The sequence below is a fragment of the Ictidomys tridecemlineatus genome, unplaced genomic scaffold (genome assembly GCF_052094955.1).
Source record: "Ictidomys tridecemlineatus isolate mIctTri1 unplaced genomic scaffold, mIctTri1.hap1 Scaffold_295, whole genome shotgun sequence".
Classification (NCBI taxonomy): Eukaryota; Metazoa; Chordata; class Mammalia; order Rodentia; family Sciuridae; genus Ictidomys; species Ictidomys tridecemlineatus.
In genome coordinates this window covers 399,372-471,460 of record NW_027522374.1, presented here as the reverse complement: position 1 = coordinate 471,460, position 72,089 = coordinate 399,372, and the positions used below count along the sequence as shown (strand labels likewise).

At 34.0% G+C, this 72,089-nt stretch overlaps 1 long non-coding RNA gene across 1 annotated transcript; it reads right to left on the bottom strand.

Moving 5' to 3' along the window:
• Positions 1-54,484: 54,484 nt before the first annotated feature.
• On the bottom strand, positions 54,485-60,099 carry LOC144373199 (uncharacterized). Its single transcript, XR_013432967.1, has 2 exons — positions 59,373-60,099; positions 54,485-56,682 (listed from the first exon to the last, which is right to left on the bottom strand). It is a non-coding gene; the product is annotated as an uncharacterized LOC144373199 (long non-coding RNA).
• Positions 60,100-72,089: the final 11,990 nt, after the last annotated feature.

Genomic DNA, 72,089 nt, shown 5'->3' with positions numbered 1-72,089 from the left:
GTTCTGGGAGGGCAGATAAGTCAGAAGAACAAGTTCTCTAATGATAAGTAATTGATCTTGATTTTTTTTTAGGAAAAATTTTTATTTGATTTGTCTACTTGCTTGCGACATTGCAGAACTATGTTAATGTCAGAAAAAGCCCTATAAGAGTGATGTGTACTCAGCCATCATTACTGTAGTTATCTCATTACCATTCATGTTGCTGCCACTATTTTCCACTCTAAAATTTCTGCTTTACCAGAGAATATAGTTTTGTCAAAAATTGAAATTTGATAAGTTTTGATATTGGATATAAACTAATATTATGAGTGTAAATAAATCAAATGTCTAAGAAAAGTTTCTGAAATATACAGATATTAAGAAAGTATAAATTCTTACAGCAATAGTTTGTTTTCATTTTTACTTTTTATTATTTTCCATGTAGTCTAGGTTTGATTATAATAAAACATTAAAAAAATTCTATCTGTGACATTCTATTTCTAAAACGATTTGGAAAGCTGATTCAGAATGCATTAATTTTGAGATTATAGGGATCAGGAGCAGGAAGTGGGTCATATTAATTTTCTTTTCTCTCCCTCATTTATTTATTTTCATAAGGTTATAATGTCATTCTACATTTGAAAGAGGGATAAAATATTATGGTGGGGTGTGTGTGTGTGTGTGTGTGTGTGTGTGTGTGTGTGTGTTTAAAGCTTGAATGTATGATAGAATTCAATAGAATATATAATTAACTTAATATTAACAATTAAAATATAGATATGGCTACAAGATATCATGCACAAAAATAATGGGTTTGAATCTCAGAATAGAAATTGTGGTTACAACTTTTTCAGGTTAAATGATGACAACATTTACTGTCTGTTACTCTATGTGTCTTCTTTATATTCAGACCATTTTGCAAGTGTCTATAGTTCCACATCATATGGACAACTTTCTACCGTAACAAAAATCACTTAAACATTAACATATATTTATCTCTGTAACTTTGGGCAACTTAATTTTCTGAATTTCCACACTTTTATTCCTAGAGTTTAACAATTGTTATTTTTCAGAAATAGAAGCAGTCTATGAGAAGCACAGCCTTGGTGCCAAAGTTGTGGCTGTAATGGAAACTGAGGTCAAACATCAGTTATCCTTAGTTGCAGTTGTAAGAGATCTGAGAGACATGTTTTCATGGCCACCACATTGGATGTGAGCTGTTTTATTATTAGAGGTTCTCTAAGAAAATGAAAGTGTTAAAAGAAAACCAAAATAGTAAGCAACTGTTATGTTCCAGGTGTTTTGAGTATTTTCGTATTTGTTGTCTTTTTTTAAAAAAATCTCACAGAAACCCTAAGAAGTAAATTTGATTATCTTTTTGTTAAATATATAAAATCTGAGGTTTAAATGACTGACCCATCTTAATTTTGAAAAGATATTTGAATAGTAAATGCTACTATTTTAAACTAAATTATTAAATGCGCTGGGAGAGTTCTAGAAAATATGCTTTGTCTTGAGGAAAATTGCATAAGAATCTAGAATTGTAAGGTAATTCTTGTTTATTCACTTTTAAAAAGTTGTAGGAAGCATTCTGATTCTTAAGAGTTTTAGAGTAAATAATAGTTTCAACATTTAGAAAAATTAACCATGGACATTTCTGTCTATTCTACATACTCCCCCTGTATTGGTTTAATTGCAATATCAAAAACTATATTCTTTTGAACTTTAATTTTCTCTTTTTAAATGGAAGGAATCTATTTTCCTTTTGTGATCATAGTCACGTCATAAAATTTACCCTAACAAATTTCTTTTGCTATTGAGTATTTCTAACTTAATGGAATATTTGAAGAAGGTTCATAAGATATACTATGAGCCCCACAGAGATAAAATAACAAGTCTTAAACTCTGGATTTCTGCTTCAAAGTAAATTACTCACTATTAAAATGAGATCTCTTCTGGTGTCAGTAATAATGTTCACATATATTGAAGTTGAGGGGCCATGTGCTGGATCTGTAGCTCTTAAAATTTCTAATCTCATTACTTTTATTTGTGGGTTATATTGTGACTTTTTGCATATTGGAAATTAAAATGTAGAAAAAATTTTATTTTTAAAAAAATTTTTAAAAGCAGTACTAAACCCATTATATGCTAACATTAAGAACATATATTTTATAAAAATAAAAATTTCCCAAAGAAAAAAAGAAAAAGTATGACATTGTTTTACACTATTTCATCTCTCTTCAATGTTGAAATTAATAGTCAATAGTCTATTTTTATATCTGCTTCTTCATTTCATGTGCTGCAATATAGTATGATCAAAGTATAGGAATAAACTCCAGTCTCCCATAGATATGTAGTTGTCATTATAGGTACTCACAGATATTCTTCTTTGATATTATATCAAAACTCAGCAAGTGGTTGTTTTTTAAGGTTATAATCTGAAATATGAAATCATATCAATAAGTTTTTTTTATACTTCATTACATTAAATCCATTGAACTGTTTCTTATGCATTTTGAGTGAATCTCTCGACCATGAATGATTTTGTAGCACCACATATTGGTTATTGTGAACATATAGATTATGAGTTTTGCATATCTTCCATATATGAAAATATCATATTTATTCATTAATGTTCTCACCAATTTTATCAGAAAATCTTAATCATTTTAGAACTTAAATCTGATCATTGGCCACAAATGCTGTTGTTCTCTTTCTCTGATAGTTTAATTCAATAATTTTCTATACAATATCTGCCAAATACTCATGACTGGATAACCAATTTTCAGTCATTTTTTCCAAGTAAAAGGATATATTCCATGAAAGAATAGCTATTTCAGCTTGTGACTCAATTGAGCAAATGCTTTCCCCCCAAAGACCCGTCTTACTTCAATATATAACAAAATAACTTTTTGTGTATTTCCCATTTAATCACATGGGATACTAAAAACTTGATATATACTCAAGTTTCAAGATTTAATTAAACTATGGATTTTTACTGCCTCACTGAATACAATCTGAAAGGAAATTCTTCAATTAATAATGAATTAGTCAAACCATTCATTTATTAATTATGGCTCTGTGGTGGTGAAAAATGTAGTGACTACTAGAATCATTTAGTTTAAAATTCCAGGAGTTTTAACCACCTTTATTTTTGCACAACTGATATAATTAAGATCACTCTCAAAAAAATCAATTATGTCTTGGTATTATTATGACAAAAATTTTGACCTTGTGTATTCCTCAAAAAATGACTTGAGTACCTGAAGTATGCACAGACCACACTTTCTAAATCTCTGTTCAAAATTATAATTAAAAATTCCTCACAGTCAGACTTCTATTTTTCTGCATTAATATCCTACCATGTGATTTTTGTCTCAAGGTCATGTCTTGAAGTTCCAGTTATCACTTATGCACTGACGGCCAGAAAAAGGGAGAACGATAGAAAGGTTTTTTTTAAAAAAGTGATCTGAGCTGAATCTATCCTCTTTAATCTGCTTTCTCAGAAGTACCACACCTCTATTCTACATTTCATTGACTACAACAAGGTAAGGTCGTTTACAAGGGAGGCAGAAAAATTTGTCTTTTGTCCTATGTATTAATGTTCTCTATGTTAATAAAACCCTAAAATTAGGGTTTTTATACCAAAGAGAAATGGGCTCTGATGGCCTCTGCTGAAATAGTAAAATAGTTGTTATATAACATATAAAGCGGAGACTGATATAGATGCTTTTTGCTCCTTAAGGAGATAATGACTATTGACCTAGCACCAAACTGGGCACCTCACCATTGGCCTTTATCCTCTCTAAAGGGCAGAAATTGTGCATCAGACTGTACCTAGTGCCTCTATGTGCTCCCTAGGATCCAGCAATAGAAATTTATATGTGCAGTGCATCAGATGTGATTCAGCTCTACTGATGACTAACCATTTTAGGCTGAACTGAGAGCAGTACAGCCTCTATAAGTTTCCTGAATCTTATCCCAATTATATTTCATTTAATAACACTCAGTGAAATATCTGGTGGCAGGGGAAATGAAACTACATGCTTCTATGGGATCATTCATCAAGAACTAATTGAAGCTTTCATACAGTTTAGTGCTGATAAAACAGTGTAACAATAAACAATAACAAAATTCATTGGAGAAGGATTTGTTTTGCCTTGAGGAAAATGGTTCCATTTCATCCTGGGATTCCTGGTTAAAAGAGTCTCCAATTTACAAAGGGATAAGCAGAGGCTCCTCTGCATAATGATGGGGTGAAAGCTGTGTCAAATGTATTAGTGTTGCTCCACTGGAGCCATTCTCATCCTAGGTATTTGCTATTGTGTGGGACTCTGGCAGGAGGCTGCAGGACCAATAGGATTTTTAAAAGTTAATTTTTTACTGTTTATTATTATTGTGCAAAAAATAGTTCCGCCATAGTTTTCGGCTTTTTGAAAATACAGAAAATTTTTTTAAAGTATACTTTAACAAAGTTTGAATTTTCAAAAAATTACATATTAGAATCTTCCTTTTAAAAATATTTCAATGAAGCAGTTAGCTGGCTCTTTGTGATTGGAATCCTTGTTATTCCACATGTGGTGTTTGGACACTGAATTAAAAGGAAGAAATAAAGAATGTATTCTGTATGCATTTTCTTGGAAGTGACTTAGAGGAAATAGAAGCAAAATGAAATATATGAGAAATTTTCTGCAAACTGTTGTAAACCTGAGAATCCATTTGCGTAGTCTGCTTAAAATGTGCTGCTGTATTTATGACTTAGATAGCAGTAAGCACCATATGGTAGGTGCAGAATTTACTTGTTAATTGTTATGTCTTATATGTAATAATTACAGATTTTATGGGAAAATGTTATTAAGACTTAATTTAGGACAATAAGACTAGGCTCTCTACCATTTAAAAAATACTCAAGAAATGGTGTATGATTATAGAATTTAGATAAATGGTGGTCATATAATTAACCTCTTAAGATGATAAGACACTATTAATATTGACTAATGTATTTTGAGGCTCTACCTGCAAAAAAAGAAATTCTGGTAGTATATAATTAGAAATTTAAAATTCAAGTTATTGTTCAAATTTACTTTGCATTATAAAATGTAATTTTTCATAAGGGCTTTTTAAACAGTAGCTTTCTAAAAGTCTTATTATGTCCTGAACAAATCACTGATAAGTCTAAATTATTTCCTAGAATGAAGAGGATTTAGAGAAGCCACAGTCATTTTTTTGGTTGAATAAGAAGCTAAATTAATACTTTGTGTACTTAGTTGCTAGCCACTTTAGTTACTTTACAGCACCATTAATGAGTGAAGGATAAGTTTATAATATAACATCTAAGAGTATCAATATAATAGGTGTATTGGGGGATAATATAATGACTGTGGATTTTACAACTTTTATCTGATAGGCTAAATTTGTGTAGATTTGCCTAGTAGAATTTTATGGCAAAAGGACCTGAAAATGGGAATAGCAAATTAGGCTAAATTAATTTAGAACTTCTACTGTGTTTCTCAAGCCCAGCAGGAAGTTTCTACTTGGGACCTTCCTTCTGCAATGACTCTTTCTCAATATTTTCACAAGTCATGTAATTCATCTTTTTCAGGCATTGGTCAAAAGCCACATCTGCAGTGAAACATACTGACTACCTAATTTTGTACTGCAACTTGCCTCACAACTTACAAATATCAGTTGTTACTGCAGTAGTTTTCTCCATAAACATGTATTATTTATACACCCTATATATTACCTATTTGTTTGTTGTCTACTCTATTTTCTAAAATTTAGGTTTTATGAAGGCAAGTATTTTTTTTCTATTTTGTTCATTGATAAATTGCAACACCCAATCCAAAGCCTGCAACATCATAACAGGCATTTAGTGATATATGTTGAGGGAATAAGTTGGAGTTCTAGACCTCCCATACCCCACTAATCAATGGTTTGAGCTCAGGCAGGTCACTTAGCTACTTGCTTCTGATTCCTTTTCTAGAATATGTACGTGGAAAATCATGATTCCTGTTACATCTTGCTTGTTAAAACAAACAATGTGGATGAAAGCTTTTATGAAGGAAACTGGTATTACAACATCAAGTAGCTTTCAGACCATCCAGAGGATATACTAGATTTTGCTTTTCTTGGGTTATTTGATTAAAAGAAAAGCTAGAACTGGTTTAAGATATTGACCTTAATAAACAGGATGTCTTGTCAAAAGAATGTAGGTTATACATTGTTAATAATTCAATCATCAGGGCTGGGGATGTGGCTTGCCTGGCATGTGTGGGGCGCTGGGTTTGATCCTCAGCACCACATAAAAAATAAAATAAAGATTTTGTGTCCACTGAAAACTAAAAAATAAATACTAAAAAATTCTCTCTCTCTCTCTCTCTCTCTCTCTCTCTCTCTCTCTCTCTCTCCCTCTCTTTCTCTCTCTCTTAAAAAAATAATGCAACCATCAGATAGACTTATGGACAAAAGCAAGAAGTGACTTATAAAAACAGACTTATAAGGAGATAGAATTAGAGGAGTGGAAGTATAGGTCAATGAAGGTTATGCAGTACTAAAACTAAGTAGCCTACATGAGAAATAAACAAATGAGTATACATCATTATAGCAGGTTAATAAGAAAAGTTGTACATTACAGTAGGAAGGTAGTGTGAGAATTAATTATACATGTCAAAATGCCTAAGCCATGATACCCAGGTTTTGGGCCAAACACTAGTCTAAAGATGTTGTTAAAAGAGTATTTTGTAGATGTGGTTAACATTTATTGTCAGTTGACTTTTAGAAAATTGCTTTCAGTAATGTGGGTGGTAAGTTTAATCAACTAGTTGAAGGCCTTAGAACCAACCAAGATTTCCTGGAAATAAAAATCCTGTCTCAAAACTGACATATAATTTGTTATTGAGTTTCTATGCTACTGGCTTGTCCTATAAATTTCAGACTTAGCAGCTCCCATGATCACATGAGCCAATTCCTTAAAATCAATCTCTCTTTTTTCCATATATGTTATTGAATCCATTACTCTGGACAACCCTGAGATGGGTAGTAATCTGTGGTTTATATTTCCTGATTTGGAGATTATTTTATAGGTTAAATAAAAGTGTGTGTTAATTTCATAATAAAATGCTGGCACACAGTAGGGACTTCAAAGAGTGGTCATTCTTGTGGTAGTGGTGGTGGAGATGAATCATGGTACATTTCCAATGGAGTCTGAGTCTCAAGAGTATCCACTGAGCACCTGAAGTTTGTTGACTGTTTTCACAAGTCAAATAATTAAAACTTCAATCACTAAGAAAAAGTGGTCAAAATAGTAAAAACTAAATTTGGTTATATTGGTACAGGGAACACAGGGCTTCATAAAGGTATAAATTCATCATCAAACAGACTGGAATTCAAATTCCATCTTTTCTTAAAATTCCTACTAAATTATCTTATCTGCAAAATGGGTATAAAACTGTTTTCTCCCTGAGCTTATTGTAAGACTTTAGGAAGATAAATTATGTAAAATATCTAGGATTGTATGTGTCATATTTTTTCTTCATGCCCATAAGGTACAACACATCAACATTCACTTTCTTAGCCTTTAAAATCTATGCTTTAGACATATATCAATTGAGTCCATTTCCAATTTGATAATTGAAGCAACATTTGTTGCTTAGCCATTTTGACATTTTAACTCTCACAATACTTTCTACCTTACTACCTCCCCACTCGCATAAATGTAACTTTGTGGAGAAAAAGAATGTGTATAAAGAGAAAGCATGTTGAAATAGTCTTGAGAAAATTTAAAAAAGAAGTGACTCCATTACCAGATAGGAGGATGCAAGGTTAATGCCTCTCATCCCTTCAGGCAGTTATATTACAGGCGTGAAAACCAAAGATCCTCAGAAAGCTCTTGGCTGTGCAGCTTATAGTTACTTTGTCCCAGTAAGTTGAAGAGAAGCAGCAAAGCACAGTATGTAATATGCCATTGCAAAGTCAACTCTGGAAAGCTGGTAGCAAAACTAAGTGCTGTAAGAATAAAGAGAAAACAGAGTCATCACTGTATTCTCAAATAAGCATCTTATTATATGCCCATTAACTATCAGTAGTGTTTAGAACTAACTTGTTACTCATTCTAGGGACATCATTTAATTTGAAATGATGTTAACAGTGTGATTCTAATGTCATAAATATATATTCTGCAAATATGACAAAGGTGACAGAGAATGGTGCTTCTTATAAGAAGGAAGAACAGAAAAGTTTGATTGTAATATTATTTCTTGAGAACTTAACAAGGCACAGTAAATGTTACTTCAAAAAACAATTTTGGTGCCATGCTATAAAAGAAATAGATACCATACATTTCATCTAACTTATTAAGAAGTTAATAAATTTGTTCCATGTATCTAAAAAGTATTATTAATTATAATTCTTTTAAAGTATAGTACATGCATCCAGGTGTGCTGGAAAAGTATGTCAGGGCAAAGGTTACTGCTAGCACTACCCCAAAAGCACCTGCCTGGGGCTGGGTCAGGAAGGCAGATACTAGTATGGGGTGTTGTCAGGTAGGAAGAAGCACCGATTCAGACAGAAAATGTTTTGCCAGATCATCTGGGCTTAGAGACCAAGGTCTGAAGCAGTGTAGACTCAGGATGAGCCCAGAGGGTCCTCATTAGACTAGGTCAGAAGTGAAGAGAAAGGCGGAAGTAAGGCAGCAGGCAGGCTGTGTTTTGGTGGTAATGGAAAGAATGGCTCCTAGAGGCTTAAAGTAGATGCAAGGCCAAAGGTTACCCTATTTTAGTTTTCAAATTGATAATAGCTTTAGTTGGTTTAAGTTGCAAATATCACAAACATTTATGGAATATTTAGACAATATAAAAGGTATAAAGGTAAAAGTGTGAATCAAAATGTTGAATTCTATGTACTTGGTAAACAAACTTCCACATTTTTTTCTTTCTTTTCTTATTCTACATAGCACATAACTTTTTATTTTTTAAACATTAGTTCATATCAATATACCAATTCTTGTAAAGGAATTTCATGCTATAAATCCATATTATCATTTTGAATATTTGCCTCATAATTCTTTTACCAGATGAATTTTATCCACCTTTTATAAATGGTCATTTAGGCTTTTTCTTAAGCAAATACTGGTTGTAATAAACCCTCTTTATAACTTTTTCTTCTTACTGTATTACTTTAAATGTAAATAAAATGAATTTTTTATTAAAAATAATATAACATGATAGAATCCTATAAAAAATTAAGCAAAGCATCTATGCTTCTATGATTGTTGCATACCATCAATTTCCTTAAGGTTTATTTTTTTGGCTTAATTTTTATCACTTTTAAATATCAATTTATATAATGCTCACTTGAAATTACATTATAATTGTAAATTATAGTATTTTAACTCAAAGGTGTTCTTCAAACCTTAACTGTATAGTTGTTTTGATCATCAAGGTGGCAATATGCACCAAAGCAGAGTGTAGGGTAGAGTGAAAGGAGACTGTGACAATCAGCAGATTCTACAGGCCAGGACAGACAGAGCTACCTCTCTCAGGTATGAAACAGATCTCATGGAGGTTGACTTTCCTGCCACTTAACTTGGTTGAATCTTTCATTCCAGATTTTTCATCCTTGAGGGTTGTTGGGTTGAATGGAAGTGGGTAGAGTGTGGTGGAAACTAGTGTTTATTAAAATATATACTGTGCTTTCAGCATTGTAAACATTATCCTACTTGATCCTTATAACACTTTGAAGTAGATATTAAAGAAACTTTTATTATAGATAAGATTATGGGTGTAGAATGGTTAAGAATTTGGCCAAGATTACATTATATACCAGAACTTGAATTTAAATCTGAAGGCCTCAGAATAAAATAAACTTGTTTATGGCATACTGATGTCCTGAGATATGTGGATTTGATAGTTGTTGGTAGTTGTTTCCAAAATCTCACACTACTCAATTGATCATACCTTTCTAGTCAATGAAATAGTAGAGTTGCAATTTCCTAAATTTAAAATATGGAGGCATTTAAGACTCAAAATTATCTTACTTGCATGATAGATGGTTAAGTAATGCTATATACATTTAGTAAACCTGAGGAAAATATAATGATATATGAATTGAATAATGGTTTAGGGAAATTCTACCAGATAGGTAAACTGGTAAAATGTTTCAGCAATGTACCTCAGTGTATTGTAGGGGTTATGAGAGTGTTGAAAATAATTTTGTTTGTCAGAATTATCTGTCTTTAGTTGTGCTGCATACCAGAAGTGATCAGCAAGGAAGAGGCAGTGAGCTAGTACTGGACCAGCATAACTGGCACTGAGGAAAAAAAAGAAAAAGGATTGTCCAGAATTTATATTTGTGTACAGAAAGCTGAACTATGGGCTGGGGATGTGGCTCAAGCAGTAGCGTGCTCGACTGGCATGCCTGTGGCCCAGGTTCGATCCTCAGCACCACATGCCAACAAAGATGTTGTGTCTGCCGAGAACTAAAAAATAAATATTATAAATTCTCTCTCTCTCTCTCTCACTCTCTCTCAATCTCTCTCCTCTCTCACTCTCTCTTTAAAACAAAAAAAGAAAGCTGAACTAATTTCTTTTTAGAATATTAGTGAACCAAAGCATTCTACTTCTGTCTAATCTAAAATTTTCCTGTTTAGGGAGAAACCAATGTAATTTCATGAAAAGATTAGGTAGGGCACTATCTTACTTTTTTTAAACATGGTTTACCTGTATTTGTTCTAAGTCTGTGCCTTCCCTAGTCCTGTCATCCTACTATAGCAGCAGGATCAACCATATAGAATAACCCTCACTTGAGTGGTTTGTAGTGGGTAATAGAGCAGATATGGACACTAAGTCTATATCTGGAGGTTTAAGACTTAGGTCAGGAATGTCGTGTTCTCATCTAGGGTCTGAATTACCCCATGTTCTAGTATGTGAACCAGGGAACATGTACAAGCAACTGCAGAGAGGGGAGGGCGGGGTGGGGGGAGAGAACCATAACTTCAGACAGAGACACTAGCTTTAGGGTTTTTTCCTGGATGTCCAGCACCATTGTTATCTTAAGGTTCAGTGAGACACCGACCTAAGTTGGGTTTATGTCACTTCCAATTGCAAGAATTCTATCTCACTGGTCAGTTTGAAATTAATGTAGCTGAGAAAGAAAACAGACAAAAATTGCAAATCAAGATTATTTATATGAGAAAAAGGGAAAATTGAGTCCTTTTTTTCATATTTTCTTTCTTGATTCTTTTTTATTGATGCATTATAGTTCTACATAATGATGGATTTGTTGTTACATATTTGTACATGCACACAATTTAACAATATAATTTGGCCAACATCATTCCTCAGTAACTTTATCCCTCCCTCCCCTACTCACACCCCAGACCCTTTCTTCTATTGATCTCCCTTTGATTTTCAGGAGATCTCCATCTGGTCCACACCTTTGCTTCATTTTTCTTCTCTAGTTCCTACACATGAGAGAAAAAACAAGACTCTTGACCTTCTGAGGTTTTCCAAAGTAAGAAAGGGGTAGTGGTTGCCACAGCAATTAACTGTACTATTAAAGACAACTCTTTCTTGTTGAGAAAATACAATCTTTATCAATACTAAAAGCATGCTCTCACCCTTTGAAAGGATCTTTTTACTCTTAAGTATTACTCTTAAGATAGTAAAGAATTTTTCTTTTGTGCAAATGGCTAGTGTTATGGAAAGAAAATAGGAATAACTTGACTGTTGTGAAATTTTCATTTCAGAATTTTTTTCAAACTACTCACATAAAAGAGCAGCCAAACAAAATAAAACAAAAACCTCTCCCATTTCAATTTATTTATAGAGAGATACACATTTGAAAAAGCAACAAATGAACACTAAGAAAATTAACTAAATTTTTAAAAATCTGATAATTAGTGTAAAGTTTAATTATGTTTGAAAGAACACACACCCAAAACAGATTAATATTAATAGTGTCTTTAACAATCTAAAATTTCTGAAAATACTTTAACATTTTCATGTAATATATTATAGAGATATTTCAAGGAAAAAAAACCCCACTTAATGATTTTCAGAAATGTTTGGAGTATAGATTATTAAAACATTTTACTTCCATTTACTACCCAAGAAGAATTAAATATAATCTCTTATACATTAATGCAATGTTCTTAGAAGCATGGCTTTCTGGACAATATAGACTTTATGTCTGTCTACACATATACTATTCTATACAATGTATAATTTTCTGTGTGACTTATTTGAATAGATATAACCAAGATGAAACTAAATAATTTTTACTTTTCAAGAATTTTTTTAAATAAAAAATGCATGTTTCCATTATATCCTGCATAATGGATATATATATATATATACCTATGTGACATGAAAATTATATGCAGTAGAGTGTATTTGCTGGCTCACAATTAATAATTTGTTGTTTCTTCTATTATTTTATGTCATTTACAGTATAGTATATACATCACAAAAGTAATGAAAAGCAAAGGGAAAAACTGGGAATATGTCTATAGCTATAGAATAGACAAAGACTTCCATAATGTTCTCAAAATATAACTACATTTTTTCTAATACCTTTGTAAAATTTATGTTTATGAAACATAAACACACATAAATATATAATATGTATTTATAGTATAGTATACATGCATGTAAGCATATGTACAAATTTGCCACAGTCCGACTGCAGCAAAATAACCGGGGGGGGGGTGGGGTGGGGGTGACAAGCAACTTGTGTACATTGATACAGCAGGAGCGGGAACTATTTATTGTAGGACCACAGAGGTATATATACATTACACACAGCTTATCTTAATTAACATAAACTAGATACAGCAGTCAACCAATAAGGAATCTCCACACTTAATGGCTCACTGTCGCCACCTCACAAACCACTCCCCCTGGCAAAATGCCAGGTGCCATCCTGACTTGTTTACAGACCCTAACACAAATTTATGCACTATATTTAGCCAACTCTTTGTTGGGACAAAGAGCTCCATTTTTTTCTATTATGAATAGATTTACTATTAGCATTCTTGTACATAAATATTGGAATCCATCTCAATTATTTCTTAAGAAAATTTATTAGTAGAGAAATTGCTGCATGAAGAGAACTATGATGATATGTCCTGTCAAATAGAATTAAGAAAATTTTAAAAATATATTTGAGGGCTGGGGCATGGCTCAGAGGTAGAGCACTCACCTAGCATGTGTGAGGCACTGGGTTCGATCCTAAACACCACATAAAATAAAATAAAGATAATGTGTCCACCTATACTTAAAAAATAAATATTAAATATATGTTTGAACATATTTACTATATTTTCTATATACTAATTACTCACTTGGCCATGGGGCCCTCTTTAAATTGTAACAATCTGACTCCAAAGTAAGGAATGCCAATGGGCTGATGTGGCTTTATATTGGCTCATATAGGCAAATATGCACATATAGTTATATATTTATGTCTATCACCAAAATAATATGTTGACATGAATCTGAACTTATTTCATGTATAAAATATCATCACCATTTTTAAGTTAGCAGGTTTTTCATAATTTTGAAATGCTTATTATACTCATATACACTTATAATTTTGTATCAATATTTACAGTTTCTTAGTCCAGTTATTTTTAACCTTTCTAATTATTTTCTCTTATTTGCACATCTAACTTAGAAAGAAATGACATAACATAGAACTTTTTATACATGCAAACTCATATATAAATCTATACATACAAATATACATACTCCCAAACATAAACTTACCTATGTAGGTCTATTTATCTAACTTACAGAGACTTGTCTTTAAAAAAAAACACAGGATAATTATCATGGTGTACCCTTGACAGTATTTTGCTTTTCTCACTAACATATTGTGGAAATTTGTGGTCACTCGATTTAAAATACTGCTAATTCTTGCTTTTATAATCGAATCATAGTAGTTTATCTAGTTGTTGTAACATAATTTTTCACATGTAACTATCAGTGGATCCTATACATTTAATTTTTTTACCAATTTGATAATTGGATTTCAAATGTATTTTTTTGTATTTATTTGTTTGTGTGTGTCCCATCATTTTTTATACATTTTGATGATTTCCTTGAGAATATTTTTCTTGTTGAACATTTGTTTTGCTATTTAAGTATTAAGTTTTCCATATAATTATCAAATGCTTTCTAATACTAACACTTTGATTCTTATATATTGAACAACTGTTCCTATAAATTTATGTTTTTTCTTTTAGAGACTTTATTTTTAAAGGAGAAATTTTAATTATTATGTATTTATCTGCCAGAGCTTCAAATTTTTAAGTTTATTCTGGATTCAAATATAATAGATATGTTAGAATTGTCATGGCTTTACCTGCTGTGTTCAAGAAAGTCTAAGAATCTGAAAAACAGCATATATGTGATATTTATTTAATATGATAATGTATTTAATACATATATTAACCAAAATAAAGTATACTGAACTATTATTTTCTTTATATATTTAATTCATTTATTATTTAATGTAATTTTAAAACTTAAAACATTTATTTATGACCAATGAAAATTATCATATTCATTCTATATTTTGTATTTGACATTAACTGGTCTACTTACAAAAAAGAAAATTAATCTTTCAAATATTATTTTGATAATCATAATACAGAGCTCTAGTCCCTTCAAGTATAGTTTTTAGGTAGACAAGAATATGACTTGATAATGATAATAATTTTGCCTTTTTATTTACAATATTTTATGGGGCTTTTGGTTTTATGTTAATGTTGAATTGCTTTGGATAATTTTTCTCATTCCTATATATCTCTGATGGATTCAGCATAGTTCTTATTCCTATAAACTTTTTTTAAAATTCTAGAACAAATCTTGAATTTGTGCCATTGTATTTCAGGCCTCTTTTGAGAGGATCATATAGTTTTATTTTCTGGCTTATAGAATAAAGGAAGAAAAGCCCTTGAATTACAGAATACTTTTTTACATTCCTGTAGTATTGTGTATTAATATATGATAATATTTTGTAGTATTGAATTTTAGGAGCTTACATTTATCATAATAAAGTTTTCATATTACTTTTGACTTATTTTTATAAGATTTTGATATTCAATGCATTGAAAACTTTAAAAGTAACTGGAAATATTTCCCTCATAGGTTTAAAGGAATTATAATCGCTTACCAGAACATTTGTGAGATAATTGTTTGACAACTTCCTTAATATCTCCCATAGTTATTGGTTTATTTAGTTGTTCTTTTGTCAACTTTTATGATTCACAGATTTAAGACAATCATCCATTTCAAATACACTTGCAAATTCATTAGCATAATTTGTTGTATAAATAGAATTGTGTTTATGTTTTTAGTTTTATATTTATTTTTTTTCTTGCTACCACTATTTCTAGTAAAAGAGTTGTAAGACTTCTTTGAAGGTTTTGATGTGGTTGTCAGCTTCAGTTACTGTCCAACCGAATACTTCTAATAATATTTATTTCCTCCATACAGTCTCAGTTACTAAAGGCTATTAGCACATCCAGTTTAGATGACATAATCTTAGTTTTTGATATTAAAAATGGTAAATATTATTCCATCATTGAAGACAGGATAAAGCAGGGTAGCTATTGGTCAAATAATATTTTAATTCGGATATTTAAATTTTTATTAATCCTAACATAAAACAGCCTGCTTTTGATTCCTGAATATATTTTGCTACATTTTAATATTTCTTTCTTGACTGAAGAAACAGCATATTTTTGGAAAAATCCTAAGTAAAACCATTGTTGCCAAGTAGAAGACCTCATACTTACAAATAGCCTTATACTTATTAAACAGTTCAGTGTATTTTCTATTTTATTCTCTTTTTCAGAAACCAAATCCTGCCATTTATTAGTTTTAATTTTGCATACTTATTTCTGATTGATAATAACAATATATATTCAACTGTGCTTTCTCAAGCTTATTCTCTACATCATAGATTCAGATTTTAGCAATTGGTTCTTCATTTTACTATTTTACTAAAATTTAAATTTCTGTTGTGACAATTTCTTGCTTAAAATGTGTCCTTTGCTATTTCAACTTAATTTTAATTCAGTGTGTCTTCTTTTCTATTTTTATATGGAGTCTTTATTTTATTTATTTTCCTGAGAGTGTCCAGTGCTTGTCATCTAAACTTTTACACTCTTGGGTAATGCATTCTTCATCTGTATGTGCCACATCATATTTATTTTATATTTTCTCTTATAGGCTTTGTTTTGCATAAACAACTTATGGGTTTTTTTGTTTGTATACTTGTTCTTAAAGGTGGAAGCAAAATTAAAAACTATTATTATTTGAAAATGAGATCAAATGAATTTTACTTCACTTTCCAACTTTTTTATTGTATTATCTAATCCTTAAAAAAATAACCTAGACTTTTGTACAGGATTGGGTAGCACAGATGTGTATAATAAGCAACCTAACCTTATGCCATTATTTAATATTTTTAAAATAACATAACCTTTTAATTAGTTCTTAGTTTCATTTATACACATTCTGGTTTGAAATAACATCCAGTTGGATGACATCCAAGCCTGAATGTCACGGAGACTATTAGACATTGTTCAGAAAGCCATCATAAGGCTCATGGGGACTTGAAACAGATTGAAGTGTCATCTGTGCTTATTTGACACAGAAATTTATTGGTTATAAAGCCAACCTTCATAATAAATAAGCAGATACAAACGTGAAACTACATACTTACATTTCACATATAAATAAGCACAAAAACACATATTAGAATTACTACTCTTTTTGTAATTAGCTTCATGTTCATAAAAGTGTATGGAGAATTTCATAGAAATAGAAACATACTCTCATTTAAAAGACACAACCCTCAAAAAGCTTATATTCCAAAAAAACATAATAATGTGAAATGCTTTAAGTTATGGTTTATTAAATGGTGCTAATATCTTTCACTTTCATTTTTTTCAAAATATCCTATGAATGTTTACATATTTTTCTTTCCTTGATACTTTGAGATTCAGAGGTAAAGGTTAGGAAGGATGGAATATATAAAATAAGGGAGGCTCAATATATAAGATTCTTAGATCCCTACAAACTTAATATTCTGATATTTAAAAGACACATTCATTACAACAGAAAAATTGGCTTCACTAGAAAGTGTTCAATAATGAAGTTTTTTTTAGCAACAGAAAAGAGATAGATGCAGAAAGAATATTGGAATAGAATGCTGAACCTGTAATGATAGGTTTGCTTTTGTACAAGAAGTCATGTGTTAGAGGAAAGGGGTTGTATCATAGAATAGAAACATGTCCAATAATGCCATATTTGACTGGTCTTCTAGATGCTGGCTACTAACTAACTGGTCTGGGCTGGGTGAACTAGATGATAGCAAGGTGGCCTGAGTCATTTCTATACAACCAAACAGCACCAATCCCAACATACTTTTCATTTCTGAAAGTTTTATTTTGGTTACCAGGTTTTATCCAATCTTCCTTACATGTTCTAACTAGATGTATTTCTAGATAGCAGTGAAATTTGCTTATCCCCAGTCTCAGTAATATTCAAAACAAAAGGTATTTCTTGGTCCATTATTTTATTATTTTACTTAGAAATCTCTATTCAAGATTATCTTCAGAATCTGGGCACAGTGTAGAATGCCTGTAATTCCAGGGGCTCAGGAGGCTGAGGCAGGAGGATCATGAGTTCAAAGCAAGCCTTAGCAAAAGTGAGGTGCAAAGCAACTCAGTAAGACCCTGTCTCTAAATTAAAATACAAAATAGGACTGGGGATGTGGCTCAGTGGGGAAGTGCCCCTGAGTTTAATACCTGGTATCCCCTTCTCCCAAAAAAGATTATCTTTAAATATACCACATAATCAAGATAATGGCATTTCTTTATTCTGATCCTGATGGTATGTATATATGAGTTTTTATCAACTCCAAATATGATAATGATTAGCTGATAAATCCTTCTCTTTAAAGACCAGTTTTTATTGAAATTCAACTATACCTCAATTAGCATAATATAGGATATGTTTTTAAATTTTTGGTACCAGAGATTTATCCAAGGGGCACTCAACCACCAAGCCACATCCCCAGGCCCTTTAAAGTTTTATTTAGGGTCTCACTGAGTTGCTTTGGGTATCTCCAAGTTACTGAGGCTGGCTTTGAACTTGCAATCCTTCTGCCTTCACTGCCCAAGCCACTGAGATTACATGTATATGCCACCACACCAGGTTTTATTTAAGAATCCTCTGCAAGAATCCTTGTGTAATCTTGGAAACTTCCTTTAAGTTATATGTTTATATTTGTAACATTCTGTTCAACTTGATTCATGATCTTGTGGTTCATACATATTAAAAACATTGAATTCTTATGATTTAATTTACATTTTAAATTAGATGTTTCTTTCTGTTTATGTATATTATGGAAATGCTTACATGGTACTAGTTAAACTTAAATTAGTGGGCATTAAGTTGCCTAATATAGCAACTTGCTTAGTAAAATGGTTATCCATTATGACTTAGATACATTTATATGCTTGATATAATCACAGAAAGAACTGCCAAACTTGTTCCTTCTATTATAATTCAATTTCCAATTTCTTATGGATGAACTGATTTAATGTCTAAATAAATACTCTTAAGTTTCTGTATCAAACTACTCATTGTGACAGCATGTACTCTCTTAGTCTGCTTAAAATGTGTAAAAATTTATGTTGGATGGTATGAACTAAAAAAAAATAGAAAACCATATCTAAAGAAAACGGACGTATGTTATATGCTGTGATCTTCTTTTAATTTGTTTGAATTAGTTTTACATGACAGTAGAATGCATTTGACATATCATACATAAATGGAGTGTAGCTTTTCATTCTTCTGGTTGTACATGGTCATGTAATCATATATGCACATAGGGGAATTGTGTCTGATTCATCCCACTGTCATATGATGTGATCTTAAAGTTTTCAAACCAAATGCTTTATGAGTCCAAGTGTTAAAGAAAAACTGTAACTATGTTGTTTCATGTCACACCTTTTAGCTTCATAATTTCAACTGCTATGAATATCCTATAATTTTACAGTTTTACAACAATTGTGCAATTTTTAAAAATCCATTAAGGAATATTATATGCTTGTTATTTGGTCTTAAAAATGAAAAGGCCCATGGCTTTTAATACTCAAAGTAAATTCGTTCTTATAAGAAAGCTGTAGATTTAAGTTCCTTGTGAACTATATTCACAAGGTTAGTATGGTTCATATCATTATGTCTAAATGTGAGTTTCTAAGTATAATTAGAGGAACATCATTTCACATATTTTGTCAATACTTTGTAGTGATCTTCAGAGTGAGTCAATTCAGCAATAAAATCATTTAAAATATCTGTACCTAATTTGGTTGTAAAAACAACAATAAAACTCCAAACTACTTCTTCCTAACATTTAAAAAGATTTTTAAAAATAATTTAAAGTATTCACATACCTTATCTAATATTTTACTGATGCAATGAAGACAACTTGGTTTTAGGTCAAAATGAAGTATATGGAATATCTAAAATAGAGGTACATGCTATAATTACTTAAGTAGCAAGTGGTTCTTTTCTTGATTAACTTTATTTTCAGTTTATCTATATTGAAGAGTTTTGTTTTAAATAATATGATTTTTTTTGCAAAAATGTTGACTTGGGACCTAAAATTTGAAATTTGAAGAAAATTCCTCCTCTAAGTCACATCATGCTATCATGTATTTTATCCAAAACAGTTATACCTCCCTCTCCATTAATACAATCCTTTATTCTGTTCTAAGAATAAATACATACTTGTATTTACAAGATTATATTTATCTTATTTAAGATAAATTAATATCCATAATTTTAATTACATTTAAAAAAATATTCCCAATTAGGTCATTTCAACCCTGACTAATTACAACAAAAATTTGGCACTTATTGAAAAAAATGTTTAATTGCTATTGGTTTTCTTCTGCACCAATTATCTTCTAATAAGAAGTATTTCTGTATGTGTACACAATGGAGTTTTATTCAGCCTAAAAGAAGAATGAAATTTTGTCACTTATTGGAAAATGAGTGGAATTTGAGAGCATTATGGTAAGCAAAATAAGCCAAACTCAGAAAGTCAAGGGTTCTATGTTTTCTCTCATCTGTAGAAGCTAGAGAAAAAAAAATAAAAGAAAGGTGGAGAGGGGTTCTCATGAAAATTAAAGAAGGAACAGTTGAGAGGAAACAGACCAGAGTGGTGGAGCAAGGGAGGGCAAGGGGAAATTCTGGGGAAATTATATTGACCATATTATATTGTTTTATTTTATGCATGTATGAATATGTACCAATGAATCACAACTTTATGTACAATTATAATGCACCAAAAATATAGGGGGGAGGAGGAAAAAAAGGATTTCAATTATCATTTTACATATCTGGAAAATGAAGTACAAAGATATTTAATAATTTATCAGAGGTCAAATTTTTGGCCAGTGATAAAGCTGGAATGTGAGTCCTAGTCCATCAGTTTCCTAAGCATTTGTTAATCTTGAGAAGTTTTGGGAAAAATCAGGCAAAGCATTTGTCTTTGTTTCAGAAGTAAGAAACATAGTAACTGTTATTATAATTTGGAGTTCAGTAAAAGTAAGCAAATGTGATGATCTTTAAAATATTTGATAAATATCTCTAGGATGAATAAATAATCCTGAGAGATAATCCTGATGTCATTCCATACTATTTTAATTGCCTTGGTAATTTTAATCATTTTCACAACTTCAAAATCTTTCAAAAATTTTCTAAAAGACTGACACATTGTTACTCCATATTATTTGAAACTTGCATTTGGATTTGAATACTTCTCTGCTTCACTTGATAAGAAGGTATTCTTGAGGACAAGTCAAATATATGTTGGTGATGAGGAACATCTGAGTTATGTCTACTCTTAGTACCATTTGAGAAAATAAAATGTAAGAATTGGTGTCATCAAACTTCAGAAATCTCTTATATCCAGTTAAGTTTATTTTCTCCATCAAATTTCCTCTCTTTCTTTCTCATCTCTCTTTTGTCTCTACTGTTTGTATACTTTCCTCTAAGTCCCCTGTATTGCATTTAAGTGTTATTTTATTTGTTGTGAGTCTAATGCATTGGATGATTTCACAGGATGATATGTGCCCTGGCATATTATCTTGTTGAACTATTCAATTAAATATGATAATGTTGAGCACACTGACACTGTTAAACACTCTTGTGAATGAGCAATTCACCGTGAAGTAAAGAAATATTTGAAGTCATCTGCATGACTCTAAGCAATATTTTTAATGTAAGTACTTCAGGTTTCTAGTGAAAGATAAATATAAGAAAAAAACAGGAACTAGAATATATGAAAGATTAAAAAGATATCAGAAATTATTTTTAATTGTTCCTTTATCTATACAAAACATAGGATGTGAATGGACTATTAAAACCTTTTTCCAAGATGGGGTTGCAGCTCAGTGGCAAAGCACATGCCTCGAACATGTGAGGCACTGGGTTCAATCCTGAGCACCACATTAAAAAATAAATAAACAATAAAGATGTTGTTTCTATGTATAACTAAAAAAAACATTTTTCAATTGTAAAGTGATTCAAATTTACACTGCCCTGTACTTAACTCATTTTATTGACTGCATTACCATAGTTCTTAGCCCTTTCAAAAAATGCATTATTTGGAGACATTTCCTTAAGTACAATATATAATTAGTATTGTCTCATTACATTCTGCATCATTTATATTAAAATCTCTTTTTATGGAAGTTAGATATTTAAATGTCCCTTGGGCTGTTTAGAGAATTTTTAGCTGTCAATGCGACACTTTAGAACATTTGGAGCTCAAAAATAAAGGAGGTTGCTGATCAATGGCATGTGGGTGGCAACTGATGAAAAACAATCCCTTAATATTGTGCTGAAAATTCAAATTAAATGACAGTACTTAGACCTTGAGGTCTTCATTTCTGAACATTTTTTTTTTTACTGAGAAGCTCTTTTGTTCTGTGGGAAAGGTCCTCTTTCTTGGCAGTGAAGTGTAAGAATTCTTAATTATTTTTCAGTATGATTTTGTTTAGAAATAAAAGAAAGTAAAATGGTTTGTTTAGGAAGTCTTCCCATTGGCTTAAGCATTTATTCTAATTTAAATGTCTTCACAATGAACTAGGTTGTAACTTATAGAATGAAAACATATATTGTGTTTAAGTATTAGATATTTAACTTTGTATGCATGTTAAAGGTTTATATAAATTTTAGAGTTCTGGCAAAACTCTTTCATTACTAGGAATTGGACTAGCTATCTAGATATCTAACTTAAAACAATGAAAAGTATTGGTTATCCATGGGATAAAAATGTATTCAGTACTCAAGTATTAAAAAAACAATAAAACCCATTAAATGATACACATTTCTATTTCCAACTTTTCATTTATTGTACTTCATATCAAAAATAAACAAACAAAGAAATCACACACCTATCTCAGGGTTTTGAACATAATAATATTGTATATGGTACATATATTCTTTGCCTCCTTTTATTGTTATCATTTTTATCATCATCAAAAATAACTGGGCACACATATCTGAAAATAAGCATGGTAGGTGAAATCAAAGTAAAATTTGTTGATTCTATCACTCTTGAAATGCAATCTGTGTACTTTTCCCCACTATTATTCTGATTTTTAAAATATTGCATTATGTCCTATTGTATAATTGTATTAAGCCCACATCATGACATGTCTATCTTATAACTTATATCCTTTTGCCTATTAAACCATATTTTCTTATTTGCTTTTATTTGCTCATTCATTTTTAGACAAGTATATTTCTGCTAAATTATTGATTTGCTGCCCGTTATTCCCCAAATAGGACAACAAGCAATTCACAAAACCCCCATTTTAGAAACTGAAGTCCAGGTTAATATGTACTCCAGAAATAATTGAGATTTACCAGTGTTGATACAAAAAAAGGAAACAAATAACATAGAGCCAATAGAAAAGTAATTTATCTGTGGAAGGTGAAATATATTAGAGAATTCTTTGGTACTCACTATGAAAATAGTCAATAAGGAAAAGATTGTGAGATATTCTTGAATGAATTGAAAGTAGAAAGAATAATTATAGGGGATATGAAAAAACAAGTGTAACAATTATTATACTTGAAAACTTTTCATAACTAAAGAATTGATTACTTATAGCAAAAATGTTCACTATATTACATACAAAATTGATGGAAAGAGATACATATCTGGATATATGCTGAAAATGTTATAATTACCACATATTATTTCTTTAGTTGAGGAATTAGCATTTGGATAGAAAACTAGGAGATAAAACTGAAAACTTGGGATGGAAACTTCTTTTCTGTTTGCAATGTGACATTAAAGGTGCTACTGGAGTAAAATCTACTGAATTAAAATGCAAAAGATTATGATATGCACTCTTTGTTTGCCATTGAGTTGTCATAAAATTGTGAAAGCAATAAAAATATAGACTTTCATATTTAAGGTCTTAGAAAATATTTCTCAGTGTTTCATCTTTAAGGAAAATAATCTTGACAGTGTAATATGGGTAACTAAAAGATGCAACACAATTATTTTTAAATACAGGAACATGACAGAAAATGTTTGATAATGAGCATTGATGTCAGACAAACATGAAGTTGAATATAAATTAAAAAGTAACATCCCACAGTGGTTTAAAACACAGGTTCTAGGAAGACAAAGTATATTTCATTCCTGGGTGGGCCACTTAAAAATTCATGTGATAGAATGAAATTGAACCCCTATCTTTCACCCTGAACAAAACTCAACTCAAAGTGGATCAAGGACCTAGGCATTAGACCAGAGGCCCTGCACCTGCTAGAAGAAAAAATAGGCCCAACTCTCCATCATGTCAGCTCGGAACAGACATCCTCAATAAGACTCTTAAAGCACACAAAGTAAAATCAAGAATCAATAAATGGGATGGTATTAAACTAAAAAGGAAAGGAAGCAATTAAGAATGTGAACAGAAAGCCTACAATATGGGAGAAAATCTTCCTCACCTACAACTCAGATGGACCATAATTTCCAGGATATACAAAGAACTCAAAAAACTTGCCGTCATAAGACCCAAATAACTTAATCAATAAATGGGCAGAGGAACTGAAGAGACAATTCACAGAAGATCAACAAGTATGTGAAAAAAATGTTCAACATCTATAGCAATTAGAGAAATGCAAATTAAAACTACTCTGAAATTCCATCTCACTCCAGTCAAAATGGCAATTATCAAGAATACAAATAATAAATGTTTGTGCGGATGTGGGGGAAAAACCTCACTCAGACATTCCTGTGGGTCTGCAAATTGGTGCAATCACTCTGGAAAGCAGTATACAGATTCTTTAGAAAACTTGGAATGGAACCACCATTTAACTCAATTATCTCACTCCACTCCTAGGTCCATACCCAAAGGACTTAAAATCAGCACACTACTGTGATGCAGCCTTATCATATACACAATGGAATATTTCTCAGCCATGAAGAAGAGTTGAATTATGGATTTTGCAGGTAAATGGATGAAACTGTAAAATATCATGGTAAGTTAAGTAAGCCAGTTCCAAAAACCAAAGGCTGAATATTCTCTCTAGTATATGGATGCTAATCCACCACAAGGAAGGGTAGGAAGGGAAAGAATGGATGTTCATTGTATTAGACAAAATGGGAATGAAGGAAAGGAAGGGGGATGGGAATATGAAGGACAGTAGAATGAATTAGACATAACTTTCCTGTGGTGAGCCGTTCCTGCGGACTGTGGTCGCCATTACATGATGGCGCTGGCTCCGTTGTGGTCTGTGAAGGACAACTCCATATCAAAGAGAGTTGGCATGTTCCCAGCTCCTTATCAGAGAAAGTTGGCGTGTCATTTTCTAGCACCCTGTGAGAAGGGTACACGTGGCAGCTTTGCATTGGGGTTCGAGGTGCTTTATTAAGTCTGGGAGGGGCATCCAATTATTATTCCGGGGATTAGAAGAATCATTAGAAGAATATCAAGGGCCTGAATAAACTGCTGAAAGAAGATTCCTGAGTCGCGTCTTCCTTGCGGGCAAGGGGGTCGTGACAAGTGGTGCCGAAACCCGGGAGAAAAGAAACAAAGAAACACCCAGGAACCAGAACTTTCAGCAGTCAGGGAGGCACGCCGGTAAGTCCCAGGTAAGGTGGGACCCGCTGTTAAAAAGCGGAGGCTCCTCTATACATAAAGAGGGAGCATTAAAAGGTACCTGCTCCTCTGTAAAAAGAGAGGGCGTTACATCTCATAGCAATTGCACTCTGTATTTTCGTTTTTGTTTTCTGTGTATGTTCGTTTTGTTTTGTGTACTTTCACTTTCGATTTCTGTGTTTTCTTGTGTTGCGTTATGGGTGCTGTGACTTCAAGTCCACTCCTTCTAGCCCTCGATGGCCTTTTACATTCCAAGGGACTGGAGGTGAAACGCAGTACTTTAGAGAAATTTTTACAGAGGGTAGATACAGCTGCACCGTGGTTTGCATTTTCAGGCAGCCTCACTACACCCAGCTGGGATAAATTAGGCAAAGACCTTGACTTTGCTCGTGAGCAGGGCATGCTAGAGGGTGGGGTGATACCCCTCTGGAAGATGGTCCGTAGTTGTCTTATGGATGGCCGATGCCAAGAAGCGCTTGTTAAAGGGCAGGAGGTTTTAGAACAATTGCATGAGGAAAAATCAGAAACAACAGAGAGTGAAGTGTCTCAGGAAGAGGGGAGTGTGTGGGGCGTGGAGAACGGGAGGAGACTGTATCCAGATCTCAGTGTGCTGCGCACACCCCCATGCGAAAGTGGGTCAGAGGCAGAAGATAATGAGGAGGAGGAGATAAGAACGCTGTCTCGGCAGTTAGGGAGTTTAGGTACAGGGAACAGAGATAAGCAAGGGCTCAAGAACGGGCGGCCTCCTGATCCGCCTCCATATGGTGGGGGTGTTTCAGGCTGCCGCTGCTTTCCTCTGTTTCTCAGGGCTGGCATATCATTGCTATTGACATTAAAGACTGTTTCTTTTCTATTCCTTTGCATCCTAAAGACTCACAGCGTTTTGCCTTCACCCTTCCCTCGTGTAATCACGAGGAACCAGATCAAAGGTTTGAGTGGGTTGTTTTACCACAGGGAATGTCTAACAGTCCTACGATTTGTCAGATGTATGTAGGGAAGGCACTCGCACCTCTCAGACAACGATATCCTTCCATCAAGATTATTCATTATATGGATGATGTATTATTGGCAGCCAAATTACAACAGTCAGTTTATGAGGCCTATAAAGACTTGGTGAAGTTGTTAGCTCAGTATGGATTACATATTGCACCTGAGAAGGTTCAAACAGGGGATTCTATTCAGTATTTAGGGGCGACGATTGGATATGACATATTAAAACCACAAAAGGTTACTATAAGAACTCAAGATCTCCAAACTCTAAATGATTTTCAAAAACTGTTGGGAGATATTAATTGGATAAGAGGTTATTTACATATTCCTAATATCGTGCTCCAGCCTTTGTATGCTATTCTTAAGGGTGATCCAGATCTTACTTCCCCTCGTACCCTCACTAAAGAGGCCAGAGCGGCCCTTATAAAAGTAGAAGAAGCTATACAACATGCCACTCTATGCAGGCTCCAGAGTGATAAACCTTTCCAGTTATGTGTGCTTGCCACTATGCGGCAGCCTACTGGAGTACTGTGGCAAGATGGGCCTTTACTATGGATCCACCCACATGTATCCCCAGGAAAATCTTTAGAATACTATCCTGATGCTGTTGCAGCGTTAGCACTTAGAGGGATTCAACAGAGCATTCAATTTTTTGGACAAGCACCTTCTTCTCTTATCATACCCTATTCTAAAGTTCAACTTAATGTTTTGTGTGCTACTCTGGACAACTGGGCCATTCTATGTTGCTCGTTTCAAGGGGATATTAATAATCATTACCCTTCTCATCCATTACTCCATTTTGTTAAAGAGCATCCTATCATTTTCCCTAAAGTAACTTCACCCACTCCAATTCCAGGGGCTGTTAATATTTTTACTGATGGCTCTAAGTCTGGAATGGGAGCTTATGTGATTAATGACTCTCCCCCTGTCCAGCATCAATTTGCTCCTGGAAATCCACAATGGGTAGAACTGCAAATTGTCATTGAAGTTTTCAAACAGTGTTCTTTTCCTTTCAATCTCATTTCGGACTCCATCTATGTGGTGCAGGCGCTCAAAATTCTGGAGGCTGTAGGAGCTATTAGTGACACCCATGCTGTGTCTGCTTACTTTAATCAGCTTCAACAGCTTATCCGTAGCCGTACTGCCCCTTTCTATCCAATGCACATTCGGGCTCACACCTCTCTTCCTGGCCCGTTATCACAGGGTAATGCCTGTGCTGACTCGGCAACTAGAAGCCAGTTGGTATGCTTTGCCTCCTCCTTAGAAGAAGCTAAATTGTTTCACCACAACTTTCATGTCAATGCTATGACGCTGCATAGACGTTTTTCCATCTCCAGAGCGGATGCTCGTCAGATAGTATTACAATGTCCCCATTGTGTCACATTTCTTCATCCTCCTACTTATGGTGTAAACCCACGAGGATTGAAGCCATTGGTCGTCTGGCAAATGGACGTAACTCACGTGCCTGACTTTGGTAACCTCAAATATGTACATGTTTCTATTGACACATACTCTGGAATTATTCATGCTTCTGCTTTATCGGGAGAAAAGGCACGTAATGTTATTACTCATTGCTTAGAGGCATGGGCAGCATGGGGTGCACCTGCATCCCTTAAGACTGATAATGGACCTGCTTATACGGGCAGACAGTTTACATCTTTTTGTTCTACTATGGGAGTACAACTTGCTCATGGGTTGCCTTACAATCCTCAAGGGCAAGGCATTGTTGAACGTGCCCACCGCACCTTAAAAGAAACCTTAGAAAAACAAAAAGGGGGAATAGGAGTTGACCACACTCCTAAAGAACGCCTGTCCTTAGCTCTTTTTACCATTAATTTTTTGAATTTGGATATTCATGGCCACTCTGCGGCCGATAGACATGTGTCCCCTCAGCCCTCTGTGACTGGCTATGTTAAGTGGAAGGATGTTCTTACGGGCCAATGGAACGGCCCTGACCCCGTGCTGACATGGGCACGAGGATCTGTATGTGTTTTTCCCCAGGATCGCACGGAGCCGCTGTGGATCCCTGAATGCCTGACAAGAAGAGTCTCGAGATCTACTAACCAGCAGCAGGAGGTGCCACAACAGTCCCATGATGAGGAGCTTCATTCTGATGAGTGCTCTGGCTCTGATGCTGGTGCCAACGGTACAGATGGCACCAATGCAGTGGTGGGCAGTGGCACGGGCATGGCCAATGCCAATGCCAGTTCATAGTAATTCTAGTGTCCTCTCCACTCTTTTTTCTACCTCATGTGAGATGTCTGCTCCTTGTACCTCTCCTAGAGGGGACATGGAAAATATTTTTAATCAGTCTCAAGTTAATCTCACAGGAGTTTTTTGTTTCAGTCTTGGGAACACTAATTGTATTAGCCTTAAGACCAAAAATTTGACTAACTGGGAGGACCCATTGCGGTCCAGTCGAGTCTCAGGGAGTATTCTCAGTGCTGTATTGAGCCAAGTAGTTTCAGGGAAGCAATCAGGCTCAGGGACCCCCGCAACTAGCTCTGTTTTAAACATAACTACTTTAGCTATTATCTCCGAGGTATTAATCCCAATGCCTCCTTCTTCTAATAGTACTTGCAATGCCACTCATTTCAAGGCCTCTCCTTACTGTACCCCTAATTTTGGCTTTCCCCCGACATTTACACCTTGTCAGGATCATTCTTGGGAGAAACATCAAGTTGCTAAAGGTTTCTCCTTTTCCCCCCCTCTGAAGAGATATGTTTATAACTTTAACAACAATGCCAACTCCTCTACAGGAACAGGTTGGTCCTGGTTTCAATGGCTAATTTCCAATGAGAAGGGGGCTTCAGCCGATATTTCCGCATTGGCTCAATTACTAGGAGCCAAAAGTTGGCTGGCTAATGTTTCTGGCACTACTAAGGAGAGTGAACGAGGTAATAGGCTTACATCTGTTTCGTTCAACTCTCTGTTACATTATGCCACATTGCCTCCTGCAATGGTCTGTATACAATCCCCGTTCTTGTTCCTTTTAGCTAATGACACCTCATCGGGGATGCTGGATTGTTCTCATACTACCTGTTTCTTATCTGAGTGTTGGAATGGTTCTTGGACTGTAGCAGTAATTATGAAAATTCCAACTTTTGTCCCAATCCCAGTCACTGCGGATCCAGATAAATTTCCTATTGTAGAGCTACTTAGAGTCCGCAGAGATTTTGGAATCACAGCAGCTATAGTGACAGCCGTGGCGGCATCTGCTGCTGCAGCAGTTACGGCCGGAGTAGCCATGGCCAGTCAAGTACAGACTGCTGCCACTATTAATCAAGTTGTTCAACAAATGTCCACTATACTTGAATCACAAAATGCGATTAATCAACATATTTTGTCGGGGATTTTAGCTACCAACCAAAGAATAGATTTTCTTCAAGCTCAGGTAGAAGAATTGGCTGACCTAGTACTTTTAGGCTGCATTGACCAACGTGCACATTTATGTATAACCTCTGTCAGATTTAATGATTCCAGAAATGCTTCCCACATCATTGGTGGATATCTGGCCGGAAATTGGTCCATAGAAGCGGAAGACATGATCCATCTCAACTAACCCAGATAGCTGTCTTGAATAGTACCCGTGTCGATCCTGTGACTCTGGGTCAATTCACCAATTGGATATCTTCTGCTTTTTCCTTTTTTAAAGAGTGGGTGGGAGTAGGCATTTTTGGTGCACTGTGTTGTTTTGGTATGTTCCTCTGTTTGTGGTTTCTCTGTCGCCTTAAGGCTCGTAGTGCTCAAGATAAGGCTATGATCATACAAGCTCTTGCTGCTTTAGAAACTGGCAACTCGCCACAGGTCTGGCTTGCGCATCTTAAGCACTAAACTTTTGACATGGTCATTGCACCCCAAGTTATTATAACATTGCACTAGGATTGACATGTCTTTCCTCGTTATTCTCTTAGTGTCAGAAAGCCCTTGCACTCTGCCGGTCTTGCTACCATTGCACGCAGGTGGGTTTCTACACTAGTGCCTTTGACATGGTCGTTGCACCCCAAGTTATTATAACATTGCACTGGGTACGACATGTCCTTCTTTTGTCTTTCTCTTAGTGCTGGAAAGCCCTTGCACTCTGCGGGTCTTGTTGCCATTGCACGCAGAAGGGTTTCCACACTGGTCTTTATCTATCACTTTAAAGTCCGTGCCTTTCTTTCAGGGTGCTGCCAACTTGTTTGTAGTTGTACTTCTGCATGGCCACAGTTCAACCTCAGCTATTCCCTCTTACTCACCATCGTCACGATACAGGATGCGAGGCAAGGCACTGCACTTGAGTGATCCATTGAGAAGAGGGACCTCAAGGGGAGCATGTCCTATTGCATGCGGGTTTGACCTGTCTCCGCCCCGCCCCACGAAAAAAGGCGTCGGCTGATATGGTGTCAGGTCTGGGGAAGGCGCCCCCTGGGGCTGGCCCATACTATGCAGCCACTTTTGCACAGTGGGATAGGACCTCTACTCTCGCCTGTATTGTCTTAGTGAAACAAAAAGGGGGAGCTGTGGTGAGCTGTTCCTGCGGACTGTGGTCGCCATTACATGATGGCGCTGGCTCCGTTGTGGTCTGTGAAGGACAACTCCATATCAAAGAGAGTTGGCATGTTCCCAGCTCCTTATCAGAGAAAGTTGGCGTGTCATTTTCTAGCACCCTGTGAGAAGGGTACACGTGGCAGCTTTGCATTGGGGTTCGAGGTGCTTTATTAAGTCTGGGAGGGGCATCCAATTATTATTCCGGGGATTAGAAGAATCATTAGAAGAATATCAAGGGCCTGAATAAACTGCTGAAAGAAGATTCCTGAGTCGCGTCTTCCTTGCGGGCAAGGGGGTCGTGACACTTTCCTTTGCTTATAAATGAATACACAACTACTGTATCCACATTATGTACAACCACAAAAATGGGATCCTAATTGAAAGGAGTTGTATTCCATGTATGTATAATATGTCAAAATTCACTCTACTGTCATGTATATCTAAAAACAACAGCAGCAGCAGAAGAAATCTGTGACCTTGGGCAAAGCTTCAGATTGTTTTCTTAGGTGGGAGTAATAATAAAAAGCAAACTAAAAAGATCATTAGTGGCCAAATAAGGTATCTTAAATATTCTCCACAGTTCTGGCATATTATTATTATTAATTAACCTTATTTTAGTTGTGGTGATAAAATTTAGTGGAGATATTTTTGAATGAAAGCACAGATAACTATTTTTTGTTATACATGGGAAATTAGTTCCAAGTACTCTGAGGATACTGAAATCCACAAAAGCATAAGTCCCTTTCATAAAAGATATAGCATTTGCATATAACCTAAGCACATCCTCCTGTATGTATTATCTTTAGATTATTTTTAAAAGATTATTTATAACATTGAATGCAATGTAAATGGTATGTAGATAGTTGTCATACTGTTTAGGGGATAATGATAAAGAAAAAAATGTCTGGTTATATTAATTACAGCTGCAATTTTTTCCAAATATTTTTTATCTGAAATTGTTTAATCTGTAGTTGTAAAACCTATTTATACAAAGGGTCAAGAGTTTCAACAGGAGAACGAGGAGGAGAAAGAGGGTTAACAACAACATCAATAATAATGTATTTTCAATAGTCTCAACCTGAAACCCAAGACTGCATTATAAGAAAGCCACTAGAGTTGGGTTGTCAGTAAAGTGAGTATCAGAAAAGGTTTAAAACTATGATAAAATGCAAAGCTTACCTTTCTTTTTTGATATTTATGATTAAAGTTAAAAATGTTGATAAAATAAAAGTAACATGAATTAAACCCAAATAATATATGATCATTCAAATCATATTCAAAACCAAAATAAATAAAACAAGTAAAAGTATCAAAGAATTTTTTTTAGTAACAAGAGTACAAATAAAAAAGATGCTAAATAAATAGCATATAATGAAGATAAAGTTTTTGATTAAAATATATGGAACTTAAATTTGTATGTAGATCCATATGTACTGTTAATTCTCATAAAGTTATAAATGTCATGTAAACATGACCATTATACAAGACTAAAGAAACATGTGTCAAAAAATATATAAACCAATTTAAATAATTAATAAAGAAATCAATTTATATGATCCATCAGGTTCCAAGAATATCTGAAGAACTAAGTATTTAGTGCAGTCCATGAAAAATAAATTTTGGAATAAAATTGCTAATATTATATAAAAACGGTTTAGAAGATAGAAAAATAACTCTGAACCTTTGAGATTACTTTTGGGCAAAAATCAATTGGGTCTCCACTAGAAAAAAATAATAAATTAATATATAATTTGAGAACTTGGACCCTGATTAAGAGTAAATAATATATCAAAGGAAACAATATTCTCTTTGTGAATTAAATACACCTTGTGTGGGCCTTTTATTTAATGTATCAGCATGATATTGATATCATCCTTCTTTGCTTTGTTTTCAATGTATGTATATTTTTTAACAGTGGATAAACTTATCAAAACTGCATGGATTATAGAGTTATAAATAAAACTATATTGAATATATTGCTAACAATTTGACAAATCTCAAAAGGAAATTAAAAAGGAACTAATAATTTTTTTCTTCCTAAAAAATTAAAATTTGCTTCATTAAAATAAACTAGATTTAAAGAATGATAAAACACTTTTGACACATGATTATGTGCAAGTTCATACTTTTATATATCAATTGCAAATAAAATTATTTTACATTCCAATAAAATATTTCAAAATATGAACAGATAACATAAAATAATAGGAATGCCAATAAACATGAAAAATATTTTTATATAAATAAAAATATAAATTAAGAAAATTAAGGCTTCTTAATGTAAATTAACATTTTCTGTCTTTGATATATAAAAATTTTGAAATTTCAAAATATTACTTCAAGCTATTTAATGTTGGGTAAGATAGGCAGTTCTGGTAGGGGTACAAATTAGTGAAAACTTACAGGATAAGGATTTTGGCAAGTATATCAAAGTCTTTGTAAGTTCCCCTATTATTTGACCCAGTATGCTTTCCAAATGTTGTTTATTAAAAAAAAAAAAAAACTTAAAAGTAATCACATTTTCCAATAATGGGAAATGTTTAAATATATGTATAACAATTTGATAGAATACTATGTTACTGGTAGAATTTTGCTTTAATGAATATTTCATATTAAAAATGTTAATATAAGGCACTGAGAATTATATACTTCAAATTTGTAGAAATCTAAAATTACACATAAGATATCCTTGTCTTGTTTCTTATCTCAGGATGTAGGGGGTTGTGTATCAGACTTTTACTGTTAAAACACCTGCTTAAAAACAATTAATGAACATATCATTTTCATGTTTTTTTTTACAATTTACCTGTATCAGTATTAAAATTATGTTTTAAAAAGTTTATTTAAAAAGTATTATTTTTGGTTTTAAAAAGTCTTAAGTCCTGAATCAGTTGGAGTCAACAGGCTGGTCAGTTGGTCAGTTTGAAAAGCTGTGACTAGCTGGGAGTAGTGGTGCACACCTATAATCTCAGCCGCTCAGAAACAGAGACAAAGGATTGTGAATTCAAAGCCAGCCTCAGCAATGGCAAGGTGCTACACAACTCCATGTCTCAAAATAAAATACAAAATAGTGCTGGGGATGTAGATCAGTAGTCCGGTGCCCCTGAGTTCAATTCCTTTAAAAAGAAAAAAAAAGAAAAAAAGAAATAAAGAAAAGAAAAGCTATGACTAATATCAGTGCTATATATCTTTAATTTTTATTGAGACTCAGCAACTGATCACCATATTTTCTTATGTACTTAATATTAGTTGTTAACGCTCTGTGACAAAAAAAATCTGTGCACTTTAAAACCAAACCATGTAAGTATTTTTTACTTGAGTACTGTAAGAAAATGTACACTTTTATCTGTACTGTTTAAGAGACCCAGATCAGAATTAGGTATGTATTTTCTCTAAGTTTGCTCTTGTAGTAAAATGTTTATATTAAAATTTCTATGTCATGAGCTTGTCAATACTTTTTTAAAAAGGAACAGCAGTAGCTGTCCAAAATGCTAAAATGGTGATACAATATTTATATTGTATTAAGAAGTGTCCTCTATAATGCAATTCACTTTTCGACCATTTGTCCATATATTAACATTGCTGGGTGACACGGAAGCCCTTTCTATACTTGATATTCAGCAGTGTAAGGTTTGGCTCAATCTTGGTAGGCAGTGTCTCAGAGTTATAGGGATTGTTGGAGAGACAGGCACTAAAAAAGGAGAAAAAGAAACTGGGCTGCTCTTGCTGTAAGCTGAAGATTATGCTAAGTCAAAAGAAGTTGCTGGATTTCTGATGTCTACATAGATATAGAGATAAAACTTAGAATTTTGTTATATTGAAACCTGAAACTGCAGTCAGTAATGATAAAGACAGACATAGACAAAAATTCAAGGGGGAAGAACAGGTATTTCTTGGGGGGGACTGCCTTTAGTCATCTCCTACAGTGTTCATGCCACCAGATTTATTTAAAATTAGACACAGAAAGATAATTTGTTTGTTTTTAATTTGGGACTGATGAAAATATCTCTAAATTCCTCTGAATATTATATATATAATGATTTTAAATTAGCTTAAAATTTAAATTTTAAATTACTGCTTCTATTGACCTAAACTTAAATATATTTTTTACAAAGAAATCAGAATATAGTAAAGATTTCTTTCAAATAGTAATAAAATATTAATGGATTTGTTCATATTTATCATATAAGTTTAAGTTCCTTTCTCTTAAATGGGCTTTTAATGTTGGTCAAAGTTTTCATGATTGAGCTGACTTTGATATTTAGGCAATTATGTTTGGTATATTTATAGTTAACCTTTGTAAAAGTTTGTTTAGTTTATTGAGCAATCTGTATTCTAATTCAGTATCCCTTTGCTTTTGCTTCATGTGTGAATGTTATTCTATAATTGACTCATAAAAAACTTGTTTCTTTCAATTTACTGTAGTACTTAATGATCTTAACTAATAACCCTAAATAGTACTTCTTCATTTCTCATTAAATATCTTTGTGACTTCAATTTAGAAAATGAAGGATTTCACTCAACATTATCTTGAGAGAATTTACTGCAGACAAATATCTTTGAGAAGGAACAGTTCCCTTGGTCTTTTGTCTTTTTTATTTATTTTATTTTTTTTTATTTCTTGTGTTTCTTTGATGCCATGCACCCGTGCTGGCTCTCTGAGAGCCAGAAACAAAATGAGAGTGACATGTTGAACACATGGATATCAAGGATGTGGTTACCTTAGCAACAGGAAGCATATAAAAGCCCTTAGAACTTCCACTCCTACTCCTGGGACATTTCGGAGTTTCAGATACTGTAAATACTTGTGAATATGATGTCTATAAGAGGCAGCAGAAATATTAAGGTATTATAATTTAAAAGTGACTGAAGATTTTCCCCCAGGACCAAGTTAGTAATTTATAATTCATTCCCTTCCTGAAAATGGGCTAGTGGTGCTTTAAACCAAAGGCAGAAGAGTAATTGGAGAGTTACATTCCATAATAGGAGTTATATTGTGTCTCATGAATGTACACAAATCCCTGGGCTTTTGAATTCTTATTTATAGGTTTTGGAAGGTTTATTAGGTTAACATAAAATTTTAATTCAAGTGATAAAATGCATTTTGGTTTTAAATTGCTATAAAAATTAAAGAGTTCATAATTTTGATAGCTATTATATACTTACAGCAACATAGTGATTATAAGTTTGCTTTGATCAGTAGTGGAACAGATAATTTGATAAGTCACTAGAGATAAAGGTCCTGTCTGAAGTCTGCCAAAGTAAAAGTAAGAAAAAGCTACATTTGTCAATACTGACAAAAATAAAAATAAATCTTATTGATGTTTTAATATTAGCATAGTAAGAACATCTTAAATCTCTATTTTTGCCAAATTAATTTATTGTTATTTTCTCTTGCCGATATATTTTCTTCCTCCTTATGTCTAGACTTTCCCCTAAGATGGGAAGTCCCATATTACTTTTCTATAGGGAAAATCCTTCCTCAACTCTCTTGTTTTCTTTCTATTATTTTTCTACCTTGAACACTGAATGGTCCATGCTACCTACACATATGATCATAGCTACCCTGTACTGCAGTGAATTAACCTTATTTTTTCTCTGTGAAAGAGTCTTGTTCCTGAATTTGCTAAATACAGTAGTATACTTGATTTTTCAAACTACTTCTAATGTAGCCAACACCATCATTGTAAGAAAATTCAGTAACAAATCAACCATGATTTTGTTCTTAGTGCCAAGTGTGTATGACAGACAACTTCTAATACTTCAACCAAAGGGTCTAATAGTCATAGTCACGCTCTAGTCATCTAAACTTTTCAAGTTTGAGCCTTATGGAAGATAAATCATCTTACAAAAAAGTGCCAAAGACCTATTATGCCAACTCACTTCAGAAATCCCTTCACTGATTTATGATTTACTGCTATGTTTTGCTATTAGGATTTATGAAAGATCAATACAAATATCACCTCATTGAAATATGGTGTGTCTTTACAAAACTTAGCTTTAAAATTCTAGCCACTTTGATATAAAAAATTACACAATGGATTTTTCTTAATTTAAGAAATTTTTATCTCTATTTGTATATTTATTTTCTCAGAAAAAAATACTATATAGGACAATAGGTCTCTCTTCTAATTTTAGCATTCAGTTATCTGAAACAAATTGTTAACAAAATCATGATTAATACTTATTGAGTGTTTATCCTATACCAGGCCCAAATCTAAGTAGCTTAGGCATATTGACCCTTGAAATCTTCAAAACAATCTTAGAAGGCTGAAACTCTGATTATACCCATTTTGCAGAGGAGGCTAGTGGGCCCAAAAGACAGACATACATCTTGTAAACAGTGAAGCCAGGACTAAAGGGAGTGTGGTTCCGAGAATTGCTGCCTCTGAGGTAGTGAATGAAGTGAGCCTGCTTCATCTTTTCTTATTTTGTTTGTCTGAAGGCTTTGTGCTGCCGATGAGCAATTTTACAAGCATTTCTGAGATATAATCACTCTCTGTTTTATCTAAACTTTTTATTTAAGCATCATTAGTATAACTTGGGAAATCCTCTGTATTGCACATTGTTTAGCCCTGGCTATGACCCCCTGAATCAGACACTCAGGGCTTGGATCTTGCAGTATGTGTTTCTACATGTCCTTCTTGGTAATTCTGATGTACAGTAAAGACTAAGGGACACTGGTGGAAAATAAAGAAAGAACATTGATGATAGATGACTAAATTCAAATCCTCACATTCTCTGCTTTGCAACTGTGTGACTTTTCATGTATTAATTAACCTTTCTGAGCTGATTTCCAAACAAATTAAATAAGGATAATATATCACTTGAGATTTTTTGAAAATTAGTTATTGCTTACTAATCAATTTTATTCTGTGTCATTATACTTAATATTATTTTTGACATGGAAACTTTGATTAAAAAATGATATCAAGTCAAATTTTTGTTGTTATAAAGGTTATAAAAATGTTAGTAGCAGAATCAGAAAATAAATCACATACATTTAGTGCTATATGAAACTGTATATTTTCACACTTAGCATTTTTTTCCTCCTGCTCTTGCCTTCTACCTTTTTTATACATGTTATATATAATTACATGTTATATTTGTTATAATATGCATATATTATATTTACAACAAAGTCTGATGTATTTCTGTCTTATCAAATTAAGGTACCCTTAATCCTGGTTAAATGTGGATAACTATATAACGATATTTGCACATTTGTAGAATCTCTTAATACTGAATGAAAAAGGCATTAATTCTTTAAAACATTTTACCCATTTAGAGTGGTAAATCAAAATTGATAATCTGTCCCATTCTATCCCAGGGGATAATATCAAAATAAAACTTCAGGCATGAAATGTTGCATTGGTGAATAACTTAGAACCTATTGGTGATGGCTAAAAGTTATCATCATCCAATGTCAGCTTGCTACCCATGGAGAAGTGAATTGTTTGATCTCTGTCCAATTCCTAAGGCATTAGTCTGTATCTCAGAATACCTCCATCACAGTAATCGAAAATTGGCACTTGAGGTAGCATTCTCAGCCTTGAGACTAAGAAATAAAGAGGAAGGATGTTTCTCCTGCTTGACCTCCAGGAGCTTTGCAGCACCTGAAGGGGGCAGAGTGGAGCAAGGGCTTGTCACAGTGCATTCAGCCACCTATAACTGTAAACAGATCATTTGTGTTAGCCAACGTTCATACAATTTACACATTTTGGGGTTGATCTAAGAAAAGTCTAGTTTGTATTTGTATATAGCTAATGTAACTCTAGTTGTTATTTTAGATGGACAGAACCTTGAGTTGAATTATCATATCAAACTTCCCTGTAGACACTCTGGAGAAAAGCTAATGTCAAAAGTACCCTGTCCTAGGTCATCAAAGAAATTAGAGAAGTGATTGCTTTGCTCGTTTAATAGGAGAAAGTTTTGGGCTTACAAAGTCAATAGGAATGAATTTGAGAATGGTACATTATAACATATGCTAAAAACAAAAGCCAATGTTTGTTTTAATTTATTTCATAAATATGCATAGATGTAAACTTCTAAGCTGTAATTGGTGGAAGTGAAAAATCAGAAATTGCTACTTCTACAAAAGCTTTTGTTTGTTTTTACATGAGTTAATGTGATAACTGTATTTCACTGTCATTTGATGTTTCGCAAACAATGTGCTTTATTAGCTTAGCTATTAATTCTATCTAGTTAAATATGTTTGATTATGTCTATATAAAGATTCAAATCTGCCTTTTCCTTCATTATGCACTATATATATTATGAAATCCTTATGTCTGGATTTGTTAGTTTATACATTTCACTGAGAAGATGATAGCTTCTGGCATTTATAGTAAATATTTTTATATATAAGAAGAATGAGATAAAATAACATTGCTTTTCATTCATGTAGGGTGGGTCCAGCTAGCTCTTTAATGGCTAGACAGGTGCTTTTGTTTTATAAAGCACTTGTCAATAGTCTGTTTTAATTATTTTTTTTTCAGGCTTGTGGTTAGGAAGGTTACGAATGCCTAAAGTAAGGGTTCCTAGAGAAATAAATGCTCATACTGGAAATTAATTAAAAGAAGCCAAGAAGAAGAAAATCATTCACTTTGTTCCTTTTCTGTTTTCAACTGTTTCCTGGAATTTATTTATTGAGCAGGCTTTCAAATAGAACCTGTTGCTAAATAATCGGATAATAAACTGATCTCTTTAATTGATGCAGTATATTCGTGCCCCTTGTTTGCTGGCTTGTCAGCATCCAAAGGCACAGCCACTGTGGAATATTGTTTCCCAAATTACAGTCTGATTGGAATGTGAAGCTGTGGTGCAAAGGTGAGATGTGAGACAAAGAAGAATTTGAATACACGGCAAAGCATGTCTGTGATTTTTATTAACTATGACAGTAATAACACTGATGACTGCTGAATTCTGGCATAAACTGTTTTATTTAGTTCAAAAGCTTTAATTATTTGGTGCTCTTTCATGAACAACTTTGTTAGCAGGTTTTGACTTGTTGGTTGGCTACTTTTATTTGTAATAACAATGGAGGTCAAAATAGAAACAACACTGTAACACCATGCTCTTCAGTTTTAATTCTTTATTACATTTTTACATTATCTCTGAACATAATCCCCATAATTGTTTCCCTTGCAAGTAGGGGGTAGGGCTTTAGATCTAATACATTATACTGAGGGGGATGTTTGTTTAGCTGAAATGACATGGTTGCCTATGTAAAAATATATCTGACAGCAGAGCTTTCGAGTCAGCACTTTTCTTCATTTTTCCCCGCTGCTCAATCCATTCAGCGGCTGTCACAGTGGGGAAGCGGACAATCTATCAAGGTATCGAGATATATTCCTCTCACCTGCATGAGTTCTTTAATGAACAGCCAACATGATCTCAGCTGACAAGCCGGAAATGGATGTAATAAAGATTGTTTCTGCATGCTCTTTGAATCTTTCATAAATCACCATGCTGTGCATCAGATACAAGTGCCACATGGAAATTTTATTTCATATGGTGAGAAAACTGATAGAGGTATGGTCACCTAATTTTTTTTTCTTTTTCTTTTTTCCCTTTTTTCTTTTTGGTGATGCCTGTGAAAATCTCTGGCCTGCGTGGGTTCCTTAGTACTTTCATAGGCTAGGTGCACATGACTGGCATACTTGCTTAAATTAGTTGTTATAGCACAAGAAAGCTGCCTTTTAAAGACTAAGCATCTTGGTTGTGATGCCAGGTTCTTTTTGTTATTATTATTTAACACCTAGTAATTTAAGAACAGTTCAAAGGTAACAGCAACAAAGGGTGCATGGAGGTGACCTCTATATTTGCACCTTCAGCTGGAAGCTGCAAGTAAGTGAACTCTGTTCACGTCAGTTCCACTTAAAATGTGTAGAAAGTCTATATCAGAAGGCAGCGAGATAGCAGTCAGATAATTTATGATTTAATTTTATGCAAGCCATGCTTTCAGTAATTTGCTGTAAACTCAGGGAAGGCTGGCGCTAACCAGTTCTGTAGCTCAGGGGGATGGTGGCACTCACTGAAGGGTAGTTTGCTTGCTAATACAAAGATGGTTGTTTTTATATTTTATTTTATGTGAACCTGACAAGCTCAGAACACTGAAATGAAATCATGCTCAGTATTCTAATCAAAGTATGAAACTATTTGTTATAAAAATGCAATGGCTATGTATATAGTGAAGAAAATACCATTTAGCATAAAATTAAGGGACATAGCTTCCTTTAAAAAGGGGAAAATGCCTTAAATGTCTATTTTCAAAGCCACATAATCTACATTTCACACTGAGAACATAAATATGTGTTTATATATTTAAGCATGAGACTAAAGTCTATTTTTGAGAATAATAACAGAGCCATGGCCTAGAGTACAAAACATTATTGCCCAGTAGGACTTGTCAGCTAGAGGATAAACTGGGATATATTTATGGGGAATGTCTCAATTAAATCTCTTTATAAGATCAAAATCTGAATATAGTAGCAATATTCCAGTGCATTTGTTGTTTCACCTTTCATTATTTGTAGAAGTCTAATTATTTTGAAAAGCCTGAAACTAGGAAAAAATGCACATGCATTTCAATATCCAACTTTCTTCTGTGGGTATAAACCATTATAAATAACAGTATAAAAAATCATGTATTTAAAAATACAGTTGATAATTTTGATTGTAAACATCCAAATCAGAAATTGTTGCTTATTTATACAGTGATTCTTCACGATATGAGTTAAATTAAAAATCTGATTAAAATATTTAATTTATAAAAAATCAGTTCATAAGAAAGTTTTGGGGAGAAAATTTATTGAATAAATTAAATCTGATAGTACAATGGAATTTTTTATTTCTGATTTTACAAAGGGAAATTGCTATAATTTGCTAACTGCATAATGGATTTAGGATTTAAGGGATCTGTGTTCCACCAAAGATAGTGTGATAGGTAATTGAATTCATATTTTTTGTAAAATCAAGTTTTAGATCATCTTTGAATTATGGATTAACATCATTAATGTGTTTACCAAGTATATTTTTATAGTAAACTAATATGTTCTTGTAATATGTAATTTTATAGTAAACTAGTATGTTCTTGTAACATGGTTAATTGTACAAACTATCAATCAATTTCTTAAGATCAAAGTTACCTCTGAATGGATAATATTGCTTTCCATATGATATACACAAAAGTTAACTATTTTCTACTAGTCTGAAACTGCTTTCCTTGGTAGATTAGAGCAGCATACTTAGAATTTATTTGGAATGTAGCCATGCTAGAGGCATATTGATTTTTAGTGTCCTTGATTTTCATAAATATCATAGCTTAAATGATAAAAATAAACATATATGTATAGCATAATGTTTTATATTTTTGCTCTATTTTTATAAGTCAGGCTAAAATTCATAATTATTTTATAATAAACTAACATTTATTGCACATTGGACTATAGTCATATCAGGATCATATTATTAGGATTTTTGTTTTCATAAATATTTCAATTTAAATGGCAAAAAATGAACATATATGGAATGGCATTTTTTAACTTAAGCTAATACAAGTATTCATGTATATGAAGTTTTCACAGATATTTTTTTTGGCCAAATTATATTTCATCATAACTATAGTCATATTATCTTACTTTAAGGTGGAAATGGAAAGTTGTTCATTTTTTTCAATTTTTATGATAGTAAAAAGTGCTCATTGTTACTTCCTATTGGAAATCTTGTTTTATGATATAAAAATATTTTTACAAGTATTAATTTTAAAATTATAGGCTAATCAGGGACTAGATTTGTGGCTCAGTAGTAGGGCATTGTACCACATATAAATAAATAAATAAAGTTTCATCAACATCTAAAAAATAAATTTAAAAAATTATAGGCTAATCAAAAGACTACTTTATTGTACATATTTGGTAAATATTTACTACAATATCTCTTATGTAGAAAAATATTTATCATGATAAACCCTGTTTATGAGAATATAAAAAAGTTAAATACATGTGAGACGTAATGGAAATTCTATTATATCCCAAACAATAAAACATGCATGCAAGCTATAATTCAACTATTTGGAGTGACTTTAGCTAATGTATAATACAGCAGAAAACATGAGAGTTAACTATTGGGAAAGAGAGGAAAAATATTAATTATTTGCAAGTGATATGATGACCTCAAAATTCCAAGAAAGTCAATGAACAAAGGATTAAAATTAATAGAAGAATTTATCAAAGTACATAGATTCAAGCTCAATATACTCATAAATATTCTTACTTCATACCAACAATAGCCAGCTAAAAATAATAGAAAAATTATCTCACCTAAAATAACAATATTAAAACACTTCTAGCGGCTAGGGTTGTGGCTCAGCAGTAGAGTTCTCACCTAGCATGTGTGAGGCAGTGCGTCCAATCCTCAGCACCACATAAAAATAAATAAATAAAGGTATTGTGTTCAACTACAACTAAAAAAAATTTAAAAACCCCAAACACATCTAATGAGAAATGCATTAAAAAAAACCAGTTACTAGAGGGAGAGGAAAGATGGCGGCGAAGGGAGTGCATCACCCCAGTGCGCCGCATCACTGAGCCAGTGAAAGAAGATATGAAACGGCTGAAAGATATCTTGTTGGGAATTTCCAGTGAAATTGAGGCGCTACAGAATCTAATAGACAGGTTTCCATTGTGCGAGGTTCGGCAGTGGGAGCTCCATTTCTCCGCACGGAGGGTCGCATAGCCTGATAGCTCCGCGGCGGGTTGTCTGCGGTGCGCGCTGGGGATCGACAGGGAGCCGGAGTGGGAGAACAGCGAGGAGAGGGAGAACAGCGATACGGATTCGGAGGGCTCCTGCCAGCGATACATCGGCAGCGCTTGGTGCGGAGTTCCGGCTTGAGACAGAGGAGAGAAGCGGTGGTTCCAGTCACCGGTCTGACCACGGAGGACGGCGGCCTCCATCTTGGAGAGATGATGTAATCATCCCATTGTTCTGCTGATCTCAGCTCATTCAGCTACGGAACAGGTGATTTCAGGCTGGTATTCGCCTGCGTCTAGCAGACAGATTTCTTGCTCAGGATCGGGACTAGGGATCCTGTGGAGAATACTCTTGAAGGCTCGTGCCTGGCAAGGCGTGCGCCGGGCACTGAGCAGCGGGACTTGGGTTCCCGGGACTTGGGTTCCCGGGGCTAAACGGGCCCAGGTCTGAGGAATCTGCGGAGACTGCCTGTGAAGGCGAGCTCCGAGTGGAGCGTGCGCTGAGCTTGGGGCGACTGGGTTCTGACTCCCGGGACAGTTTTGGCCTGGGGCTGGGGAACCCCGGGGGTCGCTCGCTGGGGCCAGCTCCCAGCGGAGAGAGTGTATCTGGATCGGAAAGGCGGGGTTCTTGCTACCTAAGCTGCTTTGGCCCAAGGCTAGGGAACTGGCGGTGACTGCTTCTCGGCCAGGGTCCTGCTGGGTGCTGTGGGGGCAGAGTGGAGCTTCCACCTGCGCCCAGAGCAGGCCAAGTGACCCGCCGGCGTGGTACCATGAAACCCCAAATGCAGCTGGTGCTGAAGAGAGAAGCCGCCCACGCTTAGAATAGGACCAGCGACCCACTGGCAAGACAGGCCAGGTAGCTTGCCAACGTGGTGGACACGTAACACTGAGGCAGTCGCGTCACACTGGTTGGAGTGGGGGTGGAGCAGGGTCGCCGCCCGGGTCCGGAGGGGGCTCAGCGACCCGTTGGAGAGGTAGTCAGGTACCCCCATTGGGAGTGGGGGCTGTGCAGAACTGCGACCCACCGGCCTAGAGGTCTGCCAGCGTGGTAGACACGTCACACCAATTGGAGTGGGGGCACAGCAGAGCCGCCACCCACATCCAGATCAGGACCAATGACCCCAGGGTGTGTTAGTTACGTTACCACAATTGGAGTCGGGTCAGAGCAGAACAGCCACCAGTGCCTGCAGTGGGGGCAGACCTGCGACCAATTAGCGTGGTAGACAGACCACCCTAATTAGGGGAGGAGCACAGCCACTACCCGCCCTGCAAGGGAGACTTCCCAACTATACAAGAGCAATATAAATAAATAGGAGGTAAATTTCAAAAACACAACAGTTGCACCAAGCAGGAAGAAACGCGAGCAGTATGAAAAGACAAGAAAAGAAAGGTCTACAAGCAATGCAGGTCAACTCAACTTTAGAAGAGGTAATAGCTGCAACAGACGGAATGTCAGATAAAGAGTACAGGATATATATGCTTCAGATGATCTGGAGTCTCAAGGAAGACATGAGACAGCAAAATCAGACAATGAAAGATCACATTGACAAACAAATCCAGGAAGTAAAAGATCAATTTCACAGGGAGATAGAGGTAATAAAAAACAAACAAATTGAAATCCTGGAAATGCAGGAATCATTAAACCAACTTAAAAACTCAATTGAGAATACTAACAGCAGATTAGATCACTTAGAAGAGAGAACATCAGACAATGAAGACAAAGTATTTCAACTGGAAAAGAACATAGACAGCTCAGCAAGTCTGCTAAGAAACCATGAGCAGAACATCCAAGAATTATGGGACAATATCAAAAGACCAAATTTAAGAGTCATTGGGATACAGGAAGGCACAGAGCTCCAAACTAAAGGAATAAACAGACTATTCAGTGAGATTATACAAGAAAACTTCCCAGACTTGAAGAATGAGACAGAATCACAAATCCTAGAAGCCTACAGGACGCCGAATGTGCAAAATCATAAGAGATCCACACCTAGACACATTATAATGAAGATGTCCAACATACAGAATAAGGAGAGAATTTTAAAAGCTGCAAGAGAAAGAAAGCAGATTACATTTAGGGGCAAACCAATCAGGATAACAGCTGATCTCTCAACACAGACCCTGAAAGCTAGAAGATCCTGGAATAACATATTTCAAACACTGAAAGAAAATGGGTTCCAACCAAGAATCGTGTATCCGGCGAAATTAAGCTTCAGGATAGAAGATGAAATTAAAACCTTCCATGATAAACAAAAGTTAAAAGAATTTGCAGCTAGAAAACCATCTCTTCAAAAAATCCTTGGCAAAACATTACAGGAAGAGGAAATGGAAAATAACACTGAAAACCAACAATGGGAGATAGGACAGTAAAGGGGGAAAAATAGTCAAAGAGGATAACAAATCAGGTTTAGAAACATCAATAAACAAATATGGCTAGAAGAACAAATCATATCTCAATAATAACCCTAAATGTTAATGGCTTAAATTCACCAATTAAGAGACACAGGCTAGTAGAATGGATCACAAAAGAAGACCCAACAATATGCTGCCTACAGGAGACGCATCTGATAGAAAAAGATATTCATAGACTGAAGGTGAAAGGTTGGGAAAAATCATACCACTCATATGGAATGCGGAAACAAGCAGGAGTGTCCATACTCATATCTAATAAAATAGATTTCAAACCAAAGTTAATCAAAAGGGATAAAGAAGGACACTTCATACTGCTCAAGGGAACCATACACCAACAAGACATAACAATCATAAATATATATGCCCCAAATAATGGTGCGGCTGTGTTTATCAAGCAAACTCTCCTCAAGTTCAAGAGTCTAATAGACCACCATACAATAATCATGGGAGACTTCAACACACCTCTCTCACCACTGGACAGATCTTACAAACAAAAGTTAAATAAAGAAACTATAGAACTCAATAACACAATTAACAACCTAGACTTAATTGACATATATAGACTATACCACCCCAAATCAAGTAGTTACACTTTTTTCTCAGCAGCACATGGAACCTTCTCAAAAATAGACCATATATTATGTCACAGGGCAACTCTTAGACAATATAAAGGGGTAGAGATAATACCATGCATCTTATCTGATCATAATGGAATAAAACTGAAAATCAACGATAAAAGAATGAAGGAAAAATCAAGCATCACTTGGAGAATGAACAATAGGTTGCTGAATGATCAATGGGTTTTAGAAGACATCAAGGAGGAAATTAAAAAATTCCTAGAGTTAAATGAAAACACAGACACAACATATCGGAATCTATGGGACACATTGAAAGCAGTTCTAAGAGGAAAATTCATTGCTTGGAGTTCATTCCTCAAAAAAAGAAAAAACCAACAAATAAATGATCTCATACTTCATCTCAAAATCCTAGAAAAAGAAGAGCAAAACAACAGCAAAAGAAGTAGAAGGCAAGAAATAATTAAAATCAGAGCTGAAATAAATGAAATTGAAACAAAAGAAACAATTGAAAAAATTGACAGGACTAAAAGTTGGTTCTTTGAAAAAATAAATAAAATTGACAGACCCTTAGCCATGCTAACGAAGAGAAGAAGAGAGAGAACTCAAATTACTAACATACGGGATGAAAAAGGTAACATCACAACAGACACTTCAGAAATACAGAAGATAATCGGAAATTATTTTGAATCCTTATACTCCAATAAAATAGAAGATAGGGAAGGCATAGATAAATTCCTTAAGTCTTATGACCTGCCCAGATTGAGTCAGGAGGATATAGACAACCTAAACAGACCAATAACAATAGAGGAAATAGAAGAAACCATCAAAAGATTACCAACTAAGAAAAGCCCAGGACCGGATGGGTATACAGCAGAGTTTTACAAAACCTTTAAAGAGGAACTAACACCAATACTTTTCAAGCTATTTCAGGAAATAGAAAAAGAGGGAGAACTTCCAAATTCATTCTACGAGGCCAACATCACCCTGATTCCGAAACCAGACAAAGACACTTCAAAGAAAGAAAACTACAGACCAATATCTCTAATGAACCTTGACGCAAAAATCCTCAATAAAATTCTGGCGAATCGGATTCAAATACATATCAAAAAAATTATACATCATGATCAAGTAGGATTCATCCCTGGGATGCAAGGCTGGTTCAATATACGGAAATCAATAAATGTTATTCACCACATCAATAGACTTAAAAATAAGAACCATATGATCATCTCGATAGATGCAGAAAAAGCATTCGACAAAGTACAGCATCCCTTTATGTTCAAAACTCTAGAAAAATTAGGGATAACTGGAACATACCTCAACATTGTAAAAGCAATCTACGATAAGCCACAGGCCAGCATCATTCTGAATGGAGAAAAATTGAAGGCATTCCCTCTAAGATCTGGTACAAGACAGGGATGCCCTCTCTCACCACTTCTGTTCAACATAGTCCTCGAAACACTGGCCAGAGCAATTAGACAGACAAAAGAAATTAAAGGCATAAAAATAGGAAAAGAAGAACTTAAATTATCACTATTTGCAGACGATATGATCCTATACCTAGCAGACCCAAAAGGGTCTACAAAGAAGCTATTAGAGCTAATAAATGAATTCAGCAAAGTGGCAGGATATAAGATCAACACGCATAAATCAAAGGCATTCCTGTATATCAGTGACAAATCCTCTGAAACGGAAATGAGGACAACTACTCCATTCACAATATCCCCCCAAAAAATAAAATACTTGGGAATCAACCTAACAAAAGAGGTGAAAGATTTATATAATGAAAATTATAGAACCCTAAAGAAAGATATAGAAGAAGACCTTAGAAGATGGAAAAATATACCCTGCTCATGGATAGGTAGAACTAACATCATCAAAATGGCGATATTACCAAAAGTTCTCTATAAGTTCAATGCAATGCCAATCAAAATCCCAATGGGACTTCTTGTAGAAATAGATAAAAGAATCATGAAATTCATATGGAATAATAAAAGACCCAGAATAGCAAAAACAATGCTAAGCAGGAAGAGTGAATCAGGCGGTATAGCGATACCAGACTTCAAACTATACTACAGAGCAATAGTAACAAAAACAGCATGGTACTGGTACCAAAACAGGCGGGTGGACCAATGGTACAGAATAGAGGACACAGAAACCAATCCACAAAACTACAACTATCTTATATTTGATAAAGGGGCTAAAAGCATGCAATGGAGGAAGGATAGCATCTTCAACAAATGGTGCTGGGAAAGCTGGAAATCCATTTGCATCAAAATGAATCTGAACCCCTATCTCTCGCCATGCACAAAAGTTAACTCAAAATGGATTAAGGAGCTTGATATTAAATCAGAGACATGGCATCTGATAGAAGAAAAAGTTGGTTATGATCTACATACTGTGGGATCGGGCCCCAAATTCCTCAATAGGACACCCATAGCGCAAGAGTTAATAACTAGAATCAACAAATGGGACTTACTCAAACTAAAAAGTTTTTTCTCAGCAAAAGAAACAATAAGAGAGATAAACAGGGAGCCTACATCCTGGGAACAAATCTTTAATCCACACACTTCAGATAGAGCCCTAATAACCAGAATATACAAAGAACTCAAAAAATTAGACAATAAGATAACAAATAACCCAATCAATAAATGGGCCAAGGACCTGAACAGACAGTTCTCAGAGGAGGACATACAATCAATCAATAAGTACATGAAAAAATGCTCACCATCGCTAGCAGTTAGAGAAATGCAAATCAAAACTACCCTAAGATACCACCTCACTCCAGTAAGATTGGCAGCCATTAGGAAGTCAAACAACAATAAGTGCTGGAGAGGATGCGGGGAAAAGGGCACTCTTGTTCATTGCTGGTGGGACTGCAAATTGGTGCAGCCAATTTGGAAAGCAGTATGGAGATTTCTTGGAAAGCTGGGAATGGAACCACCATTTGACCCAGCTAATCCCCTTCTCGGTCTATTCCCTAAAGACCTAATAAGAGCATGTTACAGAGACACTGCTACAACGATGTTCATAGCAGCACAATTCACTATAGCAAGATTATGGAATCAGCCTAGATGCCCTTCAATAGATGAATGGATAAAAAAAATGTGGCATTTATACACAATGGAGTATTACTCTGCATTAAGGAACGACAAAATCATAGAATTTGGAGGGAAATGGATGGCATTAGAGCAGATTATGCTAAGTGAAGCTAGTCAATCATTAAAAAACAAATACCAAATGACCCCTTTGATATAAGGGGAGTAAACAAGGACAGGGCAAGGATGAAGAGCTTGAGAAGAAGATTTACATTAAACAGGGATGAGAAAAGGGGAGGGGAGGGGAGGGGAGGGGAGGGGGTATAGTAGAGAATAGGACAGACAGCAGAATACATCAGACACTAGAAAGGCAATATGTCAATCAATGGAAGGGTAACTGATGTGAAACAACAATCTGTATACGGGGTAAAGATGGGAGTTCATAACCCACTTGAATCAAACTGTGAAAGATGATGTATTAAGAACTGTGTAATGTTTTGAACGACCAACAATAAAAAAAAAAAATAAAAATAAAAAAAAAAATAAAAAAAAAACCAGTTACTAAACCAGGAATAGTACTGGAAAACTATTATTTATCTGTAATAACAACATAGACTAACTGCCAAAAAATGATGTATAATTGTTCCAAAAATATTGCTTTAAAATGCAAATTTTAAAATTAAATCATATTTTCCCTTTGATTTAGGTGAAATGTGTGATGATGTTTCTGTATTAAAATATTTTTTTCCAGCATAGTTGCTATTAAAATATTTCTCCCAATTAAAAAAAAAAACCTGACAATAAAAATTGCAATGTTCCTTGTTAGTCTTGGACCATCCCAAGGTTTATTTATAAGGAGTGATTACAGCACAATCTATGTATGTTAGGTATGCAAACAAATGACCTGTTTGTGTCTATATATGTATGTGTGCATATCACAATCCTGTATGTATTTCAACCAAAGAGAGAAAACTAGTATCAATATTAACTCATTATATCAGATGTGTCACCAATATTTACTTAATTTAAATAGGAGCTAGGCATTCAATACATAGTGACTATATGATCAGTACAACATTTGGTCAAAAATGATGACCTTGACATTGAAGGCCAAGCAGGAAAGATATCCTACCACCTTTAGAGCATTCCTAACTGGCCAGTTTCTTTTGGATCTTTCTGAGGATGCATTTGAATAGAGGTAATATATAGCTTCTGAATAAGTCACAGTTGACTGTCATGGTCTATCTGAATGTTACTATGAAGGCTTTTATTCACTACTTTATTTATCCAATTTAAATGTAAGTATTACCTTCCATATTTTGGTGAATTGATGAAGTTGTGAGTAATACAGCCCAATGTAAAACTGAAAAAATGCAGTTTATTTGCATGTGGTATTGAAATGTAATAAGACTTTTTGTTGTATTTTTATTGCTTCTTTGTTGATTTGCTTAAGTGTAAACTTTTGTCCCTTCAGAATCATACAGTACAAATGACAGAAATAAAAATCTTCTTGTAGAACATTTGGATTTTTTAGAACACAATTTAAAGGTTAAAAAAAGAAACAGGATATCAGACAGGTGGATCTCTCTCTCTCTCTCTCTCTCTCTCTCTCTCTCTCTCTCTCTCACACACACACACACACACACACAAACACATACACACACTATGTATCTGGATAGCTGTTCCCATTGCAAAACTTGTTTCCATATTTCTAGTCTATTCCAATGGTAAATAATTTCTAATTTTTTAAACCAAAATAAATCCTGGACAATTAAGATCATCATTTAATATCCTGATGTTGAGGGCCACAGCCTAGTCAGAATGACACCTGGCATTTTGCCAGAGGGAATGGTTGAAAGGTGCCACCAGCAAGCCATTGAGATGATGATGGTTAGTTAAGCTGTGTATTCAGTTGTATATTAGACCTTTCCGGCAATAGGGCAGCTCTTGCTGCCTCGGGCACCCACTACTTTGGAGTTGAGTTGTCATGGGGTTCCCAGAGAGTTGGGGCGGAGCCCTGTGGAGTGCTGGAAGAGTAAGCAGGGACTGTGCCTGGAGTGCTGGTGGAGTTTGGGCAATAAAGCTTTCTGTTTGATATACAAGTGCTTTGTGGTGGCTTAGTGATTTGTGCCCAGCCAGACTGCAGCATCCTGACTTCACATTTTTTTGGGAAAAAGTTTACTCATAAATGCTTTTTTTGCTAGAGTATGATAGACTTGAAAAAGAAAGAAAACTAAATGAAAAACAGTCTAACATTTTCCATCATTCTTTTTTTGCCATTATTAATAGCACCAATAACTAAGCATATGGGATTCCTAAAATCATTTTGCGTATTTTATTCTAATTTTCAATTAAGGTGGAAATATTCCATTGAAGACAAACTGGAAATACTTTAAAGACACAGCCTTTTAAATAATTGGGTTTATTAAAAATCTAATTATTTAAAATCTCCTAATGAGTTATATAATTCTATAAATAACTTGATTATGAAATTATTTAAAATTAAATCTCAAACGGATGAACAACATGAGAAATGCACAGGTAGTATTTAAGTTTAATATTCATTTTTATTTGCTATAAATTGATTATGAGATATGGCCTATTCATTTAAATTGAGGCATCACTTAGGAATTGAACGGTATAAATATTTAACATTCTAAATTTTCTGAAAAGTAAGAAAAAGTTGTACAGAATATTTGAGAACTTACTACTAACAAAATATTTAGTATTCTTTTATTGTCTGATTTAAATTCCATATGTATTTAGAAGTACATACTATGGTTTACTTTAATCTTGTACTATTAAATAAGGCCTTCCAAATTTCTTATATATCTGCAACGTTAATTGAAGAAAAGAAACTTTAAAATGTTTGTTTTTTACCTTCCAAAGTAAAGCTAATTTAACTCTGAATAATGGAGAATACATATAATATTCCTATCAAACTTCAATAAGCTTTTGATGGAAATTTAATTATATTAAATCTTTTTAACTAAAAAATTATTTTAGTTGCCTTGATTTAAACTAATTTACTCTAAATTGGGATACATGCTTTCTGAATTTAATCTCCAATGATTTAAAGCAAGAAAAAAATGGTTTTTAAAAAGTCTTAAGTGTGATAGCAAACAGAGCAGATTTTAGAAATAGCTAATATTATGTACTAAATGTCATAGTCAAAGTCACATATTAGATGCCATAAGACTTACCATCAAACTTGTATAACTTGAAACATCCAAGAATTTAGATCATAGAACAAGATAAATTTATACATGTAAGTCATAAGTTAGGACAAAAGCAAAGAATGAATAACAGTGGAACCCTTCAGTGGGCTCTTTTATTTTAGTTGGCTTTTTAAAGAAATCAATGAGGTGCCTTCAGGATAAAGGGAATTATACTGAAGTGGACTATTTTATTAATATTTTAGAATGGAGTAAAGATTTTTTTTAAATAGTCACTAAACTGAAAATGAGTACAGGAGTTCCACCCTGACAAGCAGAATGTCTTAAAATAAATACTGGGGGTGTAGTAAAACTCATTAGAAAATTCATGGAAAAAAATTTCCTGTTTCACTTGACAGCTCACTCTAACATTATCAGCTTCCTCCTGGATGTTGTAATTAATTCTGCCACAAATATAATTAGTATGTTTCAGGTCCCCTCCCCAGTAGATTCCATGCTTCATTCTTCAAGATATTGCTCTTTTTCTACATCTCATGCTGTGTAGAGAACTGAAAAGATATTGAAGGAAAACTGATTCCTTTGGATAGTAGACATAATCTGTTCAATTGTTTTTGGTACAGTTGCTTCTTTTCCCCAAGGAATTTTTCAGAGAGTTTCTTGCCTTTTTTAACCTTGCTGTAAAAAGCAAATTTGTATGAAATTTTATGTATTCTGTTTCCAGTGTGAAATGCACTAGGACTAATATTGCTGTTGTCACTCATCTTCCAAAGAGTACTTATTTCATACAAATAAGAATTATATTTCTAAAATGTTTTTAATGATCAATATTGGAAAAAAAACTTTTTTAAAATGTGTGAATTACATGACTTTTACATAGACTTTCTTGTTTACAATTTTAGTCAATAATGTTCCAGGGTTCTATTTTCCCCTCTGTGGTTATGTAAGATTTTCCTTGATAGGATTTCTTATGCTTAATGAAGACAAAATGGAATCTTATGTATACAAAATAACAAAGTAGGCTTTTAGATGTTTTATCCTAAACTATAATTTGTAGGGGCTAAAGAGACTTATTTATTTCAGTTGGTGATCATGCCCTTTTTTCTTAATATTCCCTCTTTTTTTAATAAAGAGAAAAATATCTGTTTTTTTTTTTTGAGAATGCCTTTCTTTCCATTTCAAAAACTTTGGAGAAATAATAATTTTATGGAATATTTAGACAATGACTGTGATATATTCAATTACTTTTTGCTTTTACTAGACCACATTGAAACAGCTATATCATTTCTCTCTGCTGGATGATTGAATAACAGATTGCTGCTTTCCTAGCAAGATGGAATACAAGTTCCGCTTATTTAATTAAGATGATCTTTCGGGGCTGCAGTTATGGATCAGTGTTAGAGCACTTACATAGTGTTAGACCAGGACGCAAGAAAAGACCACTGACTCCAATTAAAATCAAATTAAAGCAAGCTTATTATTTCGACCGGCCGGACTGCCTTTTCCTCCCCAAACGGCAGGAACAAGACCGCCCCCCAGCTTTCCTACAGCCCAGCTTTATAGCCCAGAAAGTTACACAAAAGGGGGGTTACAGATAACAGAACTCTGACAAGCATCACACTAATGGTAGTTTACAATTTTTGCTGGCTCCAACATCAGAATTTATGAAGACCATTAGAGCCTCAGAGAGGGTCATTGTCTGGCCAGGGAAGGCCAATATTTATGAGGTGTCACTAAAGTTTCAGAGAGGGCTGCTATCTGTTCAGAGAGCCAGGCATGGGTGAGTTCAAGGCACGGGCAGGCATTCCAAGCAGGTTCAGAATTTGCAGTAATTTATAGTAAAGCCGAAATTAGCTTTTCATGGCTTTGTGGTGAGAGGGCTCCCAATTTAATAAAAGATCAGGTTGGGTTTATCATTCCCCCCTTTTCTTATGTGTCCCTTTCAAATCTTTGATAGGGTAGGGGAAGAGCACTGAGGGAATTTTAATCCCTCAGGTAACAGTCTCCAAATTTTTAGAACTCACCCAAAACCGGTCTCCCTGATTTTACCTGACTTAATTAATTACTTATATTGATAATCTATTTATTTTTGGCTCCATTGTTGTAAGAAGACAGGCGTCACTCATTTTGGCTTCTTCTGAGCTGAGAGAGGGTGACGTGAGGGAGCACGGCGTGAGGGACATGAGTTGCCTTTTAGAAGTCAGTTCGGTTTGAAGTCTGGTTGGGGAAGAACAGGTTGTAAAGTCATTTGGGGATGGGTGCTTCTATGAGAGAAACAAAAACCATGAGTACTGAGTAAATGTTGTAGCAGCTGGAATGTGTCACTGTATAGAAGTTCCCTCACTAGGCTTTAACATTTCCAGTTATCAGGCCTGTAAATTTAACATTTAACTTTTAGTGTTACAGATGTCTTTCCCCATAAGATACAGTTTAATAATTTAATGCCATCTAATCTTACAAAATTTTTTTTACTAGTATGAGCTCTGTGTCTAATAGAGAAACCTTTAATTCTGTTACTCAGGGCTGGATAATCATACTAGCAAACACGAAGCCTACCTGTGTAGGTTAGAAATAACTGTAGGCCTTAAACTAAAAACTTCTGTCTCTGGCAGCTCCTCTTGATAGTCTCTTTTTATAGTTATCAGACATTTCTGTCTGAGAATCCTTCTTTGTAGCCTCCAGTCTTACTTATTTTGGGAGGCTAACATAAAGTGTATACCTTAAATAGTAATAATAATAATTATTATCATCATTATTATTATTTAAAATGCCCAGGAATGGCTGTATTTTGGTTTTAACTGTCTTTGCTAAGTGTTTAAGATGAAGCAGTCAAACTGACTTTTGTTTCTATCTATTGTTAACAGCTGAGCTTTTATGGGAGTCATTCCTGGGGAAACTTCTCAGTTCTGCTAGTGCCATTTGCGCTAGGATGGGTCTAGGTCTTGCTTGACCATGTGGCTTCCCTCGGAAGCACCAGGGATGTCTCCCTCCTCTGATGACCCTCCTCTTCACAGCAAATGCACTGATTGGCTTTCTGTTCTACAGTGGTCTCATTAGTCTCCCTGATCGGGAGGTTATGTGGCCCAGAGTTGCAAAGCTCTTTAGAGAAGTCCCCTGTTCCCTGGATTCAGACTGACTCAGAGGGCAAGAGCCGAATATTGGTTTTTCTGGCCCTTTTAATTTAACTTTAATTTTAAAACTTAATCTTAAACATCCAGCAAATAAATTTTAACAGCCTTATATTAAGAGTACTGGGCTTTAATGTCTATAACTTTATAATTATTTATCTTTTTATTAATTGGGATCTGTATTATCCTATCTGTCTTGTAGGTGATGGCTTATTATCTCAAACTAACCCATGTTGTGTTCTTAAAGCAACACTTCTGTAAAACACTAACAGGGAATCTTTAGGTCACTTATAAGGAAATTACAAAATAAAATTAACAAGAGTAAAAACAGTTCGTGTAACAGCTACCCTGAATTTTTGGCTGAGTTATACATTTTATCCCCTGTTTGAGATCCTAGTAATCTTGACAGAAAAAAAACAACAAAAAACAAATTTTTGAACATAACTTTAAACGAACTAAAATCTGGCCTACTGTTTTCATAGTCTTTCTCACATGTAGTAAGATGGGACACAGAGCCTCATCTCAGGTAAGGCAGGGCTCTTTATAAATCTTAAGTGTTTTAGTTCTAAAGCTGATCTTTGTATTTTTAATTATCATTTTACAAAGTTTACATAAATTGTTTGAGGTCACATAAACATTAGCTAACACCATTTGATATCACATTTAAAACATGAATTAAAGAAAGGCTGAAAGTTTTAACCTTTACATAGATTAGGCTCTCATTAACTTAAAAATACATTTAAATTGTTCCCCAATGTAAGAAGTAACAAAACTTTACATATCTTATTGATAACAGGTAAATAAATCCTCAATATATTTTTTACCATACAACTTCTGAACACCAGCTTGATATAATGCTCTTTCAAAGTTTCTACCTTACAGACTTGTATACCTGGAAGATATGAGCACATTAATAGCATCACAATTACATTGATGTTTCTACATTAACCAAGCTTAGCTTTTAAAGAAATGGTAGTACAGTGCTCTAAAATAACAGTTCTTATTTAACCAGTTATTTAATTTTTATGGTTGCTTGCTCTAGAAAAAAGTAAAACTTAATAAACACAATGTTATGGGTAAACTTATATTTTAAGAAATTTTTGTCTCTTTAACACATGACTGATTTTTACAATCTTATACAGACTTTAGTACAAACTTATACAGACCTTAGTAAATCAATCAGATATCTAACAAAAGTACTCATGAATAATCCCATATCAAATTTTTTTTACTTATTTATCAAAATATTAGACAAATGTATTGAACAGTGTAAACCATTTTTTGTTGAAGGAAAAGTCCTAGAACCAAGGCATATTAGATATTTTATAGACATTAATATTTTATGAGTTTTTTGAACACCTAGAAAAACTTGTAAGTTAAATTTAAAGACATTTATTTTTATCTGTTTATCTAATTTAAATTGAACCATTTAAATCACATGAATTAAAGATCTTTGGATCCATTTTTTTTATTTGTTTTTATGAGCGCTCCTTATATATGTTAATTTGTATATCATATATATGATATACGGACATATGTATATATAGACATACAACACATAACAAAAGTGTGCACACATAACAATAGTAAAGGCCTTAGTAACTTTTCGCAGGTGAAATCTCCATTGCAATGTTTTAAAAACTCCACAGTTGGTCAAAGATAGGACTGATCAGAAAAACATTAACCTAGGTCTGTAGGGTCAAAATCATGAGCTCAAAAAAATACAGAATCTAAGGAAAAAAAACAAGAGTCCTAGTAAAAATGACTGGCCAGTAATTAGTAAATACCATACAATTTACTTTTTTTTTTTTTTCCTTAGGTCTCAGATCAGTCTCCTACTGAGCTTGCAGGCTTCTTTCATTTGCATTTCAACATAAGTCCTGGCTGAGGTCTGGAAGGAGCAGGGAAAAACTGCTATTCTGAGCAGACACCTCAGGCCTAAGGCATTTTAACTATAAGTCATAATTTTCAGGTTCCAATGTTGAAAATTATGATACAAGTTTAAGATACAATTCACAAAATTTTATATCTTTACATCTTGTTTTGTCAACAGATACCATACTATGATTTACTATCCTTGTCCAAATTAATGCATTGGTACACACAGTAACATTTTCCCAGGCTACCCAATTCAAAATTGGTGAAAAAAGACTGAATGATTGGGAAGTTACTTGCCAACTTGGAAGTAGAGTTCTTTAGTTTTCCATCCTAAGTATTTAAGTTCTCTGGCATGAATTATCTGAAATCATAAACTAAACAACTACCTAACCCCAACTTTTAACTGCAGCATTGTGCAATGCATCAAAAACCCATTCAGATACCAGATTGTTACAATAAAACATCATCTTTTAGATACACATTCAGCCAAGATCATTCCCAAGAAACAATTTATAATATCAACACACTATTGCACATGTCTTAAAGGGTCAGAAACAAAGACACAGGACAGACAGAGAGGAGCTCCAGACTATGGCTGACAGACAGAAACCTTTTAAAACAGAGCAGATAAGAGAAAAATCTCCTACACCAGTGGCACCATAGATGTCCCCACAAGGGGACCAGATGTTTTCACAGAGGGGCAATCTGAAATATAAAATCAAGGGTCTCCATGGCGACTTTACTGCATTAAGTGTCTCCTTTTTCTTTTTCTCTTTTCAAGAAGACAGAGGTGGCATAATCCTTACAGTGCAGGGAAAGAAGGAGGGAATCCCCGAAGCAACAGGGCTTCGGCAGCTGCTGGGAGTCCCTCAGTCCCTCCTTTTACTTACAGGATTCCACCCCAAGCACATTTCATCTCCTAACATTTCAGTAGTCAGTTCTCAAAAAGTTCTGGGGGTGGGGGGGTATCAAAATTTGTAACTGAAAGTTCGGTTCCTGAGCTTAGAGCCAATTAATGCAAATTTAATAATGAGGACAGGGTTTTGAGAAAAAGAAAAAGGGAGTTTTATTGTTTTGCTAACAAAGGAGAAACACCGGGGACTCTGCCCAAAGGTTGTGACTCTCTTGATCTGGAGGGACAAGGGGTTTTAAAGGAGTCTCACTTGTTAACCTGGGAGATACTCAGTTCTTAGGTCCCCAGCAGGCATTGCCCTCTGCACTGGAGGTGCTTCAAGCAGCCAGCTAGGGGCTTCTCTCCTCCTGCTTAACAAAGGGGGGTACAGTTCATCACAGTTCCTTAAAACACAGTCCAAAGGGGTGTCAGGCTGACTTGCTTTATTACCCATTTTCACGTCCAATATCCTTAAGTTTTTATCACTGAAATCACACAACAAAACGCACAAAAACAAACAAACAAAAAACATATAGAACACAGAACAAAAACAAGAAAACAGAAACCCGGCGCCGAAACAGAAACAGAGGAGCAATGCAACGTCTTGCCAAAGCTCCGGGGTAGGAGTGCATGCGTGCCCGTCGGCACCTCTCTACCCTTCCAGAGGAATTCCCTACAGAACAGAACAGAAGACAGAACGATTTCTCGTACTGTCCGGACAGGAGTATATGTGAGCCTCGCCAGGCCACCTCTCTGTCATCAGAAGAGATCTCCCTTAACCGGATATCAGATGTTATAAAGGCGCCACTTACCTATGGAGGCCTCCTCCACCAGGTGCTTGCTACATAGTTTTAGTGTGGCAGTTCACTGCAGGGTTCCGGGGACCTAAGGCTCACTCCGAGGCCTTGGAACGTCTCAAGTTGCGCACCCCCTAGAGTGGCTCTCCAGCCCTGAGCCCTGGAGCGAAGGCTGGCTTCAGAATTTCCAGCAGTCTGGTCTTGTGGTCTGGTCGGGCAGGGTCATCTCGCTGGGGAACTCCAAAATGTTAGACCAGGACGCAAGAAAAGACCACTGACTCCAATTAAAATCAAATTAAAGCAAGCTTATTATTTCGACCGGCCGGACTGCCTTTTCCTCCCCAAACGGCAGGAACAAGACCGCCCCCCAGCTTTCCTACAGCCCAGCTTTATAGCCCAGAAAGTTACACAAAAGGGGGGTTACAGATAACAGAACTCTGACAAGCATCACACTAATGGTAGTTTACAATTTTTGCTGGCTCCAACATCAGAATTTATGAAGACCATTAGAGCCTCAGAGAGGGTCATTGTCTGGCCAGGGAAGGCCAATATTTATGAGGTGTCACTAAAGTTTCAGAGAGGGCTGCTATCTGTTCAGAGAGCCAGGCATGGGTGAGTTCAAGGCACGGGCAGGCATTCCAAGCAGGTTCAGAATTTGCAGTAATTTATAGTAAAGCCGAAATTAGCTTTTCATGGCTTTGTGGTGAGAGGGCTCCCAATTTAATAAAAGATCAGGTTGGGTTTATCACATAGCATGTGTGAGGCACTGGGTTTGATCCTCAGCCCAACATATAAATAAATTAATAAAATAAAGGTAATAAAATAAAAAAAGTATTTTTTAAAAAAGATTGTCTTTTAAAAGTTTAATAGGCTGTGTACAGAACATTTTCTTCTTGCCAGTGTGCCTCCCATGTTGCACATTACTAACCAAATGCATTTTCAGCAGTGTTCTCTTCTGTGCACAGTATTTTATCACAAGACATATGGAACACATTACAAAGGAGATTTGGAAATTATCCTTATCACTACAGAAAACAAGCTTTAAAATTAAATATCATCCCACAACACAGGTTACCAAATTCCTTTTTTATACAGAATGCTAAATTTTTCATTGCTTTATGAATTAGTAAACTTTTATTTATCATAAGAATAAATAGGACAATGCAAGTTCTAATTTCAAGTAACTTTCTCTGATATTTTCTTTGTATGATTAGTGACTAATTTATATATTTTAAATTTATTTGATAAAGATCTATTGAAAACAATCAAGTTGACTCCATGTTAAAATTTCAGAAAATACTATAATTCTAGCCTACAATGAGTTATTCTGTTTTATTTTAAAATTTAGTTAGTTAATATTTTATTTTCAACTTAAAATTACTTTAATTAGATCTTGATAATCAAGGTCTAAGTCCTATTAACTGTTTCTCTCTTTTGTAATCATTTTTCTTTCTGGTGCCTATATTTCTCATTTTAAAATAAATATATTAAATAGAATATCTTAAATGCACCTTCATACTATAAACTTTGATTTATAAATGAGATTATAAACTGTACTAAGCTCATAATTAACATTTTTTCTCTTTGCTCTCTCAAAGATTATTTCAAAGTTTTTGAAGACTTATACAAGACTGTTTCTTTTCAAGACCCTGCAGAATCCAAAATTACTAAATGCTGATTCACTTAAAAACTAATTTTGTATATATAAAATCACACACTAATATTAGTTGTTGAGAGACCCTTTTAATAATTTATATATATTCAGTGCTGAGAATTGAATCCAGTGCCTCACATATACCAGGCAAATGCTTTACCAATGAGCAACATTCCCAACCCTAAAAGTTGATTTTGAAGCTGTTCTGTCACTCATCCCTTCATAGAGCAGATATGTATAATAACTTCTGGCCATCTTCATAGAGGAATTTTTTGCAGAGAAATCAACTTTAGTTGTGTGTTCTATAGAATGGGACCCAGAACTTTGGCCTAGATTTACACACACACACACACACACACACACATACATAAACATCCCCCCACAATTTACATATCATCCTTTTATGTAAACTATAACAACACTTTTTCAGTACCCATTCCAGTACCAAGCAGTGTTCTGGGGGTAGGAAAATAAGCATTGAAAGGTCAGCCACATTTTACTCTCTTTGAGATTCTTTGGAAGTATGCATACGTGGATGAGGGGGGGAGTGGGACTAGACAATAAGTAATTGAGCAACTAAGCAGGGAAAATGCAACAATGAAGGGGGGGGTGAACAACTTAAGAGACAAGGTAATTGTCAGAGTACTTTGCATCTGGTAGTCTGTGTAGTAAACTCTGAAAATGTGGTCTTGATCATACTTATTGAAACTGGAAATGTCACAGCTCCTGAAACACAGATGGTACAGTTATCAAGAAAAGACCATGTCAAAAACATCTTGGCTTTCTATTGCTGATGAGTTGCAGAAGTTCCTTCCCAATCTGACTAACCATTAGAAATTATAGTGCGTCAGAACCACAGGTAGGGAGGATAGAACCATGGACTATGTACTTTTAAAATTTTCAGAAAATGAATTGATAGGCAATCATATTTGGACATCCCATCAGTGTTGAATGATATTTGACTTTATAACATGACACTACCTGTCATCCTAATCTGCTGTGTACAGTAATCCTACATGTCCTCTGCACCAAAACACACACTAGTGATGTCAACAGGTACTACCCACATATCTCCACCAGGCAGTAGAATGAATGTTCTTTTGATTGTCTGTCTTCTCAGCAAAAATATTCTCCTCATTTTTCTTTTCTTCTCCTGTTATTTGCTCTCCCTTCTACTACCTTAATATTACCCTGGTTGAATCTCATTGTCTGTCCCAAGTCCAGATAACTTTAATCCTCTTGTCATGTCTTTAATAGTGGCACAGGAGTTCAAATTCCTTTATGCTCCTGTAGCATTATTGGTATGTTTTAATTGCAATATTTCTCTTCTATTATTTTAATTCTAGCCTTTGTTTAAAATAAGATTTAGTAACTCTAATTAAACAGTCAAGTTAATGAAATTAGAGAACATAGAAGTGGATCACAGATATTTTCTCTGGGTATTCAGTTAGAATACCAAACTCAAAGATTGAAAATAATTGAAAAAAGTTCTAGAACAACATGATTATTTATTATACTCACTTAAACTTATGTTAGACCTCAGTCATAACTACATTTATTTTTTTCTAAATTGTTTTCACCCATCAGTTTTATTATTGGCCCTGAGTAAACAACAATAGCATTACTGCTAAATGTTTAAAAAGGAAAATGGTGAATATAAATATGATGTATTTGTTGATTTGTTTTAATTCACTTTTTCATATCATCTTTTTTATTAATTGAACAGAGTGTCTCCTTGATATTTTATTCAAATCTAAGAAGCTTCATGGGATCCCTAAAGTCACTTATTCACCCTACATTAAATTGCAGAATATTGTTCTCTAGTATAAAAGTAGCTACTTTCTATTATTTATCTTCAAGGTAACAGGCCTATAATTTACACAATCCTACCACTAGAATTTTGCTGCAATAGTTCATCATAAAGTTGTTGCAGTGCCTTCAGAAAACCAACCTCTCAAAATGTTACAGCTAGGTTTTTATCACAACCCAGTTAAGCTGAATTGCCTATATTGGTTATTGATTATTAAAGCTATTGATACTGTTTTTAAGGTAAGTAAGCAAATACTCTGGAAATTTCCTTAATTAGTTTGACCTAGTGATATATTTTTGCATAATATGTCATTCATCCTATGACATCAAATACTTGTCTTTTCTGTGTCATGTTTTCTCTCATTTCCTTGAGATATTGCAGTGCTATAGGAAAATATTATTTCTTTCTCATAAGTTTTCATTAGTACTATTTGCATATTTAAGATGAAGCATTTATCATTTGATATAATTAGTATTTAAGAAAGCTCAAGAACCATTTTTTTAGATTCTGTTTACATCTTTTAATTAGAATGCGAGGTTACATATATTCTTAAATTTTTTCTCTGATGACATTTATGTGGTTGAATTTTCTCCTAAGAGCAGTGTATACCTGAATTTTACTGTAGTAATTTTTTTAAAATATTTTTTTTTAGTTGTAGATGAACACAATACCTTTATTTTGTTTTATTTTAATGTGGTGCCAGGGATCAAACCCATGCCTCATGCATGCTAGGCAAGCACTCTACCGCTGAGTCACAACCCCAGCCCACTGTAATAAATAATTTTTAAAAATGCCACAGCTTTTAGGAAAGTGGGAAGTTTTATTGGCGTTAACTGAAACTATTTAGAATTAATGTATATCTAATTTAATGTGTTAATGTGTATGTATTTGTTAATGTTCTGAGAGAGATGTGTTCTAAAGTCACACTTTCCAAGCATTGGCTTTGATTTTAATGTGAATTATTAGAATCCTACTTCAGTTTTATTATGCTAGCTTTGATAGAAACTTTTATTTCATGTCTTCTTGGAAGTTTCTAGAATACATTCATAAGTCTCTGCTTTCATGAAGAACATGTAAAGAGAAGGAGTCCCTGAATGGTTTTTCTCAAATAAATGGGAATAGTGTGACATTTTGCAGCAGGAGGGGTCATTTTAATTTATTTTAGGAAGCTATTGTTACCTCTACAGAAGCAATATTACTACCCAATCACCAGAGAATCTTTCTTTTGTTTTCCTTATGCAAATATGTCAATCAATGTCCTTTTGAATTTTCTATCATTTTCAGGTGTTTGTATCAATAGATTATTTTTTATCTAGGCAAACCATCTTCTGCCTTGTGGACTGCATTATTCTCCATTGCCTTTTATTTTTGAAGTACTTATTTACATGATTTCTTTCTCAAAAAATTTTAGTTACTATAATTTTCATTAAAGTTAGAAGTAAATAAGGTACACGTGGGCCATCTCTGAGCATAAGGCAATGTAATTTTCATCGTCAGGGACTATTTATTTAGTCATGTTTACCACTAAATATTTTCTTGAGGATTATATATATTCCTTTTTTTCATTTTTAATTTTTCTTTCCTTTTTCTTCTTTTTCTGAGGAGTGGAATTGAAAGTGGGAGAGTTAATTCAGATTGGTGTATTCTCAAAGTAAATCACTGAAGCTCAAGGAAAAAAGATATTTTATTTGCTTTTATAAATAAATTTTTAATTAGATTTTAAAGAATTACTTTTATGGATATATATTGAGTGTGTGTGTTTGTGTGTGTGTGTGTGTGTGAGAGTGTGTGTGTGTGTGTGTGTGTGTTTGTGTGTTGTGGTTTGAACCTGGGGCACTTAACCACTGAGCCACATCCCTTCCCTATTTTGTATTTTATTTAGAAACAGTTTCTCACTTAATTGCTTTGTGCCCCACTGTTGCTGAGGCTGGCTTTGAACTCCCTATCTTCCTGCCTCAGCTTCCCCAAAAGGGATTACAGGCTGGTGCCACTGTTCCTGACTCAATTATAATATTGTTTTTAATTTCAGTTTAACTAGTGAAATCTTAGTAAAATATCTACTTATACATTGACTGAAATAAGTCTACTTATACACTGACTACCTCTCTAAACTAAAAATAGGTTAATATTTATTAACCTGTCCATTAATCCCAACTTTCATCTATTTATCCTGTCTCCACCCAAGGCTCAGGAAATGCACACTACTGAAGTTGGAGGAACTAGGAGAGGACCACAAAAATGGTATCCTCCAGAACACAAACCTGGGACTTTATAAGGTATAGAAACTGTCCATGTCATTTGGAGGGTTCCATATGTTGGGTTAGACCTGGAGGCTGAATTTTAACAGGGAAAGAAAAGTAAGAATTCAGAAATCTAAGGAAATACAATATAATTCCAGTGGAACATTTAGTCAAAAAACACATTAAAAATAATATTCCTCAAAAGTTTCTAATGAACTGAATGATCTCTTCATCATATTTATAATCTCTTGTACACACATCCTGATAACCATTTGTTCAATAATCTCATTTTATAATTACAGGTATTTAAAATGTTTGTCCAACACCTATAAGATGCAGGATACATACTTCAAGTAAGTGGTGTCTTTTTTTTTTTTTTTTTTTTTAGTTTCTTTGGTTAGCTGGACTTATTTTTTTGTAACCAGCATTTGTTGAAAGATCTCTTCATTTGGAGACAGATATTAACTTAGAATACCATATAATTTTCTGAAGATTGCTCGCTGGTAATGAATTAGTCACTTTCCTGTAAGCTGGACTCAAGCCAGTGATTTGGAGTAATAGTACCTTTGTCTCATCAGTCTCATGAACCATTTAGCCCTAATTCCAAGAGCAGTTTTAAGTCTATTTCTAGATGTGTATTCTATTTTTATATTATGTCAATCAAATATGCTCTCAAAGGAAAGCTGAGTGAATGGTTCAATTATGGCCGGTGATGTCTTTCCCCTCTATTTCAGGACCAGTGCTTCTAAATTACTGTGGGCAAAACTTGAATATTTACTGGGGGGGGGGGAGAATAATGGAAGAGGAAGAAAAAGAGATTTGCTACTCTAGATTTAGAGTTCAGTATTTTAGTTTTAATCCTTATTCCCTTGACTACATATGTGGAATCATTGTATTATTTATTTGTGACTTACCTACAATTTAGGACAATGTATTTTTTTGTGCATCAAAAAATTTGTTTCTGATAAAAACATAATTTTTTTGTTAAAAATCTCACATACTTTTGCAGAATATACATCATGTAATTATAAAAACAATACATTAAATAACAATAATCAACGTGAAATTTTTGTGCAAGCATGAGTTAAATATGAGGTGTTTTCTCTTTTTGCTGTTTTCAGCTTTCTATTAAACATAAAATGTTTCCTTTGGTAATAATTTTTTAATGAAAGAACTAAAAAATAAATCCTGAATTAAAATATTTAATTGTCATAGCTATTTACAATTTTCACTCTGTATGTTTCATCTACAGATAGGAGCTATACTAAGGAAATAGATATCAATGATACTTCTCACAAAATCCTCCTCTCTAAAAGCCAGGAAGTAAAACTGTACATGAGTGTGTGACCTACATACCATTTTTCTTAATGATCAGACATGACACAACCATTAGCACTGTTTTATGTTTTTGACCGTGAGCACGTCTGAATCAGTTGATGTGGTTCTCCTGAACCTGATGACGGCTGCTGTAACCTCAGCTGCGGGTTGCTATTTCTTCCCAGAAATTTTTTTTATCTGTATTTTCTCCCAAATTTAACAGTTTCATACTTGTTGATAACAGTATTCTCATACCTTCACATTCCAGTGTTTTTCCTTTAAACTTCTCAAAATTATTGTATTTCCATTTTTGCAATAAGCATTTTTTCTAAAAGTATTTTACAGACATAAATGTTCACAAAATATTAAATATTAACATATTAACTATCTTTTAAATTATGCATCCTATATTATTTCATCACCTGGTACTCTTTTCCCTCCTCTCCCTACTAAACAATATCATTTATTTAGAAATGTGGTGATTATGTGATCTAAAATCATTGATTTTTCAACATAAGCCTAAAAGCTTGAATGTGAAATGTGAACAAACTAGAGAAAATCAGTGTAAAATTCTCTTGGATTCATTCAACACAACTTCCAAAATGTGTAGCATGGCTATACTTCAAATCAAATTGTTCTCATGGAAATATTAAATTCAATTCCTCTAGGTTGTCTAGGACCTTTCCTTAAAATATCATTGAATGCAAAAATTAGTTTTATTTCTTATCTTCTAAACACCTTACCATAAGAAAAAGCAAAGGGCTGGGGATGTGGCTCAAGCGGTAGCGTGCTCGCCTGGCATGCATGTGGCCCAGGTTCAATCCTCAGCACCACATACAAACAAAGATGTTGTGTCTGCCAAGAATTAAAAAATAAATATTGAAAACAAATTCTCTCTCTCTCTCTCTCTCTCTCTCTCTAAAAGAAGCAAAGTTTAGTTTACTATTTTAATAGAGTCAGTTTTCAAATAAACATTACTTCTATGCCACCAAAAAAAAAATCTTTATTTTTTCTCACTCTATTTTGACCTATAAAATGAAGCAAAGTTAAGGGGAAAATACAGGAAGTATATTGTTCCCTCTAATTGATACTAAATGCCCAAGATAAATAGTCCCAAGGTGTGGTTTATAAAGAAAATATAATTTAATTCATAAAGTTTTAAATAGGTTTATAAATCACAGCATGAGATATGGTTTTAAAAACAGATTGTATTAGATTGTTCTCAGATTCCTAGATGGAATGAGCATGCACCTGACTTAATATAAAAATCTTACTTACTAATTAACACTTTCATAGTTTTTTCATTTTCAGTTTTCAGGAGAAAAACTTTTTTGTTTTTGGATGCCTGCTACAATTTGTGATAGCATCATAGCATGATGATTACTTGGATTAGAGTCATAGTATATTGGGGTCTAATCTTCACCCTTCTGCTAAACAAGTTACTTAAGATCTCTGTGTCTCAGTAATGAGTGTAAAATAGAGAAAATATTAGTATCATCCTCATAAAGTTTTTACTTAAAAAATATATTTAAGGCACTTAAAATGTATTATAGAGTCAGTAGCATAAACTCCCTAAAAGAAATCTTATATAATTAACACTTTCAAAATACTTTTTAAAAGCTTTTGGTGATGAAGGTTATTCATTATGTATTATTATAATTTTAAAAAATAAAATATTATATCAGAATGAGAAAAGAAGGAGGAAAGTAAGGGATGGAGGTAAGAAATAAGAGAAATAAAATTGGAAAGTGAAAAATTCAGAAAAGATATTTGTATCAGGACAAGTTCTTATAAAATGTAGTTATAGGCATGTGATTTTGGGTCAAAAAATTTCTTTTAAAATTAATTTTATATATGATAAAAGGATAGAAAACTCTAATAATAAATTACCTACCAGTAGTGCCCCCAATCTTTATTCTTCAGTATTGTAAAATCTGTGCTCCATTCTTTTGTCTTAATAACTATGACCTCAAGGATCCATCAGAATATTTTCCATGAATTACCATATAGATAGTTCTGAGTTTATTTTTTTGTGGTAAATCTAAAATCATGGACTCATGAGATTTTGAGATCTTTGAATAATGGTGTTATGTATTATAAGAAGGAAGCGTGATTAATTTTGCCAAAACAAATAACAGAAATTTTAAAGCTCAGTGTGAATTGCACTTAGAGTATCATAATTTAACTGAAAATAAAAGCAATAGAATTGAACTTGTGTATGATTGTTGTGAAAGCTATTAATATCTAATAATTTTTGTGGGCTAAGACATTTTTAATTAGAAACCATTGATCTGTCAGTAAGATTACTATTTGTTTTTGTTTTTTTTATCATTATATCAAAGGACATGGAATTATATTTTCTTTTATATAATAGCATGCATATAAATAAAATAAAGTGATATGATAGTAATAAAGTTAAATTCTTAGCATCATCTTCAAAGGAAAATATATCAGAATTTATAAGAAGTAAGCTTCACCCAAATTTGATAATCTTTTAATATTTGGTGATGATTTTTGAATAGTCAAATTAATGATTATGGAAAATATATGTTCTTAAAAATTATGAAGAAAATGGTGTAAATGTAAATCTACCTTTATACAACTATAAGATTTTCCCTAAAGCAATGAAGAATTTATAACTCCAAAATGACGTATCTTTGAAAGATTAATCTATTTTTTGTCCTTTAGTGAGCTAATAGCTTTCACTTATTAAATATTCCCTTATGAAAAATTACTGCTTTTACCATCCCATCTCCTATTTTAAAAGCCCTACTTCACAGTTATTAGGAGAGATCTAAGTGAAAAATAAGCTCAGTGAATGGCTGTTCAATTAGGGTGTAAAATCTTTTTAAGTACCATTTCAAAAAGTCAGACTATGTACTTGATAAAACTTAGAGGAGGTCATGTGCCAAAGAATTACTCATAATGATTTAATTCATTCATTTAATAGATTATAGTTTCCACTCTTCTATTGATGCACTGTGCATTTATGTGTTTAACTCCCATTAACGCTAATGGTACCTTTACACATAAAGCAGAAATATCTTTAAAAGAAATAGTGTCCTTTTTAATCTGTTAACTATCTACTCCCTTTACTCTCCAGACCTATGTACAATTTTGGATTGAAATAAAAAATTTGAAAATTGTACAATAAGGACGTTTGAATTATTGATAGATTTACTTTAGAGAGATATTTTTAGCACTTAAAATCTTCTAAGTGTGATTGACTTACAAACTCAGAAATGTATTTCTTTTCTGAATGTCATTATTTAGAATCAAATTTACATGTTGCTTAATGAATCATCATAGAACATTCATACAAATCCTATTTGTATAAATAGTGTTACCTTAATATCTTGATAGCCCCTCTCAATGTAGACGCTAAATTGTACAAGAGATACTTGATACATATTTAAATTTCATAAAATTCATACTTGAAAAAGTTTCACTTGTCCAATATATCACAAACTTTAGTTTTAAAATTTTTTGAATAACTGAATTTACTACTAAAATAATGCTCTCTAGTACCTGTATCCAAATACAACAAAAGTGTTCTGTTTAAAAATTAAAATTTCTTTAACAATCAATTTTTTGAATTCTTATCCAGTGTTTCCTCCACTTCACTCAATTTATTTGTTGTGAGAGTTTTGAACTTTTGGAGGCATTTTATTGTGTTGCTCTTTTCCTATTGTGTTTCTGTGTTGAAATTTGCCCTTCTATTGTGAAGGATATCTCTACCACAGTTAAGTGAATGCCTTTTTGGTGAACTACTTTCTCTTTATTATGTGTCATGAGCTAGGAATGCATCTCAGCCTCATAACACCTGCTCAACATAATAACAGTGCTATGATCTGTCTGTAACCCTGCTTAGAGAGGAGATAGTAATTTACCACGTCAGAAAAAATTATAAAACTATACAGCTATACAAGCCATAAAATTTTATATAAAATATTGTTCATAAATCCACTAGTCTAAAAGTGGAAAAGGATAGCAATATTCTGAAATAGTCTGAAAAACAAGATATTAAAGAGTGTCAATTTATATTGAAAGTTAATAGGACATAGAAAGAAACAAACTAAAAAATAACCAACCAATAAACCAATAAATCAAAAAGGGGAAAAGACACAGGTAGGGAATACAAGAAAAGAGGGGAAGAAAGACAAAAGTGTAGAAAGTATAAAAAGGGGCATGAATAAAAAGGTTAGAAAATACAAATTCTGTTATCCCATTCAAAATAAAAAAATACATAAAATTGGATGAAAGTATACATTATCAAATAATAGTGGGAATGTATCAAATCAACACAAAAGAATACCAGTGAAATTTTAAAAAAATAACAACTAATACTAGAGAGAATTATATTATTTCTTGCTAAACTCTATGATGTGGAGAAATTCTTTTCTTTTGGGGGCTTCCAGGTTTGGATTCCATCAGGATTTTGGAGGCATTAGTTTTTGCAAGATAAATGCATATGCCTCCAACCCAGCCCCACATGACTACAGCTACCATCCAGTTGGTTCATCAAAGTAGGATGGACTTCTAGGTTATATCTCTTATAACATTATTAGATTATAACCTTCTTAGGTTATACCTCTAATCATTTCACCTCCAGCTTTAACTCAGGAGCTTTGGGGGAACACCTCATATGCGATTTATAATATTCTATCCCTGGTCCCCAAAACCTCATTGCCTTCTCATAATGAGAAATGCATTCAGACTACTCCAAGGGTCCCCATAGTCTTAAAACAGTATTGCCCCCAAATCCAAGTCCACCATCTCCTTTGAGAATTAAAGCAAACTCTTTACTGTGACTCCTTACTAAAATCCATAGCAGGCTACATATATTCAATATGTAGTAGCACAGGATAAAATTTTCCTTTTCAAAATAGAGAGATAGAAACAAAGAAAGAAGGGATAGGACCAAAGAAAGATATAAATCTAACCAGGCAAAAATTTCCTGTACCTCCACTCCCAGCATCTGGGCACATGGTAATGAGAAGTTCTCTTCAAAGGGATTGGCAGTCCCATTCTTTGGATCTACTGGAGAGATTATTTATGGCCTCTTTCTTATTAGCATACCTCTCTCCACAGCCAGCAGATTACCTGGGCAGATGGTACACATTAGTGGCATTTCTTAATTCCTGGAGTCTACACTTTAGGTTTGATTCCACCTTCACATCTTCACACATCACCAATTCAGGGAAAGCCCACAGGGATTCTGACCTTGCTACTCTTCACCTAGCCCTCCAGGCCTTCCTTTAAATCTTGGTGGAAGCCTCCATGACCCTCTATTACCAGCATCTTGCATTACTAAAGAACAAGCACCTTGTGCACAATGTCAGGGTCTTCTGCCAGCTTAAGCAGTAACTAGTTACCCTGGTACCAGAGCTGCAGTGGCCTCTGATCTGCCTGGGTGACTGCATATGGTGAACCAAATTCTGGGCAAACAACTTCTAGATCATACTGTATAAAAAGGATTCCCCCGTGGTTTCTTCTAAAAGGAACTGTTACTGTTACATCTTTGAACCTGAGATGAATTCTTTAGCAGACGTAATCTTTTCAACAACCACACCTTCCTTGGCTATACTTTTATATGCACTTTTTTAGCCAAACTGCAAATTTTTAAAATCCTTCAGCTTTGTTTTATGCTCCCAATTATCACAGTAAATATGGCTAAAACCCTAATAGCAATATCCATGCTACAGCCTGAA